This window comes from Spinacia oleracea, chromosome 1 (genome assembly GCF_020520425.1).
Source record: "Spinacia oleracea cultivar Varoflay chromosome 1, BTI_SOV_V1, whole genome shotgun sequence".
Taxonomy (NCBI): Eukaryota; Viridiplantae; Streptophyta; class Magnoliopsida; order Caryophyllales; family Amaranthaceae; genus Spinacia; species Spinacia oleracea.
This window is the reverse complement of record NC_079487.1, coordinates 112,358,380-112,429,975: the sequence shown is the minus strand read 5'-3', so window position 1 is coordinate 112,429,975 and position 71,596 is coordinate 112,358,380. Positions and strand designations below refer to the sequence as shown.

Sequence of the window (71,596 nt, the reverse complement as noted above, 5' to 3'; positions counted from 1 at the left end):
CCTATTACATTCACATCTTTTTAATGTAAGTATCATTTTTTAATGTTTATCACATTAGATAAGTAAGTTACAAATAGGTAGTAACTAAGTTTCAACGATCAATTTAGAGCGTGAAATCCATATAGGCATGATAAATTATTCAGTACATAATATACTCCAATTTGAGGCCAACACATGTATACTACGGAGTATGTCAAATTAAGAAATGACGCGTGACATACAAGCCTATATAATTGGTGTTACCTTTCTAGTGTCATTATGTACACACATGGATTTGATGAAGTTGGGTGTTAGAATCAAACTTTTGATGCATGTACAAGTTAGGAAAAAACTCAAGAAGTGACTAGAGTTAAGAGTGGATCATGTAGTGTAGATGAAGGAAAAGAACAAGAGGGGCATGAAAAGATATGATATGTTGGGTCATAAAAGCTAAAAATAGTAAGTAGCATGCATGGGTTAAGGGTGAAGATCAAAATGAAAATAAAATCAACATTGCTTGTGCCAGAAGGGCAAGTTTACAATTTCACAACTTACATACAAAGGTGGGGATGGGGATGGGGATGGGGATGGGGATGGGGAAGTGCAGAGTGCCCACTGGTTGCTGCACCCCTGTAACATGTCTGATTTTGTGGGACGATACTCCTACCATATCTTCCCAATTTACTGCCCTCCCCAAGTTTTCCTTCTCTCATTTTTACCGTTTTTTCGCAACAATAGTACCGGCGTAGTTGGTTAAAATTATGGGATGCTATTCACAATGAGTTCAAATCTCGTTTTTTTTCTTCCTATTTACCCTTTTTGGTTCTCTCTATTACTCCTTGTGCCCCTACAAGATTATTTTATCGAGCAAATTTTACTTCACTGATATTACGGTGTAAAATGAGCACATAGATTAATAAAATAATCTTCGAGGAAAGCGGTAGAAAAAGAACAAGTGAAAAGAGTTTCTCCTTCTGTTTCTTTTTTATTGTTTCGTTGAAGAAACTCTACTTTATTGAGGATTGAATGTAAACATAACGCGCGCATATGAGTTAGTAAGTGGTCCCCAACTCCTCATGATTTGAGGGATACAAAGAAAACAAGTGAAAAAACTTACGGAGTACCTATTTAAAGTAGGGAACAATTTTAAAGGGCCATGCTAAAGAGAAAATGAGACAAATAAAAAGAGACATAGGAAATATGAGGAAATCTTTTAAAGATGGAAGAAACATGAATATATAGTACTCCCTTCGTATTTTTTTGGGAGTCATTTTAAATTGTTACAGAGTCTCCTCAAAAAGTCATAATTCCATTTTTGATACTCCCTTCGTCCCTTAATATTCGATCTACTTTGACTTTTTGCACTATTCACATATTTTATCTTGACCCTATTTTATTTTTAGTATATGAAAACAAATGTTAGTATATAATATATTGTTGTCTTCATCTTAATATATATTTTCAAAATATTAATATTTTTATAAGTTTCTATAATATATAGTTAAAGAAATTGATAGTCAAATTTGTGCATTGACAAGCGTATCCGATCAAAATAGAGTATTAAGAGAAAGAAGAGTATCTTTTACCCTACTCTTCAATTATTTACGGAGTATTAAAGTATATTTTACTTTCCTCTGTTTTCCTCTGATCCCACTTAAATTATACGAGTAAATAGTTCCAATTTATTTTGGTAACATTATAAACCCCCCTTATTATTTCATTTAAAATAAAATAAAATAAAAATAAAAATGGTTTAGCTTTTGGATGTTTCGGAGACTGTAAATCCAGATAAAGACAAAGACATGCTTGGTGGTTGTGATTTTTGTGCTAGTTCGGTGGTTTTTCTTTTCTAACCCCATTTGTTGACTTGGTCAAACAGCAAAAAATAGTTATGCAATACATCCACTATAATTTAGTTTTAATGCATACGTTTCGGTAATTGTATTTTGCATTGGATGTTGGCCTTGTCATGCCGCACGTACTAATAATAGCAAAATACATTTGGCCTCGGAATTCACGTCATTAATTATTTTTTAACGTTTTATTACTGAAGTATTATTTTTTGAAATTAAAAAATCGAGGTAATGTAGAACAATAGAAGAGTAAAATATTCACTCTCTCCCTTTCCTTTTGTAGGGTTTATTTTTTGTAATCCTTATAGGGAGAAATTAGAATATTTTCGATCATTTTCCTATATTTAATTCAGTTAATTCTCTTAATTTTCAACAAATCTTCACCATTTGGGCAGAGTTCATACAATCATACTTTTTCGTAGTCTTCTGTTGGTGAGTTTTAATATGTCCAATTTGTCGTTACTTCGTAGCAAATTTTTATAGAATTGGTTCATTGATAAAGTTTTACGCGGAATAACAACAAATATCAATTTTCGAGTACATCCAGAGGAATCAAGTGAAAATCATTCTCGTGACTGCAAGAAATTATTAATGTTGCATGTTCTAACGTTATACACAGGAAACATTCTATAGTGCAAGATCTATTTAACGACTGTAGTTTTAATGAAAGAAACTTTTATTTCATTTTATCATGTATTTGTCCGTAGATGCCGTACAACTCTTTATTACTTAATTATTTTCCGATTTGAGAAAATGCATTCACTAAAAAGAAATATTTAAACAAAGATATATTTATGTTAAAATGTAGAGAGGTTTCCGGCAAAAATGTTAAAAGATGTTCAAGTTCCATAAAATACGCTCCTCTTTCAATAAATTCTCAATCTACAATCCACGTCAATGTTGGTTTAAACACTTCAACACTAATCGTCAGTTGAATTGGTGATGTTGTAAGCAAAATTGCCAATTCAATGGCAATATTGTTCAGTAAAATCGCCAATGGAATTGACGAGTTACCTGACATCATCACCATTTCACTTGGCGGTTGTGCTATACAACGTCGCCGATTCAATTGGCGAATTTGTTTGTCCACTTTTACTGATAAATTGAGTTGGCGATTTCTCTATATAACATCGCCGATTCAATTGACAACTTTGTTTGTCTACTTTCACTGCTAAGTTGTGTTGCCGATTTTGTTTGTCCAGTTCTGTTGACTATAAAGGTGAAAAATAGTACTATGTACGTCGCCAACTCAATTAGTGATGTAGTCCTATTACATCACCAATTGAGTTGGCGAAGTAGTCCCGACTCGTTAAAAAAAAATATAGGTTTCTTTTTTGACGTGGGCGGTAAATTGATAATTAATTGAAACATAGTTGAATTTCGGGAATTTTGACATCTTTTAGCACATTTCCCAAAAACCACTCTAAAATGTAAGAGCATTAATAGTGGTGCTATCTCTTATTTTCCAACTCTTAGTCTCTCTCCTCATCCACCTCATTACCACTCTTATTAAGAGTTAGCTATTAAAAATTCCAAGAAATACACTAACTCTTATACACTACCTCTTATTTAACTTTTTCACATTTTAAATTTAATTTTATAACAAAAATACCAAAAATTAAGCATGATACTCCCACAATGTGCCACCTCAACCCCCTCTTATTTTCTAAGAGCTACCTCTTATTTAGAGGATGTCTCCATCAACCTCTAAATAAGAGGGAGCTAAGAGTTACCTTGTTTTTGCTAAGAGGTAACTCTTACAGTTCCTCTCTCCTTAAGAGAGGGTTAAGAGTCATCTATAATTGATGCTCTAAGATGGGTATTACTGTAGGTAAATTTACAATTTGCAGGGTTATGGATTCACGGGTCATCACTTGTGATCATGGTTAGTCTCCTATAAACCGTCTCACACTTAGTTAAATATCATACCATACTTAGACTCTGTTATGTTCACCTTATCTTCACTTATTTCGGGAAAAATAAGTTCAGATAAGTTCAGTTAAGTTCAGACAAGTTCAGATAAGATAAATCACATAATATAAGTTCAAAAAAATAAGGGTTGACCAAGTACAATTTATAACTAAACTAAGTTTTGATAAGTTCAGATAAAGTCAGTTAAGTTCAGATAAGATAAGTTCAAAAAAATAAGTGAAAATCAGGTGAACAAAACACACCCTTAATACTATGTCAACACGGTACTTCCTCCGTTTAGAAATGGTTGCACGGTTTGATTTTGTTCCCTACTTGTATATTAAGTTTGACTCTCTTTTACGCGTACATACAAAATAAATGTTCTCATATAAAAAAGTTATTGGATTAGTCTCAATGTTTATTTTCAAATTATATAAAAATGTCATATTTATAAAATAATTAAAGAAACTAACAGTCAAAGTTGTGTATTTACAAACATAAAAATCAAAACGGTGCAACTATTTCTAAACGGATGGAGTAGGATTTAACAGTTAGCCTACCATTGGTACAACAATTACATAAGCAACTCCAATGGTTACAAAATGGACCTGCTCACAAAAAAAAACATGTGAGCAGGTAGCCCACCATTGGTACAACAATGACATAAGCAACGGTTAAAATCTTGTAGCTATTTTGGGTTACGTAGCTCAAAAAAAAAATATAGCTCTAATAAATAAATTATTTAAATTAAATATTTAAGGAGCTACAAAGTATTGTAGCCCACCAATGTGATAACTTGTAGTTTTAATTAATTGTAGCTATAAATTTGACGTGTCAAACTTAGCCGCAACATCTTATAGCTCACCATTGGAGTTGCTCTAAATTATTAGTCGGTCTTCTACGAGAATTTACAAACCACTTACCACTATATCTTAAATAAATCTTGTATTACTAGTTACTAGCAAAATGCTCCGTTCACTTTTTACATCGTATTGACACATAAACATACGGGGGTAGTTCCTCTGATCTGTAGTTTATTTCACAAAAACAGAGCAAAAGAAAGTATATGATCTGAGTACTGAACAATGAACATGGATACCAGATTACCAGGACCTAAAATTGCATGAATATAGCTCATTTCACTTTTACTGTAGATAAAGCCTGAACAAGTGCCATCACCCAACATTGCAACTTAAGAAAAATTAAAGAAAGTTTTGTCAGTTTTTTTAAATTAACGAAAACAGTCTGGAACTGTAGTGCAAATCGTCTACTATTTGTATTTTGTAACTAGTGCTGTGTAATATAATTAATTATGAATCTAATTGTTTAATTAGGAACTTTTGACCCTAAAAAAGGTATAATTTTCGGTGGATCATATGATGTATAATCTAGCCCGTGAATTCCATCTGATGAAGCATAAGAATAAACTCATTAACAGAGAATTAAGAATCTGGTGTTGCTCATATTGCTCAAGATCCAATGCTTTCATTTCTTTTGACTTGACAGACATGCAACCTTCTTTGGTCTTACTAACATTTTGTTCACTTCTTTTTTGTTCTTACATGAAATTATTATTACCCTTTTTTTTAATATATAATAAAAGAATTATGAACTCATTTGTTTAATTAACTGAGAAGATACCCATTAGGTAAGATTCTGTAATTTAGTAATTGATTAGCTAAACTAATTCATTATTTAAAGTTTCCTCCGTTACTGAATACATAGTACTAATAACACTTGTATGTACGCATTATTTTATGAAATATTATGGATAATACATGAAAATGAATAAATCAATGTGCAAGTGAAAATAATGACATATTTTACTTTTTATGAGAAAAAGAAATAATAAAGAATAAAGGAGATGTGTAATTGTAATTAAAATTAAAATATGTAGTGTAGAACATTTTAATTAGATAAAAAGAAATTGGATTAGACAATGTTTGTCCAGTAGCATAAAACAAGGAGATAAACTCCATTATAAGAAACATAATCCTTCATAACCGTAGCTTGCTTAATTAACACAATTATCTAGTTTTAATAAATTATTATTAATTTGTTAAACCCATATTTGAATATGACACAACTAATAAACTAATTTTGCCATTAATCTAATCTATTTCCCTCTCTCAAGTTGCTTGTCCATACTCCACCCTACCCATACCTACACTTATCTACAAAATAAAACACAAGTACAATCGCGCACATAATACATTAGTGTATGCTTGTATATACTTTTTCCGATTTTTAATACTTGCAACGTTGGTCATTTTCACGCATACATAAGCACAACTTTGATTATTAATATCTTTAGTTTTTTTAAAGCAAAAATTATAAAAAGTTAATATTTTGAAAATACAAATTGAGACGAATCTAACAAGATCCCAAGTGATTATGTTTTATCTTACATATTAATCACCAACATTAGTCAAAATAGGATATGTAAATTGTGTAAAATACACAAACGTTGCGAGTATTAAAAATTGGAGGAAGTATAATATACGCATTAGCTGAGATTCCGGTTAATTAATATTTGCCCCGTACTTCGTATTGCTTATAATTGGCAAAACACAAGTATTTCTAGTACTATCAAGCAAGGCTTGACCTAGTGGTAAATGCTTAACCTCATAACCTCAAGGTTATGGGATCAAATTTCACTAGGGGCTCTTTGAATGTGAGGACTTCCAATGAGTATGACCTGCAGATCTAGCACATAAATATCTGTGCGAGGTACCATCTACAGTAGAGTCCTTTCCAGTGAATGGTACCTATTGGAATATGCGGCAATCTTTTAGCTAGTCTCCCTTTAATTTGTTGGAAAATTTGGTAATATTAATCCAACCTTTGGCCGATTTTCTTTTATTAATCTCACCTACGACATATTTTTTAATAATCCCACCTTTACTACCCGACGACTTTTATTGGGCTTAAGTGGCCGGTAATCGGTGAAAAAGTCAACGAGATGGTGATGAATTGATGATGATGACTGAATATATCGAGAGAGAGTACTGCCATGTAGAGAAATAATGCCGCTTACAACAGTTTTATGACCTGTTGGGCCCAATAAAAGGTGTTGGGTAATAAAGGTGGGATTATTAAAAAATATGTCGTAGGTGGGCTTAATAAAAGAAAATCGGTCAAAGGTTGGATTAATATTACCAAATTTTCCTAATTTGTTTCAAAGGAAAATGATTTTCCATGGAAAATAATTTTCAAGGAGAAACATCAAGGGAAAATAGGTTTCATTTTTTTGTTTCCTTACAAGAAAAAATTATAAAGAAAAAGAATATAGAATGTGAATGAGAGGTGAGAAAAGAAAACGTGAGGGATTATAGTGAAAAACATGGCATTCCTTATTTTCAAAGGAAAAAGTTAGTTTTCCCCTAGAAAAAGTTGTTTTTCACATTTGGAAAAATTATTTTCCATCCTTAACAAAACAAACAAAAGAAAATGAGAAAATTATTTTTTGAAAAAGTGGTTTCCATCAAAACAATGGAAACTTATACTTGTATCGTCCAAAGTAAGTTTTTGTTGCTAAATGCTAGATGTTATTACCATTTAGATGTTACCTTATTTCTCCTTATCTGGTCTGACTTGATCTGAACATATTTTTTCTAATCTGAACATATTTTTTATGATCTTATCTCAACTTATTTTTTTCTGATATGATAAGAACTGATCTGATTTCTCGTAATTAAGATTTAAATAACTAAAACTAGAATTATTAATATTAAATAATATACATGTAAAATAAATTTTAGTAAAATTTATAATATTTTTATAATTATAAATTATTTATTTGACTTTAATCATTATATAAATATTTCATATATTAGATAGACTTGAACATGGTCTGAATATATCGTTTCTAATTTGGACATGATCTAGACAGAATCAGTTATGAGTTGGACATGATTTGGACATACTGGTTCTAATATGAACATAATTGTTCTGACTTGGACATTATTTGGACATACTGGTTCCGATCTGGACCGATGTTTCAAATCTGGACATGATATGTACAGATCGATTCTGATCTGGACATGAGCTGTATAAATCGATTTTGATCTAGACGTGATCAACACATACTCATTTTGATATGGACATAATGGTTCTAACATGGACATGATCTGCACATACCGATCATACCGGTTCTAATTCATACATGATCTGTGCAAATCGGTTATGATCTAGACATGTTCTGTATAGATCGGTTCTGATCTGAACGATCAATTCTGATATGAACATATCGATTTTGATCTGAACAAGATCTGTACTGATCGGTCCTGATCTCCACATTTTGGTTTAGATCTGGACATAATCTGAACAAGTTGGTTATGATTAGGACATGATCTGATCATATTGGTTATAATATGGATATATCGGTTATGATTATGACATGATCTAGACATATCGGTTAACTACCCATTTGCTTTTGATTACAACCAATTCTTAATAAAGTGAGATTTTAATTTGAGACTATTTTTTAGGAACGGATGGAGTAATTCCTCTCACATTTTCTCCTCACATGTACGTAAAGATGGTTGTGGGCCGGGCCGGGCCGTGCTTCGTGCCGAGCCCACGGGTCGTGGGCCTAACCGTGCCGGGCCCACGGCAGGCCCACTTGTTTCGTGTCGTGCCGGGCCGGAAAGTTAAAAATAAGGCCCAGGCCCGGCCCAAGCCCACGTGCTTTCGTGTCGTGCCGTCGTGCCTAAGGCTAATTTGACTAAATTTAACGTGCTTTGTCGTGTCGGGTCGAGTCGTGCCGTGCCTTGTCGTGCTTTTTCCTAAAAAGTAAGGTCCAGGCCCGGCCCACGGCCCACGACTTTGTGCCCGTGCCGTGCCGTGCTTTTTGCGTGCTCATGTCGGGCCGTGCTTTTTTCGTGGCGGGTCGGGTCGGGCTTCAGGCCGGCCCGGCCCGGCCCACAACCATATTTACATGTACGGAGTATATAAAGAGAGAATGTAAGAGTTCACAGTGCACCGGGATACAAACGTGGTAGCTCGAAGGTCTAATAAGGTACTTAGAAGAAAGCACATGGGAAAGTAACATCAATAATGATGGTTGAAGATTCTTTTCGTGTGAGTTTAGTTAAAGGAATTGATCGAATTTACTTAATCTTTTCATAAATCATGCTCATATTTAGCCGTCAATTACGTGTACTTCATGCACCTAACTTGGATGAATCTACAGTGGTACTCCGTATAATGCTTTTACAAGTAATCTTTGTTGCAAATAACTACGTATTACTCCTAAGATTTCTTCCTCTCAATTACGGAAAGTATACGGTAATAGTGTAATACACTTCCCTTTCACCTATTTTTGTGTCTCACGTTCTATTTAGGAAATCAACAATGATCTTTGTTCATATAAGGACGGTAGAATTCTATCTTAAAATCAAGGAATTTTTCATATTTACCACCTTTTAACTTTCATGTTTTTGTATTTATCACCTTATAAAATGTTATTTTATATTTACCACCTTAATTTTATGAAAAGTTTCGTATTCACCACCTTTTAACGAATTTCATCAGATTTTTCATCCATGTGAACTCCACTTAACCAACTTCTTTAACTTTCCTCATCTTTTAGTAGGTTTTCAATCGAAGAAGTTAGTTAAACAAGGTTCACATGGGCCGAAAATTTGATGAAAACCGCTAAGAGGTGGTGAGTTAAAAATATTTCATAAGATTAAGGTGGTAAATATGAAATAGCATTTTATAAGGTGATAAATACAAAAACATAAACCTTAAAAGGTGGTAAATATCAAAATATCCTAAAATCAATTGATACTCTGTAATAGGTAGAATAGCAGCACAATATGTTAGTTATTTTTCCTCTTATTTTATCACGTAGGACAATTAGTCTCTACCTACTTTTACTGGTCTTGATTAACCTCATCTAATGATGATAATTGTTACAAAGTATCGATTATTAGTTTATTACATTATTAGAGTTTCATTTATAACTAAAAAAATTATAACAACTTCATTTGCCCAAAAAAGAATTTATAACAATTTCATATATAAGTAACCAAGAAATAGAAAATTGTGCTTTATTCATACAAAGGTATCAAAATCAATTTCCAAAAACTCATATAACTATGTGAGTGGTATCTAATGAAAAATCATAAAATTATACTAGTACACTGTGGGTGTTTGGTTAGGAGAGTTTTGAGGGGAAAATAATTTTTTGAGGTGAATTAGAGGTTTCACGTTTTGAAAGGCTAATTGGGACTTGGGAGTGTTTGGTTAGAAGAGTTTTGGAAAAGAGTTTTGGGATGAAAAAACTTATTCTCAAAAAGCTCAACATATGAGCCTTTTGCAATTAGAAGTCTAAGAAAGTGAATGTAAATTACTATTTTGTCATAATATTGCCTAAACTTACAACACTTACCAATCTTAGCATCCTACATTATTTCCTTTACCACATTTACTACTCGTTACTTGTACTAAAATTTATATTAGTACGTTGAATCACGTAATTAAAACTATTGCAATTATTCTTGTAATATCATTACTAAAATTTCTCTATTTGCATATCAATAATTTATGTATTTTTTTTAAAGGGAAAATAAATTTGTTTTATTGATTTTATGCTTATTAAAAACTAAAGAGAAGATAATTATACATAATAAACTATTTATCTAGTACTAGTAAGGCCCCATTTAGTGCACCTTATTTCTCCTGATCTGATATGATCTGGTATGATCTGATTTGAACTTATTTTTTCTGATCTGATATGATCGATCTGATATGATTTTTTAGAATTAATTTAAACAAAAATCTACATTTATTAATATTAAATGACTTACGTGTAAAATAAATGTTACACAAATTTATAATATTGTTATTATTTATTTGACTTTGCTCATGATTTAACTATTCCTTATATTAGATAGACCTAGACATGATCTAGATAGAGGGGTTATGATCTAGACATATCAGTTCTGATATGGATATGATCTGTACAGGTCAGTTCTGATATGGGGATGATATGTACAAATTCAGTTCTGATCTGGATATGATATGGACGGATAAGTCCTAATTTGGACATGATCAGTACAGATCTTGAAATGATCTATACAAAGAAGTTTTGATCTGGACATGATTTGTACAGACAAGTTCTGATTTGGACATGATCTGGACAGATCGATTTTGATCGAAATAGATCGATTATTTAGAAATGATATGGACATACGGGTTTTGATATGGGCTTGATCTTGACAAATCAGTACAAATTTAGACATGATCTAGATAGATCGATCCGAATATACGAGTTATGATCTACACGTATGGGTTCTGGTCTGGACATGATCTTTGTATATCAATTCTGATCAAGACATGATCTATAAAGATCAATTTTGACCTAGACATAATTTGTGCAGATTAGTTCTGATCTGGACATGATTTGTACAGATCAGATCAGAACTGATATGGACATGATCAACTTTGGTCTGGTTATGATCTTTACATACCAGTTCTGATCTGGACATGATCTTTACAAATAAATTCTGATGTGGACATGATCTCTTCAGATCAATTCTGATCTGAACATAATCTGTACAGAGTCGATATCTAGAACAGTTCTAATTGGGATATATCGATTCTGATCTGGACATGATCTGTACAAATCGGTTCTGATCTGAAAATATTGGTTCTGTAAGGACCGAACATGATTTGTACGAATCAGTTCTGATCTAGACAGATCAATTACGACCTGGATATTATGTGATCATACCGGTTCTGATCGGGATATATAATGATTCTGATCTGTAAAAAATCAGTTCTGATATGGACATGATCTGATCATATCGTTCATGATCTGGACTTAATTGTTTTAATTTAAACAACAACAACAACAACAACAACAACAACAACAACAACAACAACAACAACAACAACAACAACAACAACAACAACAACAACAGCAGCAGCAGTTGGCGGACTTGGTGTTTATTCCGCGGGTGATGTTCGGCATTATGCTTTTCTTGCTTCTCGGTTGCAGTCTTTTGGTTTGCAGACACAGCTTCTACGGCTTGCTGATATTGTTGGTCTTGGTCGAGCATTTGAAGATGCGTTGAGTCTATTTAGTGGAACGGTGGAGTATGACATTATGAGTAACCCTAGTGAGGTCGCTGCCCCTAAACTTATGAAGAAATTGGCAGATATATATTTCACCAAGGTTACCGCATCTGCAGAATCCACCTTCTCTTTATCGTCTCGGCAGTCGGCTTTGTGGAAATCGTAGCTGGGAGATCACACCTCTGTTGGCTTCGTGCGGTCCCCATATCAGGTTTGGGTCAGACGATGAATGCTAAGGCTTATCGATGTGTGTTGTGTTACCGGTTGGGGGTTCCTTTGTTCTCTGTTACGGTGCCATGTTCTACTTGCTCCAGGGTCTTTGCGGGAGATATCTTTGGTTATCATGCGGTGTCATGTGCTGGTATCGTGGGTACATCGGCATAATGTGGTTCGAGATACCCTTGTTGATGTTTGTTATCGGTCTAGGATCTCGGCGCGAAAATAGGTTGATATTGGTCTCTCTGGAGGGAACGATGGAACTCTCTGTCCAGCAGACGTGCTGCTCTACTCTTGGGACCGGGGTTGTGATGTGTGTGTTGACTTGACATGATCTTCTCCTTTAACACAGTCTGAGTTGTCTGGCTTTGCTCCGGGTCGGGTTGTGACTGATGCGGCTATTCAGAAGCGGGTCAAGTACGAAACACGTTGCAGGGCCATTGGTTATGGCTTTCTTCCGTTCTCTTTCTCCTCTTTGGGGGAGTTGGATAAGGATGCTTTTGCGTTGCTGAAGCGGATTCAGAAGTTTTCTAGGACACAGGACATTGGGGCTCGTGCTGCTGCTCATATTTTCTCCAGGATAGGTTTTTCTATAGCAAGAGGAGTGGGGGCCCAGATTGTATCTCGGTTGCCCACTAATTATTTGTAAAATGTTTGACTTTATTAGCATTTGATATAATAATAATAATAATAATAATAATAATAATAATAAATAATAATAATAATAATAATAATAAAAATAATATGGTCTGATCTAATCTAAATTTATTTTTTCTGATCTGATAGAGTATAAAACTAATCTTGGGGCTTCAACCATCAGCTTAAGCTTTTGGTTGAGTTGGTACTTTGACATGGTATTGGTTTTTTGTTATCCAAGTTGGGTGTTCGTGACCCTCATGCTCCAACTTGAGGGGGAGTATAAGAAGTTAATTTAGGATACTGAATAGTTTTTGTACTTTAAGGCTAGGCCTTTGATTTTGCTTGATTTACTTTGTAACTGTTATGTATTAAATACCCCACACTTAGAATTGCATTTAAATACTACTATGTTTAATGAGAAAAGCAAGTGACTATTCTATCACTTTTATCATGGTATCAGAGCCAACGTGACGCAAAGGTCACGGGTTCGAATCTCATCCACCCCTCCTTTCATAGTGGAATATTTCGCGCTGGGTATGAGGAGGCCTATGCTGCATCCACACTTCAAGCCCAAAAGGGGCTTTCATGTGAGGGGGCGTGATAGAGTATAAAACTAATCTTGGGGCTTCAACCATCAGCTTAAGCTTTTGGTTGAGTTGGTACTTTGACATGATCTGAACTTATTTTTTCTGATCTGATCTGATTAAATCTGAAATAAGTAAGAAGGTCCTGAAATAAGGTGAACTAAACAAGGCCTAAGAAGCAAAGTATCCAACAACAAAGTATCTTTAATGGTCATTTCAATATTTCACATATTAAACAACTAATTAACAACTAATTTACCAAACACCTTTACACAAGCAGTTAATTCAACTAGTTAGTCAAACCAACTAATACAAACAACCAACAACTAGTCAAACCAGCTAACAACTAACAAGTAACATCTCCTAACCAAACAGGACCGAAATGATCATGAATTCGTGATACTAGAAAAATATCGAGGGCTAAGAGCCTAAGGCTTAAGTCATAATTTTATGGTAGAGCATGAGCAATGACAAGCAATAACCTTTGTTGCTTTAATTTGTCACATCAACTTATTAAGAAGTTACAACTTCTCACCATGGTATATCACCCCCTCCGTCTCAAAATGTTATTTTACGTATTTGATTGAGGGTGATACTAGAAAAATATCGAGGGCTAAGAGCCTAAGGCTTAAATCATAATGTTGTGGTAGAGCATGAGCAATGGCAAGCAATAACCTTTGTTGCTTTAATGTGTCACATCAACTTATTAAGAAGTTACAACTTCTCACCATGGTAAACCACCCCGGCCCCTCCGTCTCAAAATTTTATTTTACGTATTCTATTTCGGGTGTCCAAACTATTCTTTACATTTCCTTTTATATTATCACATAAATGCTATAACATTCTATCAAAATTTGCATCAATGATTATTGCGGTATTTAATTTCTCACACTTTTCCATTGTGACATTAAAATTTCGGCATTCCCCCAATGTCAGATTTTTGATAAAAGTGAAAACATTTTAAATAAACGTAATTTCCCTTATTTAAATAAAATAATAGAGGAATATCAATTCACATTAATTAGTCATTAAATAACGTGCAAAATACCAAACGTAAAAAATATTTTGGGACGGAGGGAGTACATTTACTTTTGCAGGCCTGGTCAACATAAGCTCTACCTGCTGGCCCGAATTTTAATTTTTTTTGACGGGTTTTGGCAATGTAATATTACACTTTTAGTTCTAAATTAGGGCCGGCCCAAAAAGCACAATATTTTTACCCGAAATAGTTGATTTTGGGCACACATAATCAACCAGCTGCTTGGCCCGATCCAGTCCGCTCCGACATAATGGGTTGATTTTACTCTCTTACCCCCTTTCCCCATAAAATTACATATTTTCATCATATTTTCCCTACCTTACTCACTATTACCCCAATCATTACTCATCGAAACAAAATTGTACAGTAAATGAGAACATAAAAAAGAAACGAGGAGAGTATAACAATAAATAAAAAGGGTATTTTACTACGGAGTATTTTTTCTGTTTCTTTTTTTATTTGATACAGTTTGACTTTTGACACTATTTTATAATCTATTTTGACTATATATTTTAAAATATATTTAAGAAAACCTATAATCATGTGAGGTCTTGTTGTAATTCTATTAAATAGGTTTATAGTATCAAGTTTTTTAAAATTTTATCCGTTGATAATTAATAATTGAAATACTGCATTGATAAACGAAAAATATAAATGAGTTAGACCTGATCAAAAGTCGGGCCGGACCGGGCCGAAAGAATAAAAAACTGCCCATTGTGTCGGGCCGGGCCAATTTTGTGTGCCCAAAATCCGCTATTTCGAGCCAAAACAAGCGGGCTTTTCGGGCCGGCCCAAATTTATAACTAAAAGTGTTATTTTGCGTTGTCCAAAGGCCATAATTTTTTAAAAAAAGTTCGGGCCGAGCCAGAATAGACAGACCAAAACCTGCTAATTTTTGGGCCGGGTCGGACCGGGCCAGCGGGCCAGGCCCATGATGATCCGCTCTAAAATGAGTCATAAAAGAATAAAGTAGCTCCAATTGTTGAAGTGCATAATAAAGGATCGATAATGGGCTTGGGTTGCATCCATGTAGAAGGACAACCACTTTAACAATAGAATAAAGTTCCATCATAAATCAATAGTACTTCGTATTAACTAATTTCTACTCACAAATCTCAATCAGTGACAATACTAAATTTCTTTTGGCCTTGTTTCTTAAATGACGTATGGTTTTTTTCATGTGGCTTGATCAAACAGCCAAAAATTTGTTTGGTAAAACTATCATTTGCAATCAACTTCCCCCCGAGCAAATATCTAGGGACGGAAGGACTAATAGAAAATCAAAGAAAAATATTACTCCCTCCATTTCTAAATAAGCGTCCACTATTCTATTTCGGGCGTTTTCTAAGAAGTGTCCACTTTTTATTTTTGGACATAAACTTTTTTCACTTTTCCATAAATCATAATTGTTTTTCCTTACATATTCTTCAATTTTTTTTTTCATTTTTTCACCCCACATTCACTTTTATTTGTACTTTATCAATAAACAATTATTTATTTTATCCCATTCCAAAAAACACTCTCAATCATTTTTTTTCTTACCCTTTTTTAATTTTCTTAATTACCATGAATTCTCTCAAAATAAATAGGAACGGAGGGAATACTCCGTAGTCCTATTAAGTTTTAGCCTTTTTATTTGGTCCTTTTGTTACTTGTGAAGGGAGAATGATTGTCCACAAATGGATACTCAAATAATCATATTAAATTTATAAGATAAGGTCCAGCACAAAAGGTGCATGATTGACATCATAGGCCCAATTTTGCAGTCCAAGCAAAGTACACTTAATACAAATATCTGAAATCTGAATCCACATAAACTAAATAAAATATAAATTACAAAATAAAAAAGAGAACTCAATTAGGAGCAAATTGGATTAAGCGTGTTGCTTAAGTTTTTCAGCATTGGACTCATTACTTTCCAACACAGCTTTGATTAAATCTATGTCACCAAGCTTGTTTTATTGCTTCATCATACAATCCCCTTATCTTATCTCTTACAAAAAAAAAAAAACAACTCTTTTTAATTTGTTTTTTACAAAATCATATCGTTGAATAGTACTTCTACTCCGTATTTAATTGACAAGTGTTTTATGATCAATCTACAATTCTTATTTAGCTTTAATTTATGAAATGTATAAGTAGCACTTTGGATCTGACGTTTTCCTCCTAGATTATCAGATCTGAATTAATTTATATGAGATCCCAACTCGAAAAATACCTTTCATAAAAAAAAACCAATAAACCAATAACGCAACTATTACTCCGTAAAAGTTTTGATTCCTTAATAAACTCCACCAAATATCTGGGATAAAAGAAAAAGAGGAGGCACAATACTTATTAATATAATCATATTGATGTCTATTAATCATTTATACATTAATTACTTTACAATGAGTGCAACATTTTGATAGACCTAACCAAAGCCAATACGCATTCTTAATTGAGCAAACAAGGAGTAATTGTGAGTCCGTAGTACAGTAGCTAGCCATGTGATATGATGTAACTTAATTAACACAATATGGAGGATTGAAGGCTACCAATACCATGTGATATTTCTGATATTCATAATGCATGCAACCATAAACGTATATTTTGCTGGTTATTATGGGGAGAAAAACTAAAAGTGTAACATTGTAATGTTGAAATTCTCTTACAAATAATATTTCTCTTACATTTCTCTTGAAAATAATCTAACTTTTCCATACTTCTAAGCATATTTTATATTTGTCACTCCAATTTATAAAACTGATCAATATTTTAGTGAAATAACTTAAGTTATTAAAAGTGAAAATCATATCTATACTAATATATTAAAAGGAACAAAGTATATGTGCCACGTTGAACCCCCTCTCATAAAAAGTATGACATGTCATCAACTTTGCAAGAAATATGCGTTTACAAATTTTGCATATTAGGTCTCGAACATGCATGAGACCAACAAAATGTAAAGGTAGATGTCTTACTATCTTAGCCAACTATTTGTTATGATTATTACTCCATGCACATATACAACTTGGGAAAATGAATGTTTATTACGAAGTATTATGTACTAACTCTTACCATTATTTTATACTTTCACTAAATGTTGATGGGCAAAACATTTTAATTTGACACCAAATAATTTTTAAGTAAAGAAAATAGTTAGAGATAAAAATTATTCATGCTACAATTAAATTATATTATTCAAAGTAGAAACTGGAGTATCGCCCAAACAACACACTAGTTGATAATTTAAAAGGGATAATTTAAAAGAATGGAGCAAATTAGTTAAAGCCATTAAAAATAAAAGGAGGGAGGACTTTTAGTTAACACTCATTTAGGTAGTTGAAAGATCAGACTCTGACTTTTATTTACAGTATACTCCGTACTAATTAATTTAAACACAAACAAAATCCTTTCATAAGTCAGGAATTACGCTTCCATTATTAATACTAGTACGTCGTACTTGGTAATCATCACTTGATACGTACTCGATCGAACGGCCAATTTACGATTAAAAAGGACATAGAAAATAAGTACGGATAGAGATGTTAACAAGTTACGAGTAAAACCGAATATTAGTATGTTGTTCGAACAAGGTTAAATAAGAAGAATACCAGTTCAACCAGAATTTATTTATTTGCTTCTTCAACCTTAATTAGGTTACCTAGTTTAGGATCTTTTATTGTTCGAGGTAATCTCACAAGTAGCTCATTTAAGTTCGAATTGAGCTTGAGCCATGCAAGGTAGACCCAACGGATTGAACTTTTGATAAGTGAGCATTCATAATTTAATGAATATGGAACACATATTTGTTCGAGTTAGACTTGTTTAATTATTAATATGGAGTACAAACTAATTTTTTTGTCCAAACTCATCTGTTTACGTATTGAACGAGGTATGGCCTACTAAGCTAATTGAGATTGTGCACGAGCATATCTATTCATTCAAATCTTACAGTACGAATTTTATACAACAAACACAATTTAGTGGAGCCGTGGAGTTGGTGAGGAAATCACCTTAATGCACATGGTCAAGCCCCATCAGCTGCGAAATGCTTAGGAGTGATTCAAACGTATATACGAATATTATACACATTTCAAATGCTTTTTTTGTTTTTTAAAAAAAAGTTCATGATGATGGATTTGTCATTTTAGAGGTCCCCTTAAGTTTGTGTAGAATGAAGCACAATTATGTAAACGATGGATGCAGCCTAGAAAGTCAACCGGTAGCATGTAACAAAACAGAAATGTGAAAGATTGGTCTCATGATGAGGCAGCCATCTAAAGTCCAAGGCGTGGCATGGGTAGCAATAATGTTAGACCGTATGCGACATTAATTATCATTCTAAATTATCATTCTTAACCCATAAACATCAAGGTTTGTTTGGGGCCGCCTAATGCTCATCATCTTACCTTTGAACTAATGTACATTATCCTCAAACAATCATATATTTTCTAAGTAATTCTATTTACTTAGAGATATGTTCTTCAGAGTGTATATTTTTGAATGAGGTTAGTTTTTTCTGGTGCAAATGGTTTTAGTTATTCAAGTGCATGTTTTTTTTTGTCACTCAAGAGATAAAAATTTATCAAAACAACTACTACTAGTATTGTTGAGTGAGTCCAGTAGTATAGCTCACAGTTGAAGGCCGGCCCGAGCTAAAATATCAGCAACCATCACAGCAGTACTAGGATCATGTGATATGTTCTTTATGGCATTTTGTCATCTTGTGTTAGCTGTTTTTTTGTCTTATCTAGGAAGGTGTATATATAGGATCTTTCTAGGGATAAGTGTATGATTCTCATTGGTAGCTTAACTTTGTTTAGTTGCTCCACTATATAAAGGGAGCACTTGTATTGCAACACACAATCAAGGAATTATGAAATGAAACAAACACAAATTAAAAGCTGGTTGCTCAAAACACATCTCTTGCAAATGTATTCTGCTGAAATATTTATCAAAGTTTTCATGGTATCAGAGCATACATGTTTGATTGAATCAACTCAAAGTAACTAGCATAAAGTTCTAATCTTTCATAAAGCATCGATTTTTAGGACTGCTTAGAAATATATGCTTAGTAAAAAAAAATGGTTACAAAAATATAATCAACAAGTTCTTTGTATCTGCATCCTTCTGATAGCAGTAATGCTATTGTAGTAGGAAAATGAGTAGGGCCAGGAAATTTTAGATATTGGCAGAGATCTATGGAGATTAGCGTAGCCTCTAAAAGAAAGTTAGATTTTGTAACTGGAGTAGTAAAGAGAAACCCTGCCGATGAAGTAAAACATAAATTAAGCTTGGGACACTTCAAAAGCATGGTGATATCTTGGATAATAGAAAATGTATCTGAGTCCATAAAGAACTTTATTATGTTGGTTAACAATTGTGAGCAGATCTGGAAACAGTTACAGTAGAGGCACATTGTGACAAATGGGTCAAGAAAGTACAAGTAGAACAAGTAAATATATGAAACAAAACAGAAGGGCAAGCTAATTTCTGATTATTACATTTATCTGAGAGTAATGTGGGAAGAGTTGGAAAACCTGAACTCTCTTCCACCAATTACTACTCCGAGTACAAAAATTAATGCATTCATACAGGCTCTTAAGTAACAACAAGAGGAAAATAGATTGTTCAATTTCTAAATGCATGGTTTAGATGAGGTGTTTGGAGCACAAAGAAGAAACATCTTGATGATGCCTATGTTATCTTTAGTTGAGATAGCTTGTAGTATCTGCAACAAGAGGAGTCATATAGAGAGAAATTCTCAAACCTGTGAAGGAGAAACTGATGTTGTTGCCGTTTAGCAAAGGCATGGGCGCAAACTTCTAGCTTGTGGTAAGACATGAATGTCAAGGAGAATGTTGGACTGTGATAGAGTATTCTAGCTGGCATCCCAGATGTCAAACTGATCAAAAAGGAAAAGCAAAGGCGTAACACCCCTCTATTTAAGCTTATCTTAAAGACACTAATTAAATTTTAACCTTAACTAATTATTAAAAATTTCGGCAGCACTTCCCCTAAATATGGACAACATAAAATATTATTTAGGATATTACGTCATATTTTCTTTAAACTGCATCAATTATATCATTCCAACATATAAAAGTTTCCCAATACCCCATCAGGGTGTTACTGCTACACCTACTTATAAAGCGGATGCAAATCTAAGTACTAATAATATTACATAACTAAGAGAATTCAATTAACTTATACACACTTATTAAAGTCTTCCATAGAAATACGCTTTAACTAAGTTCTCAACTTTACTTCACGTGTACCCAAATTTCAACGCCATTACCTGCATCTCCTGCTCACCATAATTAAATGGGTCGTCGCAGGTTCAATCCCAAAGGGGATAACATTAAAAAAGTTCTAGACATCGTTCTCAAATAATTTTGAATAATAAAATATTAAACAAAATGAGTATTTGAGGATTTCTAATGATTTTCTATTTGAGTTCTTCTCTAATCGTATAAACCCTATCTCATATATTCCTTACAAACTTTTGTATAAGGCGGTCTCACAGGAAAGACCGCATTGTTGGCAACCAAGATGCCAACTAAGCGCTGATGTCAGCTGAGAACTTTTAATAAATAAATATAAATACATATTTTTCATTATTTTTCATTTCATTTCATTTTCAACCCTAATTTCTCCTCTCCCTCTCTCTCCTCCCTCAACCTCTCCGCCCCTCCCTCTCCTCAAAATCTCCGCCGCCGTCGGTCATCCTCGCCTCTTCTCACTCTCCACAAATCTCCGTCGCCGTCGTTCATCCTCGCCGCTTCTCACTCTCCTCAAATCGCCGCCTTTCTCTCCACTTCAATGGTTGTAGGTTTTAGGCCACCGCAAGATCCACCGCGCCATTCTGATTTTTGATCTCGTCGGCGCTGCTCGTAAAGATTCGACAAGGAGGAGAACGACGAAGGAAGGAGAGGAAGGCGGAGAGCAGAGGCGCCGATTCACCTCCTCACAAAGCTGCGGCGATCCGTTGTGGTCTTGGATTCGGCCTCGACGTTATCGCGGTGGCTGCAACGGCGAACGAAGGAGATGCAGCGGCGAAGGAAGGAGATCGTGTGACTTGGATTTATGGTCGATGTTCGATTGATTTTTCAATCGATTTAGGTTTTTGACTTTTTAGGCCTTGTCGCCGCTCTAATTGAGAAACAAATCGAAGGCGTTTATTCCGTCGATGAAGGCCAGATCTAGTTGATACAGGTTTGAATAAAATTGTTTTGCTTTGCTTTGATTTCAATTTTGTTTGATCATTCAAATGTTAATCGAATTGTTTTGTGGTTTGATTTTGGTTTCGATTTTGTGTTTTGATTTAATTTGATTGTGTGGTTACATATGCGTAGGCGAGGCTTCTTCGTCGGAGATGAGCTAGTGGAGGTCAAGGACGAGGAGGCGGAGTATTCGATGGCGGTGATAGTGGAGGCCTTCGCTGCTGCCGGTGAAGATTTGAGGAGAAATTAGGTCAACTCTTGCGACAGAATCGCTGCAAACTGCAGATTTTAGTTGTTTTAGTTTCGTTTTAGTTTTAGTTCAGAATCGTAATTTTTTAGTTACACTTTTTTTGTATTTAGTTAAGAATAATTATGTTTTAGTTTTAGTTATAATTCTGAAATAATGGTCTCTTAGTGGAATTGCTGGACTGATTTTCTATGTTTTAGTTATGATTTTTTAAGTTTTAGTCACGATTTTTTGGGTTTTAGTTAAGGTTTTTTGAGCTTTAGTTACGTATTTTTGACTTTCTATTTAGGGCTTTAGTTATGATTTTTTGAGTTTTAGTTATTATTTTACCAGTTTAAGTTACGATTTTCTTGGTTTTAGTTAAGATTTTTCGAGTTTTAGTTATGTATTTTTGAGGTTCAGATAACGAATTTCATAGTTTTAGTTAAGATACAAAATTTTAAGCATTGAAACCAATTAGTTAAGCAATTGAATCAATTAGTTAAAAAATTAAACTAATAAGTTAAGTTTCGGAACCAATTAGTTAAACAATGTAATAAATTAGTTAAGTAACGTAACATATTAGTTAAACCATGCAACTGATTAGTGAAGTACCGAAACCAATTAGTGAAGCACTGGAAGCAATTAGTTATGCAATAGATTTAATTAAGTTAATTAACCACTGGAACTAATTATAGTTAAGTTTGAGATTCAATTAGTTAAGTAACGAAACTAATTAGTGAAGCAATGAAACCAATTAGTTAAGCAATGAACCAATTAGTTAAGCACTGAAACCAATTAGTTAAGCAATGGAATCAATTAGTTAAGCATTGCAACTAATTAGTTAAGATTTTATGAGTTTTAGTTAATAATAAGTTTGTTTAAAATTAATAACTATTCGACTCATAAGTTTAACTATTTGTTTTTATACCTTAACTATTTTGTTATTCAATTAGTTATTATTTTATTACTTTTAGTTATGTTTTACACTAGTTTAGTTAGTACCCCAAAAAAAATTGGAATCGAAAAAAAAATTTAAGCCTGAAATACAATTAGTTAAGCCTGAAATACAATTAGTTAAGCTTAAAGTCCAATTAGTATACAATTAGTTAAGCTTAAAGTCCAATTAGTTAAGCCTGAAGTCCAATTAGTTAAGCCTGGAAAATAAAAATCAAAAAAAAAAATTTGAATAAAAAATAATAATTTAAGCCTGAAATCAAATTAGTTAAGTCTGAAATCCAATTAGTTAAGCTTGAAGTCCAATTAGTTAAGCCTGAAAAAAAAAATCAAAAAAAAAAAAATTCGAAAAAAAAATTTTCAAAAAAACTTACATGCTGACGTCAGCACATGCGCCAACGGGGCTGCCAGCAAGACTGCCAACAAGGCGGTCTTTCCTGTGAGGCGGTCTCACACAAAAGTTTCTCTATATTCCTAATTCCTTGAATTCTCCATTCTAAGTAGATCCGGGAGCCCCTGACAATCTACTAAACAATAGATAGACCCGGGAGCCCCTGACAATCTATTTAAAATGTACCCGAGAGCCCCTGACAGTACATTCATTAAAGAAAGGAGACATAATCTTAAAGAGAGTACCCATAATTATTTTGACCATTAGCTTAGCATAACCTTCGGTACTTTTAACCGAAGATGTTGTTTAACTACAGGTTAATTTTTCCGAAACTTAAGAAAAAGTCTGAGAGCAAACTATGAGTTTCTATGGGGATAAGACTAAAGTTAGACTTCTGTGGGATGTTGGCTATTGGCGGGAGCTCGGCCTCCGATTTGATTACCATTATGTTTATATTTTTTTTCTCTCTCGTCTCCTCTACTTGTATTGTTCAGATCTTGTGAGTTTTTTTGTTTTTGTTTTGTTTGGGAGGTTATTAAAATTTTAAAAGGGGATTTTTGTCTTTCTTTTATTTTTTAAGTTATTAAACAATTTTGTATTTAGCGTTTTTTGTACTGTATTTAGCACCTGCGTTCCGAGAAACCCGTTTGGGATTAGAATGGAACTTAAAGATACACTGGGATTGAGAGTTCTTTAGAAACTATGGCAGAAGTTCGGAAGATGTTGTAGTCACTCTTTAAGATTTGTTTTTTCTCCTTATTCGAAGATTCTAGAATTTACCCAAAGGGCAAAACAAAAAGAAATGTACAAGGATGAGTTTATTTGGCTAACACACAGATGACTCAGATGAACATTCTCTTGGATTTAATCCAGTCAAGACTACAAAATTAAGCAACGTATTAATGGATCATACTTTCTTGTTGGACTACTAAATTGCCATCCGTAACCAACCACAAATATTTGTGCTTCCCTCGAGAAAGTGTTTCACAGAAGTTTAAAGCTTTCTTATGATAGCACCACAGTTTGTGGCAATGGGCATCCGTAACTCTCTGATACCAAACAAGACAGGCCATAAGCATACTGCAGCTTTCTGATGATTTAATTGGCTAATTCCAATAATTTCAAATCTTTAAACTCTGTTACAATAAATTATGCCGTGAGATTCTTTCATTTATGCTCGATGGTCCAAATTATCACTGTCATCAATATCAGGATCAAAATTAGCTGGTCCTGACCTTTTGTCAATATAAGCATCTGAGAGCCTAAATCTGTATAGAACTACTAGCTGCAAAAACTGCTCATAAACATCAAGCATCAGCACACGTACTTTGTTAGCTTCCAACGAGACTTGGACATAAGGTATCAATCTCAGAGTGCAATAACCAATCTATCTTGGTATCCTCGCAGATTCTATAGCTCATCATGTTTGGGCGGTTGTCTGTTCAAGGCATCCAACTTATCTTGCAACTCCTACCAAATTCAAATGATCTCCACTTGCATTAGATAGGTTGTCATGGCAATGAGGCATAAGCAAGATCTAAAACATAAGGAACGGGAATTACCTTGAGCTTTTCTTCACGACAGACACCTGGTGTCGATAATAAAGCAACATACCTGTAACAAGATTGAGTTAAACTAGCAGGAAACTGTCCAATCTAATTTCTTTTTTTGACTACTTTTAGTCCCATATTTCCACCCAGTTTGACAGTTTATATTCCTGTATTTCACCCAATTTAATCATAATTTCCCTGGGGTTGGTGTCTTACACCAATCCCTGGAAATCAGCCAATCAGGGTTTATTGTTTAAACCTTTGAATATGCAAAACACTACATATACACACACGCTTTTTCTTTTGGAGGAAATTGTTGGGGGGGGGGGGGGGGGGGGGGGGGGGGAGATAAGTCATAGAACGTACTCGCAGCGGCTTGGTTCATCTACATCAGTAACTTCATTCTTCAAACCACATCTGAGTTTGACCTAGGAGAAACAAGAAAGTATTTTATAGGGATATAACTTCAAACTAATTGGAAGTCTTCTCAGAATCCAAAGCACGTCAATGTAATTGTTAAAGATATACCTTCAAACTCCTATCGGGTCCATTCCAGCATTTATCACCACTTGAGAAGACCATGACTTTGTATGAGTCCTCAAATTTTTCCCACTGCCTGAATTATTGAAAATAAAATTTTGTAGTTAAACAGAAATTTTACAATGTCATAAAACCAATTGCTTCCTATGTAAAAGCCTGTAGAAGCAGCAGTCAAAGAAATCAAATTTATTACTCCCTAGTCATTTGATAAAATTATATATGGAGTATATAGTTTGACACAAATCTTAGTAAAAGTTCAGTAAAAGTGTAACAAGTCATGAAGTCAAGTATATAGTTCTAAATTCAATTTCAATTATTAAGTCTTATCTACCTCAAGGTTAAAAATTGATTACAAGGTGTGGATTTAATTTGAAAAATTCCAACTACCATATCTTATCTAGATTACCAAGTGTAGACATCAATATCATAGATATGAATGAAAAAGTTACAATGACGTAGAAAATTAGAGATCTTTTGCATTTCAGCCTCTCTAACTAGGGTGGCGTTCAGTGCTTCCCAGAAGAAGCACACCAATTCTACAAGAACAATAAGAGAATTGGTGTGCTAAGGATCTTAAGTGTAGAAAGAAACAAAGTTAGAAAGACAGAGAAACTCCTGTCACTACCCACTTTGGCTTGATTTCTCTGAGCCATGAAAGTACCCGACTCTCTCTTAATTAACAATTTGCTACCCCTTTACAGTAAATTATACTGGATACTCTTTCTAAAGTAGAACAAGAAACGATAACGAGAATAATAATAATAAAAGGAGATAAGTGCTTACCCCAAACGTGTGGTCATGTGTCCCTCCTCTTGGGTAGCCTTTTTATATGGACAGACCTTGTAAACGTACCTTAAAAATACACCAAAATATCACATCAACGGTGTGCATTTAACACCTCTAAGTGAAGGTAACATATGTAGGGGATTCTATAATTTTTTTAACAATTTTGGATATTTTTTTCTAAAAAATAGTTTGATTAATTTTTAAAATAAAGAATAAAAAAATTTTACCAAAATATTCCACCGGAAATTGAGTTATATCATTTTGCACAAATATGTTAATATGAAGTAGTCCAGTATTACTTAGAGAAAAGTTTACATGGATTATTTTCGACCAATTTGCCTAGATAAGTTTGTCCTTTAATACCATTTCAATTTTCACATCCTTTTAGAGTTTTAGCCACCGAACCTTTACACCTAAGTACCTAACCTTGTCAACTTTCAGCTAATGGGGCCTTAGCATCTTTCACCTCACTTTTCCACTAATATTTTTCAAACATAAGTACATAAGCAACTGCGTATCACTGCACATTTGATTCGTCACTTGTATCAACTAACAAGTCTAATAGAATGAAGAAAATAATATGGAATTACTTGTTCTGCTTAGTCTCGAAACAGCGATCATAGAGAGAATAAAATTCCTTTTCAGGTCCTGTAAACAGTCATAGTTAGAAGGTAATCACATCATCACTGATAATCTCCAACCAAAAAGAGTTGATAAAGGTAGCAGTCAACCAATATGCTTACCAAAGTCAAGTTTCAATTTTTCAGATAAGCTTGAGATTCTTGATTGTATTTTCGATAATTTGGCACTTGATTCATCATATTCCTTTCGAACTTGAGCAGCATCTAAAGATGTCATTAAGCAATAAATTCAGCATAAAGCAATAAACTAAAGTTATTCAACATAGACAATTCCATGCTTCAGGAGCATATCTTTGCAATATTAATGACATCCAAGAAAATCAAAGCAGGCCATTAGAAAATGCACCTGATATGTTCAATGGAGTCTGAAACAAATTAACAGCATGCAGGATGTTTTTCACTGTAATTTGTATTTTCTCCAACCAAGATGGGTTACCCAAGGCTGTTACATCTAATGCGCCATAAAATGATTTCATGCAAAGAACAAATAAACAAGACATAAGTCCAGTCTAATAACAAAGGCGCGATAAAAGTACACTAATCCAACTTAGGACAGAAATATACCTGACTCTACTGATTCGTCGTCAGAATCTGACCTGTATGACCCAGAATCCTCATGATCCCCTGCCGTAAAATCATCATCCACGTGTTCATCAGCATCATTTTCATCGTACTTGTGGTCATTTGCATAATTTTCATCATATTTGTGGTCATTCTCGTCAAATTCTGAAGCATAGCCATCATAATCTTCCTCGTTTACATCTTTATCCACATCTTTAGGTATCTCGTCCACATGATCAATATCTTTCACATCATCAGATTCTTCAGGCTTATGATCAGATTCTTCAGGCTTATGGTCAGATTTTCCTCCTGTCCAACGAGAAGCAACTAGACGACCCAATTCTTCCTTGGATAAACCTTCAGTATTTTCCAACTCAGTTGTCTCGTGCTGCAATAGATAAAGCAAACCCAAAGCTTGGTGTCAAGGAAACAATTACACATTGCATTTGAAGCAAATGAGAAAAAAAGATGGCCTAGGACTATATCACCAAAACATCATGACAATTATAATATTTCCCCCACTTTGCCAACAGAATGATGTTTAAAATTAATAAATAACTAGTAACTGTACGCACAAAATTTGGTCACTCAAAGTAATTTGTTTTTTTTTTTTTTTGACAAGCTTAATTTGCATAAAAGAAAAGGATTACAAACTACAACTACAAACTAAAACTAAATCACTAGGGCCATGGAAGACCCTTACAAACAAAATAACATACACTAAGATTTGTAGAGATGGAGTTCCCTTCTTCTGCCAGCTCTTGATTGCCGTGATAACCTCGCTTATTACACCTTTGAAGTGTAAGCGTGCCAAAGCATAAACCACGTATGCTTTCTGATGCCTTTTTGTTTCCATCAAAGACAATGATTTCCTTAACAAAGGCCGAGCTAAAATAGGGGTGACAGACCACTAGAGGCGCCCTTGAGAACCTATGAATCTTGGGAGACGAAAAGGGAAGTAACAAAACAACACAAACAAGCAATGCTGGTTGAAAAGTCCTTGTGATCCAAAAATAGGGGTGACAGACCACTAGAGGCGCCCTTGAGAACCTATTTGTAATCTTGGAGACGAAAAGGGAAGTGACAAAACAACGCAAACAAGCAATGCTGGTTGAAAAGGGAAGTGACCCAAAAATACCAACTCTTACTCCCACCCTCATCAACCCACCTGAAAAACCATCAACAGGCCCAAGACCAACCTGGAAACCATCAACAGGCCCAAGACCACTAACAAAGGCAGTACAGTCCTTCAAACCGACACCCAGAACTACTCCTCCGCCAAAATCCAAACACCACTTGACGGAGGAGAGGAGGACTCCAATTGTTAACACCTTCCTGAACCTATTACCTATAATACCACCTTTCCTGCATCCTCAAACCTCCATAACAGAAATAAAATGGGCACATTCCATCAACGTTACCCAACCGAATGAGCACCATACAATTGGAAACCACAGAATATTAATTTGTTACGTGATATTAAAAATGACAAAATAATGAGGGAATGCGTTTCAGAGACAGACCTCCTTTTCATGCTCAGATCCCGATTCAGATGCAACAATATCCTCTTCATTGTCCTCCTTTGCAGGCTTAACATGATAAATATAAGGTGTCAGCAAGATGCAATATAAGGTGGTCTCTATAGAAACATCACCTTTATTAACTTCTTTTGGGGGGGGAGGGGGGGTGATGTGGAGGATGGGTGTGTATAATAAATTGCTACTTACCGGCTCAGCTTCATTGTAAGGAGCCCCGTCGACATGCTCAATTTTGGAATCCACTTCTTCAACTCCCTGCCAAGGATTATTTGACAAAAATCAGATGTTCAGAAATGAGAAGCGAGGAACAAAAGGAAGATGGGTTGAAATTAAGTACTACTTAAGTAATCGTGAAAGAATCTAACTAGATCATACTATCATCACAAAATATGTTCCTACGAACTGTCCATAGAAGAGGAAGAACTGAGGAAGGAATGATACTAGAACAATGAAGCGATCTACTGCGAAATAAACAAAGAGGAAAAAAAAAGGAACAACGTGCTTTAGAATACCAAATTCAACACATGTATAGTAAACAACCAAAAGAAAGGGAATCAGAAAACTGCAACCAAAAAGGTGCAATAACTGATCACATGAGTTCATAATATGTAGAGAAAAAATAGACGTTTAATTGAACCTGCTCTGAGGAATCATCAAGATTGCCTATGACATCGTCATGTGTAGTATCATCATGTTTTTCCTTCCCACTTTCCGCCTTCTCTTCATCTTCTGTTTTCTCCTGATCAGATTCATTTTTCACCTCGTTCAGCTTTTCTTCTTTTTCCTTCTCTAAACGTACCTTCTCCTCCGCTTTCTCAATCTGCTCTTTGCGCTCTACAAGAAAGAAGATGTAAAACATCGATAACTTCAGATATATAACCCAACAAATCCTTGCATATTTCTAAAAACCAGGGAATTCAAAAATTTAGCATGATATCATTCAATCAGGAGAAAATATTTAGCAAATTTAAGCAGGTAGGGATATTAAATCCGTCAAGCAACTAGAATTTAAAATCTTACAACTGATATAAATTGTGTGCATCAGAAATTATTAGTTAATGGTGGCATGGTGTGATGTATACAAAGTCAGTTTGTTACGGAGTACCATTTTATTTTTTTATGAAAATTGACAGGAATATGTTGGAGAAAATAGGCTTCCAGTTGGAGGCAATAATGAATAATCCCCATTTAGAATATACATTTGGTGCAATGTTTCTTCTGGATAGTAACTTCATAGTAAGTTACTATCTCGTATTATCAGCAGTAGAAAGACATTACCTTGAAAAATCATGTTTTTTGTTCGTTTGCGTGAATATGCTTTGGGAAAGCAGGGATTCATTTTATAATAACACCACTCTATGTTAAATTGTGGCTTGCTGTGCCAATTGTAGGATTCCATCGGGTGCAGCACAAAGTATGTAGAGATGTCAATAGGCCGGGCCAGTACCAACCACAGCAAGGTCCAGAACGAGTTTAGCATGGCGTAAGAGGGGCACGAAGTGATGGACCTTGAGGCATCAACCGTCCCAAAAAGCCTGATTAGCACATGGGCCTAATACAGGTTTGGATACTTGGATAGGGGACATGGACCGGCCCAACAAAGACCCGCTGTCTTCTCTTAAAACCTTACTAATGTAATTTATCAACAAATTTTGTAACATTTTAACGACACTTCAAGATTATGAAATTGAAATGCAAGAATTGATGGTAGTTCCATATGAACATAAGATTAGCAAAAAAAAAGAGAAACACAATCAGTTGAAAAAAAAACACATGGTCCCAACTATCATTACTAATCGATCTGATGGGAATCTTGCTCCCAACATCAGACACAAAATTCTTCACTGCAGTTCAGTTCTTCTATTGTTTACTCTTATCTTTAAAAAAGAACAAATCAATTCAGTACTTACCCTTGAGCTGTTGAACCAGGCCCTTCAGTACTTTCTCCTCACTCTTGATCTTAGAAAGCTCAGCCTCATCTTTGGCAAAAGCTAGCATCCCTAGACCAATTTCCTTTTTCCGCAAGGTAACCCCCTCCTGAAATGTTGCAATCTTCTTCGTCAGCTTGTCTCTAGCTGCTTTCCCAGCTTCCCAACATGTATTTTGGCACTTAATTTTACCATCATACTCATCACTTCCATCACAGCAATCTACACTAAGGCAATAAATTTCTTCATTTGCTCAAAAAAGATAAGGAGCACAAAACGTATCATACAGAATACAATTAATCAAGTTCTTACCACAAATACCATCATTGACTCTTGAAGAAAATAATACAACAGGGATATGCCCTGCATTGGGGCAGTAGAATCTTCCATTTGGACACGCTGACGTCCCTGCAAGTTCAGCATGTGTGCACATCAAACTTGTATCTCTAAGCATGATAAATACTCCCTTCACTTATAATTATTGTACAGTTTAATCAATCACGACTAGCCCCAATCAAGAGTAGTTCTGACTTCTTACATTTCTAAGTTCTAACCATCATATTCAAGGATTTCATAATTTTCATGTGATTGCACCAAATATCCTTCTCCACCCTCCCTACCTCACTTATTTCAAGTTTTCAGGTGAGGGGCATCAGGGAAAATCCAACCATAACTTCGGGTAAAAGTGACAATCTGTTCCAGAATCTTCTAGACATTTTGTTTTGGAAAATGGGATTCTATGAAGCAATGTTCAAGCTCAGCAGCTAGCTAATAGCCCTAGTGACACAATTCAAAGGGTAACACATAATATGAAAGTTCTAGTTACAGTAATGTTAATCATTTAGTACTTAAAAGAATAACCAATTGAAAAGCTTTCTACAACCAATTAAGGGATTTACCGGGTTCGTCCGAACCGTCAGCGCAGTCACAGTAATCGTCGTTAAGCTGATTCCGACTAATTTTCTTGGATCCATCTTTGCATTTTATGAATTCTGACGCTGTGTTATAATACTTCTCATCTGATTGTTCCAAAGAGAATTTACGAAAATCATAAATACATAATCAATCGTTACACTTATCAAATTACGGGAAAATGAATGAACTATCAAACCTTCAGGGGAAATGCCGATAAGAGAATTAGAAGAGAGAGAATTTGATCTGACGACGGAGGGAGCTACAAAGATAACAATCCAAATGAATTGAATCAGCTTCAAATTCATCTTTCCCGCCCCCAATTTAAAATCTGGAAAACTGAAGCTCCTTTTCGAATCTGATGATTTATCTTTGCAATTTCTGCTGTCAGTTTTTGTTTTCTTCTGAATTTTGATTTGAAAAGAAATGAAGCTAAGTTCCGGTGAAGAAATTAGGGTTTTGGGATTGTATGAATCGAAGAACTACAAATGTTAAGCTGAAATGATGATTGCTAAATTTGATTGCAGAAAATCTGGAAGTGGTGAAGACGAGGAAGAGAGGAGAGGGTGTAACCGGTAGATTTGGAACCTACAAAGTACGGGAGCAAGTGTGACTGTTAGAGCAGGCAAGACGAGTTTCACTAAAACGTAGTCGTTTTAGAATGTAGAGTTTCGAGACGTCTACCATGCTTTGTGGAATTAAATTTTGGCCCAATAATACTCACATCATTTCAGGAAAAATAAGTTCAGATAAGTTCAGGAAAAATAAGTTCAAAAATAAGTTCAGATAAGTTCAGGAAAAATAAGTTCAGATAAGTTCAGAAAAAATAAGGGTTAGTCAAGTACAATTTATAACTAAAATAAGTTTTGATAAGTTCTGATAAGTTCTGATAAGTTCTAATAAGTCGGTTAAGTTCAGATAAGTTCAGATAAGATAAGTTCAAGAAAAATAAGTGAAAATCAGGTGAATAGAACGCAGTCACATTATATTTCGTTTCTTTTTGTTCTTTACTTTTGTTATTTTACACGTACTTTAACGACTGATTAATATAGGAAAATTCATCTATTTTTTATTTAAACAAGGAAATTACGTTTATTTATAATGTTTTCACTTTATCAAAATTTTGATATTGGGAAAATGAGAAAAAATTATTGCCCCAATGAAAAAGTGTGAGAGATTATGAATTTTCAGTCACCTTTGCAGGTAGTTGTATTTATACATTACTAACATCATTTGGTTTAGGATCCTTGTAATTTTATGTTAAATTGAGGTGGTCACAATAATTAGTCTTTACGTGTTTTAAGTGAACCAACTTAGTTCTTTTAATGCTTAGGACTTAATTAATTAGTTGTTTTTAATGATTCGAACTTAATTAATGTTTGTAGGTTTTATCACTTTGTGTTGCAATAATCTATATTATCAAAGCAAAGTGGTGAGGATTAGGAGCCTTAAGAAACCCAATTTTCAACATACAACTCTTCCACGTCATCACTATTAATTCCCAAAATTACGATTATCCTTATAAGAAAACTTTTATAAAAGTTGATTATAGATTTAGCTAAACTACCAATAAAAGAAAAAAATATTGGTACTAAATTCTTTAGCCACTAAATGGGATAAATTACAAATAAATAAGAAAAACTAAAAAATATATATATAAAAATTGGTGCTAATCAAGGGGCATTAAAATCCTTTTAATATGAAAATATGTTTAATCTTGCATCCAACCCAAATCGACATGTTAGCATGATTCTATATGCAAATACAAATGTTTGTGACATAGTTCTAATTTTCCTAAATGAAGACGTCAAATGCAACATTATTGTCAATCTTGATTTTCTTAGAATAAAACCGCAAATTCAGTGTAACAAAGGAGGTATTATGGTTATCAAATATTAAAGTTTAATAAAAAAATATTATAATTTGTACTTTGTCTTGATAAAATTTACAAATAAATTAAAAAATTTCTAAAATATCAAATATTCAATAAATATTCACATGTATCAGTAAATCCTATTTGATAGTTTTATTTGAACTTAATTTGGGACTAATTTGATCAAATATGTACTACAATCGATTTTGAAATATTAAATATTATCAATATTCATGTTTCTTTGTGACTTTTTATTTTTCAGGAAGGGTGGTAGATGGGTGGTTTGTGGTGGATAGAGGGGTTTAAAGGGTTGTTTTTATGGGTTTTTAAGGGGGTTATTTCTTGGGTATTGGTTGAGGTTTGCCGATTTTTTATCCATGCAGTGAGATTTTGATTGCAGCTGAATTGGTTGATTGATTTTCGTCGGTGGTGGGAGATTTGTTTGGTAGTTGGATAGAGTTTTTTGGTGGTTGAGTGTGTCAGTTCGCGTGTTTGGTTATAGAGGGTTTAAAAGGTGGGTGATTATGTTGGCTAAGGTGGTTGGGTAGAGAGGTGGTGGGATAATGTAGGGGTGGTCAATGTGTTGATCATTGACGGTTATGGTGGCCTTTGAGTAAATAGAGGAGAGATAAGGAAGTGGTTGGTGGTACAAGGTGTGAATGGTTATGGAGAAAGGGAATGGAAAAACCAAGGGGAGAGGAGAATCAGCGTAGACGACTTTGAGGGAAAGGACAGATGAAAGAGAATGATAAATTTGAGTTCATAAACAATATCTAAGGGAAAGACGTGGGTCGGTCCTCTTACCCTCATGAAGACCACATCCCAACCGCCTCCTTATATAGTATAAGTAATCAATCAAAATATAGTTATAAAAATTCACATCTTTGACAATTAAATTACACATAAATATATGATAATAAGTACTAAGAAAATATTTCTTTTACAAAAATAAACTAAACACCAGTAAAATAAAAAATATCATTATTATAATTATTGCTATAAGTATATTTGAAAATAGCTACGGCAAATTCAAAATTGAAATGAAGTACATATAGCGAAGTCAATTACCAAAGACTATAAAATAGGAAGTATGTCACTTTTGTAGAATATAACATGTTGTCTTAGGTATCTACTAACGTCTTAATTATCTAACATTATTAAGAACTATATTTATCATATCTAATGCACTCTTTTATTAGCTTTCTAATTTTATAAAAATGGCACATAATATTTCCCAATGATTATGTGCATTGAAGTAGAGACGGAAAGTACGAATAGATACAAAATTAATTCGCACTCTTGTCCCCAAATCCATCTTTGATTCTTGACCATTTTGTTGTCATTATCTCTTGGAATTTGACACGGACCTTTATGTAACCTTAATTAATAATGACTTGTCCCTAGATCCCTATTCAAAACCGGGTAAAGATTTATGAGATTTTGATTTAACTCACTGGCGGTTCCTTCTTTAACCCTTTGTTGACCCTAATTCATAAAAGTCAAACCCTAAATTTCATTAGTTCAATTCGCGCTCAAAGCATGTCCTACAATCTTCAATAGTAAAGTAGGGGCGTGAAAATAACCCATACCAGGAGTAATGAAGCGTGAAGAATGAAAACATGAGCCTTACTAATTCTTCCCTCGAATAATTTGGAAAAACACAAAGTAAATTAAAAATTGAAAAAACTATAACACTTCTTATTTATTTAACCCGTTACTAATGTCCCACAAATTCGGGTTGGGCGGGTTATAGATGATTTAGTGTGTCGAGGGTCGAGGATATATAGTTAACTGTAATACCCCGAAATTTTTAAACTCGATTTATTAAAATTAATAATATTTTATTAACGTAATTTCGTTTTAACTATTAGAAATAATTTAAAAATTTCGTTATTTTAAACGTTTTTACGATTTATTTAAACGATAAATTTATAAACGAAAATTTATTTATTTTTCGTTAACGATATATTTCACGAGACTTTGTTTTAATTAAACATTTTCTATTTTTAGTAATTTCCGAAAATAGAAACAGAATTTCTGAATTTCAGTCAACCATGTAAAATTACAAAAATGCCCTTAGAAAATCAAAAATTCCATTTTTCCTCTTCCCTTTGCTCTCCACGTACATTGCAAGAATGAAGAAAATTCTTCATTCCTCTCCTTCCCCCAAGTCAGTCTTGATTCATGCCTTGCTCCTCAAGGATTCCAGCTTCTCTTTCACTCTACTTGACTATACAAATCAATCCTAATTCCAATTGAATTTTCAACATCAAAAATCAGAGAAATTCAAACCAATTTTTACTCCCTTTTGCTCCTGCTCCGTGCGAACCACCACCACCCTCAGTGGTTGTTGCCACTGAAACCACCACCAATCAACGCCTCCTCCACCACCCACTGTCCTTCATCATCGCAGCTAACCTGAACCACCACCACACCCCCGCATCCCCTGCTTCCCCTCCCCTGTTCGTACTCCCTCTCCCTTTCCCCCTGCTGTTCCTCCACCACAAGACCAACCACCATCATCACCCAATATCGGCCCACCATTCCCAGCCACCCTCACCGCCTATACACCTCTGTCGCCACCCATAAACAGCCGGAAACACCTGTTTCCCCTGCTTCCCCTGTTCGCTCGACCACCTCCTCTCCCTTGCTGCTTCACCGCCGCGAAACAACCACCACCGCTGTCGCCTCTCAGCCGTGGTTCCGCATTGCGCCGCCCAGCCGCCGCCCACCATCTCCCCTCTCCTTCCTCTTCGTGCTTCCCTCCTCCTTCGAGCCCTCCCCTTCCCCTGCTCCCGTGTTTCCTTTCCAGAAAAAGAAACACAAGTTCCATTTAGGAACTTTGTTTTATTTATTTCTCAAGCCAAGCCCAATTCTCTTGGCCCAATTCTAAACTCTTGGGCATTTGGTAAGACAATTATAAATTTTCAGATTTCAATTAATTAATATTTATATTATAATAAATTTGTACTATATAATTATTTACTAATAAAATTACTTATTGTTTTTCAGGTTTAATTATTGATTACAAAAAATAATAAATTTACTAGCTTTATAAGTCAAAAATGGAATTTAAATAATATATTTTTTATGTAAATCGATTTATGAAATATATATATATATATATATATATATATATATATATATATATATTTCGATTTAAATTTCGTTTAATAATATTTTCGTTAAATTATAAAATTATACTTTTTATTAAAATTCATTATAAAATTCATTATGATTTATAAATATCGATTTGAGATTATTTAACGTTTCAATAACTAATTCATTGATTTAATATTCTGAAAGAATCGGACTTGAAGCTCAGGACGAACGATCCATCGAATAGGAAGTATAAACTACGGTTGAGGTAACATCTATTGCTAACACCCACGATCCCCTTATGAAATGTGTTTTATGAGATTATGAAATGTGTTTATAATGATATGCTTTTATTGGATTGTGGGATATGAAATGTATTTATAAAGTGTGTTTTATGCATGATGATATTCAAATACGTTTATGAATGATTTTATGAAGAATGATGTTTATGAGTTATGAATAATATACGAAACATGATAAATAAAAGTGGAACAGGTTCTGTCAGTTAGTGGGGTTACTATTTCTAGGTCGTGCACGTACCGCGGGACACCCAACAAGGGAGAGTGCTCCTTGAGGGTTACCGCAAGCTAAAAGAGAAACTATTTAGGTACGGGCGTATGTCCAACAAGGGAGAGTGCTCCTTGAGGACTATCGCAAGGTGGGAGACGTCCCGCAAGGCTAACTTGTCAGTTACCAAGTAAAAAGAAGGTTTTATGAAAGATAATGGGAACTATTAAAGTTTCAAGTTATAAATGATGTTTTATTATAATGCATTTATGAAAGTGTTTTACTATATTCTATTCTCCCTGATTGCAAAGTAAATAAAATGAATTGAAATGAGTTTACGCTGTTAGGGTAGTATGTTACTGGGCCTCAGCTCACGATGTTGCTTTTGTTTTAGGTACGAAGAAGATCAAGGGATGCCTTAGAGTGAGGATGCAACCATCAAATTCACGATCGATGCTTAATAAAGATAATCATGTTTCACTAGTAATAATGGATGAACAAATTGAACTCTAAGTCAAATTTCAATTATTGAGTTGGATTTTAATATTTATAATTAATCAATGTTAGGAATATTCATTAAATTTCATTTAGATTTCGATGTGAATATTAAAGAATTAATCGAAGTAAAGTATAATCACTATTACTCATCAGTAGTCAGTAAATATAAAAAGGGTTATGTCGCCTTGTATTTCCCACGAGGGAGATACGACAAGTGACGCTCCGACTAAATTAGGGTTTCCGCTGCTAATTAAAGATAATTAACCTAATTAATGGTGTTTAGAAGTCGGGGTGGGTGTTACATTAACACATAGTCTACACAGTGAAAGTCATGGTAGATGGTTATGGTCGTGTCGGAAAAAAATAAGACACGATATGTGATGGAATGTGAGTTACATGGGTCATGGTGGTTGGGTTCAAACAAGCAATGGGGCATGATGTGGCGCCAGTGATCAGGTGGGATAGGTGAATTTTGATAAATTCCAAGGATGATATGATATGATCAGGTGAGTTTGACGAACAAAATTCATAGTATATACTATGACATACTATAGATCACATAAATATAGTTAACGTATATCTAAACAATGAAACTAAAATTTATTAGCATTTTTAAACATACAAACAATTTAAGTTAGGATGGCGGAACAGATGAGTCATAGACTAACAATATAATTGGACTGGTTCTTGTGTTGGGTAGATGTGTTTCATGAGTTGGGTGAGAGGTTGATTATGCTGTTGTGGATTGTGTTGGGTCGAATGAGGTGGGTAAAAATGAATTTTGTTAGAAAACTCAACCTCAACAATTTAAACATATATCCAAATTGGACATATTATGTCATGGATCATAGTAGGACAAACCATATGACACACACTAGGACACACTTATGGGTTGTGTCAGGGGTTGGATTTGACCCGATCTACCGATCATATCTCTAATTACCGAGTAACGCTATACAAAACTATAACTACATATAGCTAAGACCTACGGAGTACCTCTCTACCGGTAACAACTATAATCACGCATTCACGCCCCGAGGGGTCGTTTTTTCCGCTATCAGACATGTGTGGCAATACACATATCAACTAAAAAATAAATAGCTAAAAAACTTAAAAAGAAGTATCATTCTGTAAAAAAATATACCATTTTGTAAAAAAAGAAGTACCATTAAAAAAAATACCATTTTTGTTTTTAAAAAATATTTATTTTATATTTTTCATATTGTTATCTTATGCTATGATAAGCATTAGCAAACACATATCACATATGCAAAAATACTTCTTCGAGTCCCTGACACTCCGAACATGAATAGTTAAGCCTAACTTTATAAATTTTGCCTTTGTGGCAATATGCCGCAAAACTCGGGAACGCAATTCGCAATCAAATAAGCTAATATACTCGATTCTCCAACATTTTTACATCGATTAACATGAGAACAAATTCGTTACATCTTTTCGCACTTAGAACCTATATTTTGAGTGTTTGTTTATATTGCATCTGGTAAACACAAAATTTATGAGAACAATTCGTCACATCTTTTCGCACTTAGAACCTATATTTTGAGTGTTTGTTTATATTGCATCTGGTAAACACAAAATTTTTCGAAACAAAAGAGAGATTAAAACTTACAATAATTACATATCTTTACTAGTAGTATACTTCGTATAACACAAAACCCGTATTTTTATTACACAAGAACGATCAGTCGATCATATTACAGAAGAAAATAACATACTAACATAGTAACATAGAACCATAAAAACAGAGTTACATAGAAGCACACTACTAAGAACTCTGTAACACACAAATTCATCGACATCAACATTTTCTTCGACGATTTTCTTGAAACAAGCTCAAGAAACGTTGATAGATTTAACTTCAGGCTTAGGAGCCTCACTCTTGGGAACAGTAACAGTAAGAACGCCATTATCCATAGCAGCTTTCACCTCATCAACCTTTGCATTGTCGGGCAGCCTGAACTTCCTCATAAACTGCCCAGAGCTTCTCTCAACACGGTGCCAAGTGTCGTTCTTCTCCTCCTTCTCTCTTGCCCGCTGCCCGCTAATCCTAAGCACGTTCCCATCTTCGACTTCAACCTTGACCTCCTCTTTCTTCACACCGGGAAGGTCCGCCTTGAAGATGTGGGCCTCGTCCGTCTCCTTCCAGTCAATTCGGGCGTTGGCGAAGGCGGCGGTTTCAGTTGCGGTGTCGGATCGAGGTGCGGTGGTGAGAGAGGAGGGGAGGCCGAAGAATGGGTCCCATATGTCGAGGGAGAAAGGGTCGAAGATGTTGCTGCGTCGACCGGTGTTGAAAATGTTGGATGGGATCAACGACATTGTTGAAAGTTAGATGATGATTAATCTGATTAAATTGCTTTGTTTTTTTAAAGACTATCTTTGTTTTCTGGGATGTTTTGCTGTGATTCTGAGATGGGGTGTAAATGGAGAAGGAATGAAATTTATAGAGGAAGAATAAGATTGTTTAGGAGGAGATATTTCATGAGGATTCTTGAAATTCGGTGACGTGGCGGAGTGTGGGTTAAAGATGAAAAGCCTAGAAAGTGCTAGAAATCTATGGAGTATTCCGTAAAGTACTACGCAGATGTAGAAACATCTCAAATTTCATAACCCCAACATTATTGGGCCAGTTTGTTTTGCACTTATCCCAAACCTATAATGGGAAATGAGAAGAACCGTATTGGGCCGGACTGATTTTTCGGACCAACAGACATAATTTTGGCTTTGCTCCATTCAAAAGTCATCTATAAACTGTTTTGGACTAGGGCAATTTGTAGTAGTTTGTTACTCGTTTCTGAACAAGTGTAATAGTTTGACTAATAAATCTGTCTCTGAATAAGTGTAATAGTTTGACTAATACATCTATTAAAATAAAACATATGAAATATACATTTTTTTTTACTACGAGGAGTTCCCACCGTTTTTGGCAAGTGGATTAATCTCTCCATTCCCAAGGCTCGAACCCGAGACCTTAGTTAAGGAACAAGAGGCCCTTAACCGCTCATGCCAGCCTCAATTGGTTATGAAAATATACATTGAACACTAATTTTTTTTTCCTGGTGCGTTTTGTTCATGTTATCTACACTAATTTGAAGAAAAATAAGTAAAGAAAAAAGTCCAGAAAAAATAAGGTTACCCAATTAAGTGAAATTACAACAAATATAAATTTTGATATGTTCAGATGAACTATTTTATTCCATATTATTTAGCGAACATTTTAAATATGGAGATTAGAGAAATGTCTAAAATTGATCTACACGACCATGTAGTTTAGTTTGAATTTAACCGATCCGATCTCAAAATCCTAAATTATCAAATTTTAGATTTTCTATTTGGTTTGGTTCGACCTTGAAAAACCGTAATGATAGGTCGTTTATTTTGTATTCCCTTAAAAATTATCTCATAATTCTTTTTGAATTGTGTCTATTTGTTTAGCCCATGCCATTTAAAATAGCGGCCTTACCATGCGTTCCTTCACCCACTATTATTTTCAGCAACATCACAAGAATTTTGCCATATTCCTTAATAAAGTGAATAATGTTCTATGGGATTATAAGTTTATACTCCCTCCGTCCCTTAATACTCGCACCGGTTTAGTCGGAGTAGAGTTTAAGATACTTGAATTGACTTATTAATTTAATGGATGTTAGTTGATAATGAGGTATTTTTTTAGTATAGTTAGTGGGAATGTGTAAGGGGTGGGGAGTGGTGAGTGGGGGTGTGAATTTTTAAATGATTTTTTATAAGGTAGGGGTGTAGATGGGTTAGTAGGTAAGTGTGAGAAATAATATAATATTGGTAAAAATTCCATTTATAAAAGCGGTGCAAGTATTAAAGGACGACCCGAAAAGGAAAGCGGTGCGAGTATTAAGGGACGGAGTGAGTAATTATAAAGTTATACGTATTTTAGGAGATTGAGGTAGTATCTCTTCACCTGAATTTAGTGTTCTCTTCACCTGAATTTCACTTATCTTATCTTATCTTATCTTGCCATGAACTTATCTTATTTTATCTTATCTTATGTTATTGACCCTTATCTTATTTTATCTTAACTTATCTGAACTTATTGACCCTTATCTTATCTTATCGACCCTCATCTTATCTTATCTTATTTACCTCACCTTATCTTATGGTGAAGAGAATAGAGTCTGACATGTCCGTTATATATTGGGGTAATGCGGCCTTTAAGGTTACTTTGAAGTTTGAACCCCAAAACAAATGAGCATAGTTCAGAAGCCCGCTCATTTGCCGAGTATTTGAGTGCCCACCACATGTTCGATGAAATGCTTAAGAGAAACAGAGGGAAATCCAACAGTACGCCAATGGAGTTTTGTACAGAGTTCAAACAAAAAAATTCTGGAATTTCTTTAAATCAAGTCACTTTCAGCAACTTTCCAACAATATGAATTGAATGGTCCCTCAAAAGAGGTACTACCTCTTCCTTTGCTAGGTGTCAGCTGTCCTTCTTGTCTGATTCCATGAACTTTCATTTACATTTCATTGCCTGTTTGTAGTTGTACTCTGATTTTGACATTGAATTCTGCTCAAGATTTGCCACATGCAATTGATATAACAAGAACCAATGTGTTTGAACCATGTGTTTTAAGAGATGCCTAATTAGCCACACTGGGATAGTGGGTTACTGCTTACTGTTGCTAATTGCATACACATACTGTATTTTCTGGCTGAAAACCTTAGTTTTTCTTTTGTACTAGGACTACTTCCTTTTCAATATATGGTATTGGTGTCACAATAAGCAGTGTTGTAAGGAGTATATGAATGTACTCCATACGGATACATGACATTGTGACATGTTATGTGGATGGCAATTAACAGTGTACATACGCGTTAGGCAACATGTTAGGATGAGGTCGTTTCAATAAAATGTACTAGAAAATTTTCCAGGTTGCTATTTGATGTAGTTAGTTAGGATATGTTTGCTATTTTTTTTCATGATTAATTTTTTGATTGCTTTCTTAATCAAGCTTAAAGTAAGCAAAATGTAACAAGGACCAATGCAAGCTAACGCAAGTACAATGCAAGTAATATAATCATTGTTAGTGGAGTATGATTTTAATAATCATTGTTCTGCAGTCTTGTCTGCAATCTCAATGTTTAATGTTAATCTATAGGACCAGAGGGAATCATCAACCAGGACTCAAATCTAAGACTATTCTACTTGTATTATACAAGCAAGTTATAACCATATCTACACCAGAAAGCTAGAGGGCGGTGAAATGCATAAGAAGATGGGGCAAAGATTGGTGCTTTTCCCCTTACCATTGCAAGGCCATCAGACTCCTATGCTTCAGCTAGCAAACATCCTACATTCCAAAGGTTTCCTTATTTCTATTGTCCACACACATTTCAACTCCCCTAATCCTGCTAATCATCCTCATTTCACTTTCCATCCTATTCCTGAGAGCTTGTTGGGTTGTAAAGCTTCTGTTTCAGATGTTATAGGACTTCTGAATACACTTAACATTAACTGTGTCGTGCCTTTCAAGGATCTTTTGGCACAGATACTGTCTGAGAATGCTGCCAAAGAGCCTGTTTCTTGCTTAATTACAGATGCTATGTGGCACTTCACACAAGATGTTGCAGATAGCCTTATGCTTCCGAGGATAGTGTTGCGGACCAGTAATCCATCCTCCTTTGTTGCATTCACATATCTGTCGCTTTTTCGAGAAAAAGGTTACCTCTCCTCTCAAGGTATCCCACCAAAACGTTCTCTAGCTAATGGTTTGTTCTACTTTTGTTTGTACTGCCTTGCTAATAATTATGTATCCATAAATATTAATTGAGAAGTTGATATTTTCCTTGAGAAATAGAAAAATTGAATATGTGATATGCTGATTTCTGAACTCCATTTTTTTAACCAATCTTTTTGCTTATTCAATTGTTTGGTAGGAAGGAAGTGGATGACAAAAGGGAATCCAAAGTACATAATTAGCGTTCTCATGTTTGTATTTAACATATACTTGTGATGAAGTTTGTAGGAAATGATACCAAATGACTTGTTTATTAAACTCATTATTTTCTTCCTTTCGAAAACCAACATAATTTGGATAGGATGGAAGTTTGTTACGTGAAATTCCTTCATTATTTCTTTCAAATCCTCTATAATTAGTTAATCAAACAAGGAATCCTTTCAGTTCATGCCAAATAAACTAAGTATTCCTCTATAGTTCCCTTCCTATTTTAATCATCTTCAAAACCCTAACAAGCATAAGAAAATTTTAGTTGGGCCTTGAGCAGTTGAGCTAACCGAGTTTTCTAGTGGCTTGTTAAGATTTGTGTTCCATTGTATGGAAAGTTTCATCTGGAAACAACTTAAAAAGAAGTTATCAACAAAATTTTCCTATATCTGGCTGTTCTGAAACTGAGTTTTGGAGCTAATGGATTCATCATATAAATAAATATGTACCCAATATCACATTGGGGAATGGTGACCATGCCCTTATTGAATCCTCTGCTTCCCTTCCATGAAGAACTGACAATATGAAACTAAGCAAAGCTCTGCTATCGACCCTATAGTTATTTACTTCTGTGCTTCAAATTCTTCTGGAGGCTGCATTGATTATAAGCATTGTATTCTACGTGTTGCCTTTTCTTTCAATAGAGAATCGTTTAATAGGTATGTGCAGATTATTTAAGAAACTATTTCATCAAATCCTAAACTTGTACGTCCGAGCACTTTTGGTGAGTAAATAATGTAGGAAAATATGGTGCTTCTGTACTAATTTTTTCTTTACAGATTACAAGATTGTTCTCTCTTGTCAAATTGAAAATAAGCAGGGAAATATCAGTACAAGTCTAATAAATATATAAGAGTGTATTATTGTGGAAAATGTGTGCAGACGAGCAACTGTTTCAGAGGCAGGCAGCAAAATATAAAATCAGTTTTTCCTCAGTCCAAGTTACAGTCCCTTTTATTTTTCTCTTAACATTTGGTTCTTAGTGATCCGGATCGGAGTATAGGATTACTTTTTTGTTTTTTGATGAGGTATAGGACTTAATTATTTGTTCTTGTTATGTTTTCTCAGGTAGTCAGTTGGAAGAACAAGTGCCAGAGCTTCCACCTTTGAAAATGAAAGACATTCCCATACTTGGCACACGTGATCTAGAAGCAACTTATGGATTAGTTTGTAATATGGTAGAAAAAACTAAGGCCTCCAGAGGACTCATATTCAACTCCTTTGAGGAACTTGAAGGTCCTGCACTGGCCATGCTTAAGAAAGACTTTCACATTCCCCTTTTTGCAGTGGGACCGTTTTATAAACAGGCTCAAGCTTCATCAGGCAGCCTGTTGACACAAGAACGAGACTGCATTTCCTGGTTGAATGTTCATGCACCCAAGTCAGTGCTATACATAAGCTTTGGAAGCATAGCTGCAGTTGATGAGACAGATTTTCTTGAGATTGCATGGGGCTTAGCAAATAGCAAACAACCATTCTTATGGGCAATTCGGCCTGGGTTGGTCCGTGGCTTAGATGGGCCTGCTCCACTGCCAAATGGGTTCTCAGAGACAATTGCAAAGCAAGGCCGGATTGTTACATGGGCCCCACAAGACGAGGTTTTGGCTCATCCTGCAGTTGGAGGATTTTTTACTCACAGTGGATGGAACTCGACCTTGGAGAGTATTTGTGAAGGTGTGCCCATGATTTGCCTACCTTGCTTCGGTGATCAGATGGTCAATGCTAGACATGTAACTGATGTGTGGAAGGTGGGTTTACGATTTGAGAATGGGCTTAATCGAGAAGATATAGAGAACGCAATCAAAAGATTACTGGTGGAAAAAGAAGGCAATGAGATGAGACAGAGGCTGACATGTTTGAAAGAGAAGGCAAGTCTTTGTCTAGCAGCTGGGGGATCCTCTCACAGGTCCTTGGAAAGTTTGGTTGCTCATATCTCATCATTTTGAATATTTTACTTCGTATCCTTTTGGGACCTTCTCCTTTGACATTTGTTTAGTGTAAGTGAGCTTTCAAACTGATGAAATGTTGTTTTCAGTGTACCCTATTTTTATCCAATGCAATGATCTCTTATTTTATGCCTTTTTTCAAGTAATGACTAGCCCCTTTCCCTGCAGTTTCTGTCTTTCTGATCATAAAAGGGTGGTCTCAGTCTGTAGAAAAACATGTTGATGTCAAAGCAATTAAGCAGCTCATTCCACTGCAAAAATCACATCTTTATTTCGGATTGACAGTGTACCATCAATTTCATTTGTAAAAATTTCTAGATATTCCAACAAGTGTTATAATTACTGCTTTCAATGTTCTAATAAAATTTTGGTCCACCTACAGAAACAGGGTAGCTGTGGTCCAGGGTTACTGATGTCTGATGCAAGCTTTTCTTAAATAAGATGGGCGGTACCATTGTCCAGTATCCTTCAACCTAGAATCCAGGCTGCCTGTAGTGCAATAACGGATGGATCAACGAAGGTTGGTGTTTTTCCCTTTGCCATTGCAAGGCCACCAGACTCCGATGCTTCAGTTAGCAAGCATCCTATACTCTAAAGGCTTCTCCATTTCTATCATCCATACCAATTTCAACTCTCCTAATCCTGCTAATTATCCCAGTTTTACCTTCCACTCTATCTCTGATAACTTATCAGAAAGTGAAGCTTCTACCGAAGATCTTACACTGCTTTTGCATAACCTCAACATGAACTGTTTGGTGCCTTTCAGTGCTATCTTATCAGAAATAATGTCTGAAGTGGGTGTTGCTTGCTTGATAACAGATGTTATCTGGTATTTCACACAAGCTGTTGCTGACAGCCTTGACCTTCCAAGGATTGTGTTGCGGACTAATAATCCATCTTCTTTCATAGCTTTCACTTACTTGCCACTTTTTAGAGAAAAGGGTTACCTCTCTGCTCAAGGTATATTCTGAAACTTTGTTATTTATAATATTCTTATACTCTTAGTCTCCTTGCCTGATGGTGTATTCTTTGACACGTTTTAACCTTAGAAGCTTCTTTGCTACATAGTCAGTTATTTTGTTCTCAACCCTAACGTCTTCTTCAAACATATAAAGCATATAAGCTTCCTTAGGGATAGAACTTGAGAAGAAAGAACTTGGATCAGATATTTCTGTCTAGATCAAGCAAAGGACTGTAGAGTTTCTGAGAGCTTGCACAAGTGCACATTGCTGCTCCTCCCTTCGAGGCACCAATCATAAAGAAAAATGGCCAATGGTGTTTTGTTTACCTTATGCTACTATATAGAAACAAAATAAACTTGTGTCATTGTGTCATACAATACATCCTAAAAGGAAACTCCTAATTGAAGAACACTTTTGGTGTTTGTTTCTAATTAGGCGTCCTTAAAGAACTTAAGTCTAACTTTGACGTTAAATTTCTCTTCAATTGTACGGATAGAAATCAAAAAAATATGTTGCTCGATTTATATTTCAAACACACATTTTTTGTTTAATTCTTTTCATTTCTCAAAGTTCAATCTCCAAAAAAAAAATCATTTACATAAAAGTACTGTTAGAATATGTTGGTCAAAATCCGTAATCTGCTAATTGCCAAATAGGGCCTTAGTAAATACATGTAATGTAAGTAGACTGATTATTTTGTGATCATTGACGGATATAATCGGTTGGAAACTTTGGAGTTGGTGCTGCTTTGTGAGTCAGTGCTTTGGCACATAAACATGCATGGTATCTTTGCTTTCTGTGTATAAGACTTGACTTTAGTTGAATTTTTGCAGAATTTTGTTGCGTATTATTTGTTGGGATATGAAACTTTATAGATGTTAATATGTGATAAACTATTAGACTGTATCAAATAAAAAACTTATCTAGCCTAGCAGAAACAGTGAAGGAGAAATCAAGATAGCAAGTTAATTCCCGGGGACTGATCATCTTCATGTTTAGCAAATCTGTCTTTAAGTTTCGAGCCATCAAGTGATGAGTTGATATGTTTTGTCTTGACGGGTCAATATTTGGATCGTATGATACAGTTCGATAAAAAATCAGTCAACGTTAATTATGGGTTAGTTCAGGACTTCGGGTTTAGGTTAGCTAGCTTCGGAATAGTCGGTTTTGCTAGGTCTATTAGTAAATAAGAAAGAAAGGAAATAAAACGTTGCACAAACTTCATTATCGTCATTGGGTCCTTGAATTACTTAATTAATTTCTAGTTTGGTCCCAACTCTCAACCTCATTCAAGTTTCAGAACAGAAAGCCTCATGCTTTTACCTCTATAGATTGTTACTTGTCAACTACCTCTGTAGTTAGTTAATCCAGTATTGCACATGTCAATACGTCATGTTCATTAATCATTCTATCAAGTGGGAAAAGAGATCTTAGGTTGCATGTTTATATATTTACTGGTATATGCATCTTATTCAAACCATAAAAAGGAAGAGAAGATTAAACCTTTACTGGTGCATTGATGTCTCTGATCTGTAACCTTTCAGAGTTTAGGGGGACCAGTGTGAGTGTGTTCATCCTTTTTATTATCATGTTCTTATAGTAATTCTGTTTCAGGCAGTAAGCTAGATGAACCGGTGCCGGAGCTTCCACCTCTGAAAAAGAAAGATATTCCTAGGATTCACACTCGCTTTCCCGAGCTAAACGATGAAGTATCTCGTAAGATGATGGAAACAAGCAAGGCTGCAAGAGGACTTGTCTTTAACTCGTTTGAAGAACTTGAAGGTTCTTCATTGACATTGGTTCGTCAACACTTTCAAATCCCAGTTTTTGCAGTAGGGCCATTCCAGAAACAGGTTCAGGCCTCTTTTAGTAGCTTGTTGACAGAGGATCGGAGTTGCATACCCTGGCTAAATGCTCAACAACCAAAGTCTGTGCTTTATGTGAGCTTTGGAAGCATAGCTGCTATTGATGAGGCTCAATTTCATGAGATTGCGTGGGGGCTAGCTCATAGCAAGCAGCCATTTTTATGGGTCATTCGGCCTGGTTTAGTCCGGGGCCTAAATGGGCGTGGGGCTCCATTGCCAAATGGATTCTTGGAGATGGTCACGGGCCGAAGCATGATAGTTGGATGGGCTCCACAAGAAGAGGTGTTAGCACATCCTGCTATTGGGGGGTTTTGGACTCATTGTGGATGGAACTCGATTTTGGAAAGTATCTGTAAAGGAGTGCCCATGATATGCCTTCCTTTCTTTGGTGATCAGATGACTAATGCAAGGTATGTAACTGATGTTTGGAGAGTTGGATTGCGGTTTGAAAAAGGGTTAAAACAAGAAGATATAGAGAAGGGAATTAAAAGAATAATGGTGGAGAAAGAAGGGAAAGAGATGATACAAAGGTTAGCTGTTTTGAAAGACAACGCAAGTGTTTGCATACAGAAAGGTGGATCGTCTTACCAATCCTTGGAGAGTTTAGTTGCTCATATTTTGTCATTTTGAATCTTCTGGAGGATATTGATCAAATCATTGCTCTGTTTTCGTAAATGTGTTGTGAAAGTTGCTCCTTTCACTCTGTAATTCTGTACCGAGTTCGGTTAATTGTCTAACAATGTGGTAATTAGTTGCGGGAGAAAAGTATGCCATGCTCTCCCTCCTTAACCAAAACTATGCTAGCTAAGTGTTTGTTATATTAAGCTATTTAAATCATATTGGTATATTTGTTAAGCAAATTGACTTTTGGGTATTTATGGATTTTCTGATTTAAATAGTTTTAGAATTATTTTTAAATTTAAATTAAATTTTATTAATTAAGAAATCGAGTAATGATTAACAATCGAGTAATGATTAGTGACTAATTGGTTGGAATATAAGCTAAGGTAGCAATTGACAATAATGATTAAGCACCTAGGTAGTAAGTTATTGACAACTTATAACAAGATAGCCAGATAGGTAATACTCCCTCCGTATTTTTTTAAGGGATACACTTGCTTTTTCCGGCCGTATTTATTTAAGAGATACACTTGCCATTTTTAGTAACTTATCAACCCCACCATCTAATTAAATAATACATCTAATATACCCTATCACCCACCATCATATTAAACAAATATTTTCATAAACTCACCCCACCCTTCAAAATGACATGGTCCACACATATTTAATTATTAAAATATCTATCCAACCCACTTGCTTTATTATTTTATTTCATTCAACTATTCTTCTTAATATCCGTGCCCGGCCAAGTGTATCTCTTAAAAAAATACGGAGGGAGTAATTCGCAAAGTTCAAGACAAATTTTCCTACTCCTCATTACTAAAGGTAGCCAAACGGGCTGTCAAGGATTTCAGAAGTCCAACATCTTTTTGCAATTTTACTATGTAGGAGGCCCAAAAGGATGTAGTAGCAAATTTTTGATTTACTTCGTTTTACAAATCCTACAGGCACAAAGCCGAGATGACAGCAGCAGTGACAGCAGCATATTCCTATGTTCCTATCCTTTCATACGATGAACCAAGACAACCTTTGCACCATTAAAAAACAAAAACCCAAACAACCAACAAAAGTTGTTTGGAGTTTAGAAACCAGTCACTGTCAAATAAAAGTCTTATTGTTGCTAAAATGATCTGAAATGGGTAAACTAGCAATAGCAACAGCAACAGCAACAGCAACAGCTTCAATGGAGAAACAAGTAATCAAGCTGGGTTGCAGAGTGCTATTGTTTCCTTATCCATATGTTGGGCACACAACACCGATGTTCAATTTAGGAAACGCCCTTTACTCAAAGGGGTTTTCCATCACCGTTATCCAAACTCGTCTCAATTCATCAGATCAAACTACATTTCCCAACTTCACTTTCCACTATATTGAAGAAGCACTGTGGAGTCAAGAAGCTCTCGCTTCCGTACCGGATCCTTGGGAGGCTGTAACTTTACTAAATAAGAGTTTTCCGTTGCCTTTTCGGGATTCCTTGTCCCAGATTTTGGAGGACGCTTCCAAGGACATTGAGCCAGTTGCCTGTTTGATATCAGATCCACTGTGGGATTTTGCAGGAACAATTGCTGATGAATTGAACCTCCCAAGGCTTGCACTAAGAACTGGTGGCCTGTTGGCTTTTGTTCTGTATGATTCAGTGCCACTTTTACGGCAAAAGGGCTACTACCCCATCCAAGGTATGCAATGCTTCCTAACTTTCTATACAAAATATATAGGTGTTTTTTTTTTGCTCATTTTATTCTCCAAATGAACAAAATTACAGCAGCTTTTTAGGCCCAACTGTAACTGAGTACCATTGACATGGAAAATTTTCAACCTCTATATCCTCAAGTAACTCATCCTGACCTGTATACAACAAAAGACTTAAGTGTCAGCAAATGCTGAAAGATCTAATAATCACTAGCTTTTCTCAGTTCTAATACAACTAAGACATTATTATACATTAAACATGCAAATCAAGTCATTTTCTTCAATGTAGACAGTAGAATAACACTCTGTATAAAGAATAAAGATGGAAAAAAAAGTGAAACAAAAAAGATCAACATGAAGGCCTGATAAGTTTTTGAATAAACCTACTATCACTGTACTGTACTACTACAAGCACACACAGATAAAAGTCTCTCCAATCATTTCTAACCAATATGGGTGCTGCAAACAAGAAGAAAACATACTAATCGGCATATGTAATCTATACATCTGTATTTTATATTCCCTTCCTTTCCTCTAAGTGCCACTATCTTTCAGAGAGTGAACAAGAAGAAGCAGTATCGGAGATTCCACCACTGAAAGTGAAAGACCTTCCACCAGAGGCCATTCATGATACACTTGCTGTCGTGGTTAAAGAAGCCAAGACTTATCGTCTTGGATACATTTGTAATACATTCAAGGAACTTGAAGGGTCTTTTTTAGATCTATTTGGTAGAAGTCTTCCTGGTACTCCTATATTTCCAATAGGCCCACTGCACAAGTACCCTTCAACTTATATGGGCGAAAAACTTGATGAAGAACACAGCTCCATCACCTGGCTAAACACCCAAGCACCAAATTCTGTACTGTATGTGAGCTTTGGGACAATTGCAGCTATAAGCAAGGAACAGTTTTTAGAGGTAGCTTGGGGTCTTGCCAAAAGCCAACAGCCCTTCTTATGGGTGGTTCGACCTAAGATGATTAATGGCTTGGTTAAGGATGATAATGATATATTCCCCAACGGTTTCCTGGAGACCGTGAGTGGGAGAGGCTATACTGTAACATGGGCACCACAACTAGAGGTTTTGGCACATCCAAGTGTTGGAGGATTCTGGACACACTGTGGCTGGAACTCAACAATTGAAAGCATTTGCCAAGGGGTCCCCATGATCTGCCTTCCATTTTTTGGGGATCAGAAGATGAATGCCAGACATGTAAGTGATATCTTGAGGATCGGACTGCACTTGGAAAAGGGGATTGAGAGACAGAATATAGAGCGCGCTATCAGAAGACTGATGTTGGGAAAAGAAGGTGAAGAGATGAGAGAAAGGGTAGCAGCTTTGAAGGAGGAAGCACAAAGTTGTCTCATGGAAGGAGGATCATCATTTAAAGCACTAGATCAGCTGACTAATCATATTTTATCCTTTTGTTCTGCTGAAATTCCTAAAAAACATAGGAGATGAAATTCAAGTAAATCATATTTATTTGAGTTACAAGAGACTCAAGGAGATAAAACGGGGGCCTTTAGCTTTCCCCCCCCTTTTTTTTTTCGAATCTATAATGTGTTCCAAAGTATTAAACATTCAAGGCTGTAGCTTGGACTCAATTTTCTACATTCTACATAATTTATTTGTTTTTCAGGTCCAATTTTGTCAAGTGAATTTGCAAATGTCAGTTGCAGTTTTTCATTCTGGGTGGAAAATGTAATGAAGTGGCATTTGCAAATTCCCTTGACAGCCAAACACACCAATGCAGTGGGGACCGTGGGAGGGGGATAGCTTGGAGTCTACAGTTGTCCCATGCATGGGAATGAGTAGTAAACATAGTGTTGTGACGCATGCACGGATCCTTCTCCATTTGGTTATTTTCAATAGACAAAGTTTCAGATTCTACATCCTCTATAAATTTCCTGCTGAAGCAGTGGCCATTTCAGGGCGTACTCAACTCTATACAACATATTACAGAAAACAAGACTACTAGAGAAGCCTTTGAACTAATGTCTCAAATATTAACCAAAGATCCAAAGGAGGGAGCGAGGCAGCAAAGCAATATGGGGGTAAGAGTAGTCCTATTCCCTCTACCCTTGCAAGGCCATGTTACACCAATGTTCCATCTAGCAACTCTTCTCCACTCAAAAGGATTCTCAATCACCATCATCCAAACAAACTATAGATCTCTCGATCCGACCCACTTCCCTCACTTCACCTTCTACTTCTTGGACGATGGATTACCTGATAATGCCATATTTGGACCAAGTAATCAAACAGTCCTAACCGACCTTAACACAAACTGCTCAGAACCATTCAGAAATTGCTTGTCCCAGATTTTGAGCAACGGTGTCACACACCAGGAGCCCATCGCTTGCCTTATTGCAGATCCTATGTGGTCATTCACAAGTTCTGTTACCAGTAGCCTCCGCCTCCCTAGGATCGTGCTGAGGTGTGCTAGCATGTCTACCTATTATATTTATCAATCCCTGCCATTTCTCCGAGCAAAGGGCTACTACCCTCTCCAAGGTAATAAACGCAACATCTTTATTACCTGACGATTTAAAATGCCAATCCATTATTACTTGCAACTTTGAATTCTAATTCACTACATAATAAACAACTCCTAACATCTGTATGTTTAATGTTAAAAAATTCTAATTGTCCCTCCTTAATGGTTTGACCTCCTCTTCGGCTCTCCCTCTCTCTTACACACACATATTTCAGAGTCTAAACTTGACGAACCAGTACCAGAGCTTCCACCTCTCAAAGTCAAAGATCTACCTCTAGAGGCAAAACATAACCTACTGGCTGATATTATGAAAGAGATGGAGAGTTCTCAAGGAATCATCTGCAACACATTTGAGGAGCTTGAAGGTTCTTATATAACAAGAGTTCAACAAGCACTTCCCATCCCCATCTTTTCAATAGGCCCGTTACACAAGAACTCACAAAGTTCTCAGGCGACCATATGGACGCAAGACCATACATCCATTTCATGGCTTAATACACAGTTACCAAAGTCTGTACTCTATGTTAGTTTTGGGAGCATGGCAGAAGTGAGCAAAGCTGATTTTCTAGAGATAGCCTACGGATTAGCCAACAGCAAGCAGCCTTTCCTATGGGTGATTCGTCGTGGCTCGATTGAAGGATCAACTGAAACTGATCCACTACCCTTGCCTGAGGGTTACTCAGACATGATAGGCCAAAGAGGGAACATTGTCAACTGGGCACCTCAACAAGAGGTTTTAGCCCACCCTGCTATAGGAGGTTTCTGGACACATTGTGGATGGAATTCAATTATTGAGAGCATCAGCGAAGGGGTGCCAATGCTTTGCCTGCCCTTGTTTGCTGACCAGACTATAAACACGAGGCATGTAATTGACAATTGGAAAATCGGATTTCAGCTGGAGAATGGAGTGAAAAGGGGTGAAATAGAGAGGGCAATCAGAAAACTGATGGTCGAAGGAGAAGGTGAAGCAATGAGAAACAGAACCACAGCTCTGAAAGAAAAGGCAACGCTTTCTCTTATGAAAGGTGGCTCCTCTTGCAAGTCCTTAGAATTCCTCACTAATTACCTATTATCATTTTGACATATCCACTGTATTATTGAAGACTAGTTATTTCATTCAGAAAATTCATTAGAACAGAAAAATGCCTAACACCAATTAGTACGATGCACATCATTCTTCCTAGTTCTGAATCACAGTTTTCAAATTAACACGAAATTTTTTCTACCAAGTAAAAAGTAATTAATTTTGTATTATCAAATAAATGTCAGAGATAATTAGTTAACTTGTAAAGTCATAAATACAACAGTGGATTAGTGTTCATTATACGACTTTCAGAAAGGCAAGAATAATTAGGCAATCTACAGTACCAAATAAACATTAAAAGAACAAAACTTATAACATTGAACACAAATTTTACTTCATACCAAACAATATTGTTTTAGATAAATCACGAGTCATAAGATGAAAATGCTACCCACCTCTCTTGTAGGAGGGTTCGTACCAAATTACAATATTTAGGTACTGATTTGAAACCATTGTTTTTTTGGCAAATAAGAATTGATATTATTTACCAAGAGTAAGCAATACAACCAAACACCATTGTTAATTTGAGAATTTTTCCTTTATTTTCTGAGATAATGAAAAGTTAAATGTACCGTAGCAATTAGCAACTAATTTGAGAACATAGAGTTCCTCTAAACAGAGAACATTGTTAATTTGGTCTTTACTTTCTTACTCCGTACTAAAGATGCTATATGGAAGTATGGAACTCAGTCTATAGGACAATCAGGTCCGACCTGGTATGTCTCCGGGGGTTGATTTTGGCCTCAACCGGTCTATCAAATAGACAAATACCCAATTTTCAGGGGGGGGGGAACACCAAAACTTGCTTCCAAACCCAGCACACAGCCCAACCCAAGTTGGGTAAGCCCCAGACAACCCATGAACAACCCAGTCTAACCAGGTCTGGATTCCCCAACCCGGTTCAAATTCGGCCCAACAAACAAATAAGACAATTACGTCGAAAGTCGAGAACAAGGCCAAATTGCTCCCATGAATTCGACAGTTAACATTACAAATTCTGGAATTAGTGCCTTTTCTATAGTATACATATATAAATTAAGTTCATGTCTTAAACTAACAAAGTTTAGAGAACAAATACGGTGGGAAACCAACAAACATATAAATCTAAAGTACATAGAAGCATGCAACTACACAACAAGGTAGGCATTGAGAAGTGAGAACAAGACAGTGCTTGGTCACACATACACAAACAAAAGACAATACTGTAAAAGACAAAGAAAAGGATAAGCAGGATGAAAATGAAGAGCATTCTGATTGAGACCTCCGATAATAAAAGGGTGTGATTATTTTGGAATAAAGGGAATATCGCACATAAAAACCTAACTCCATATAATAATATGACGGCAAAGTCTCACATCTAACAGAACAAAAGACCACCAAAGTAAATGTAGGGGCTTGAATCTAGAGGAAACAACAAAAAGCTTCAATGGAAAGGATGAACAAGCCGAGCAAGCTGGGACGTAGGTTACTATTGTTTCCTGCACCATTTCATGGCCATCTATACCCAATGCTTCATCTAGCAACTCTCCTACACTCCAAAGGTTTCTCCATTACCATTATCCAAACTCCTTATAATCCTATAAATCCTACCCATTTCCCACACTTCATCTTCCGTTCCTTCTACAACAGCTTGCTTGAGTCATATTCTAAGTCCCCTCCACCTGATTCTTTTGCTGTCTTATCTGTCATGAATAATAGCTGCTCAGAACCATTCCGAGATTGCTTGTCTCAAATTTTGCACGAGGCGGAAGCTGCTGCTGCTGCGGACAAGGATCCTATTGCGGCTCTGATAGCAGATCCAATGTGGAAATTTGCTGGCTCCGTCGCTACAAGCTTTAGCCTTCCTAGGCTGGTGCTGAGGACAGGTAGCATGTCAACTCTACTGCTTTATTGTTCCCTGCCTTCTATACGAGAAAAGGGCTATCTCCCTCCACAAGGTAACTTCAAAGTTCAAATCTTGATATCTATTCTTTCCCTAGATATTGTCTAGTCAGAAGGTCGAACTCGGTTGGATTTTAGGAAAAAAAATTTCAAGAGATTTTTGCCAGATGCCTGATTTTCTACTTCCAATTTATTGATGTACTAAACAAAAAGTATATTTGGCACAAATTCTATCGTACTGTACACCCAAGTGTACCTAAAGGTAGGTATACTCAATGGCTTTTCAGCTGGTGTACAAATGTTATGTGTAGATAGGAAAGATAAGGATGGAAAGAAATTGTATGTGTCGAGCTGTTTTACTAATGATTACTGAACTTTAAGTCATTATATTTCTGTCAAATCCTTCACCCCTCTCTCTCTTTTTCTCAAGCATTTCAGATAACAGATTAGACGAACTACTGCCAGATCTTCCTCCTTTTAAAGTCAGGGACCTTCCTTTAGAGTTTACACATGACCTACTGGAAGCTCTAGTCCAAGAAACCAAGACTTCACAAGGAATTATATGCAATACCTTTGAGGAACTAGAAGATTCTTCAATAGCTAGAGTACACCAATTCCTTCCAATCCCAATCTTTCCTATAGGTCCCATGTACAAACACTCACCAACTTCTGCTGTCAGCATATGGGAGCAAGACCAAACTTCCATTGCTTGGCTTAATACCCAAGCACCCAAGTCTGTACTGTATGTGAGTTTTGGGAGTGTTGCAGCAATGAGCAAAGCTGAATTTCTTGACCTAGCCTGGGGATTGCTTGAAAGCATGGTGCCTTTCCTATGGGTAGTCCGCCCCGGATTGATTCAAGGGTCAGAAGCCAATGACTCAATGCCAGAAGGCTACCTTGAAATGGTGGGTGAAAGAGGATATATTGTCAAGTGGGCACCTCAAATAGAGGTTTTATCCCACCCAGCTGTTGGAGGGTTTTGGACTCACAATGGATGGAACTCAACTTTGGAGAGTATTTGTGAAGGAGTACCAATGCTTTGCCAGCCTATCTTTGCTGACCAGGATATGAATGCGAGGCTCGTGAGTGATGGTTGGAGGATAGGATTGAAAATGGAGAAGGCCCTAAAGAGGGAAGACATAGCAAGGGAAATACGAAAACTGATGCTGGAAGAAGAAGGTGCACAGACAAGGAGCAGAATCACAACTTTGAAGGAGAAAGCTACACTTTGTCTCCAGGAAGGTGGCTCTTCGAACAAAGCTATAAAGAGTCTTACCAGCTACCTACTATCGTTTTAATCATCTCTCTGTATCATCAAATATTGGCATCAATCAATCAAAGCTGAGGAAACTTGTTGGATTAAGAACACTGGAACCTATTCATAAATCCAGAAACCTGAAGCTTAAACAGAGGAAACAAAGTTCCATATCAATCATACAGTAGAGTCTGAAACTTATTCATGAATTCAGAAAACTGATGCTGGAAGGTAGTTCTTTGTGTCGCATTTTTGAAGGAGAAGGCAGTTCTTTGTGTCAAGGAAGATGGTTCTTCATATGTATCTTTAGAAAGGCTTAACAGCTACCTACTACCATTTGGATTCATCTATCCACTGTATCATTGTTTATTGACATCAACCAAATATAGGTGTTTGTCTTTTGATTTTCTTAACTCTTGATCCCCGGAAAAGAAGGCTCTTTATCTCCTCTCAATCTCCCATACCTTCTCTCCAAATTGCTAATTACACACACTGCTAGTACCGTACTGGACCATGTTGAGGTTAAAATCTGAGACGCAGCAGACTCGGTAACAGAACAAAGACCAATGGAAGAGTTGAGCCATAAATCACGTGCTATATAACATTAAGCAGTGCACGATGCTATACGCAAACATGTATGATCTCTTCTCCATTTGTCATTTTCCAACCAAATTTCAATAGGCAAATTTCAAAAGCAGTGTGATAACACGTACCTTGAAAAGATGGTTTACTAAGATTTCATATTACCCTCATTTGACCCTTCTAAGAAAGAAATACATGGTTATGTATAAATACTGATTACAGTGAAGCTTTGAATTAATATCCTAGATATTAACCAACATTCCAGAGGAGGGAGAAGCAGCAAACTAAGATGGGTTTAAGACTACTCCTTTTTCCTTTACCATTTCAAGGCCATATAACACTAATGTTTCACCTAGCACTATTCTCCATTCAAAAGGCTTCTCCATCACCATCATCCAAACAAAATACAAATCTCTTGATCCTACCCATTTCCCGCATTTCGCCTTCCACTTTCTGGATGATGGCTTTACGATGTCACATCTGCACCAAGCAATATAATCACAGTCCTAGCTTCCCTTAATAAAAACTGCTTAGAACCATTCAGAAATTTGTTGTCCGGCATTTTAAGCAAGAATGCTGCCACACAACAGGAGTCCATCGGTTGCCTCATTGCAGATCCTGAGTGGTTATTTGCTGGGTCTGTTGCCAGTAGCCTCAGCCTTCCAAGGATCATGTTTGGTGTGTGCTAGCATGTCTACCTTTTATGTTTATCAGTCCCTGCCATCTCTCCACAAACAGGGCTACTTCCCTATCCAAGGTACTAACCTCAACATCTTTGCTTCTCTTAAATCTGGTCCCGCGAGGCTGGATTTTGTCTACAGGGCTTTAAATGAATTCTTTTAAGTCTGAATTTCTTTTGTCAGCTTGTTACTGAACAGAACCATTCAGAGTAAAAATCTGGTATCACTGTATCAGCATAAAATATGGGTTAAGGTTTCACCTCAAATATGACTTTAACTGTTACACACCAAAATTTTAGGGATTGAAAGAATATTAATGGCCTTCTCAACTTTGATCACAATAACTAGACAACATCAATCATATACCGATTTTGTAAGACACTAAAAACAAACGGATGGAGGTCATAAATAACAAATGCTGATTAGAAAATTTTCTATCCATCTTTAGAACATTCCCTTTCTAACACTCAATAACTTTCAGACACTAAATTCAACAAATCAGTGCCGGAGCTTCCACCTCTCAGAGTCAAAGATCTACCTCCAGAGGCAGAACATAACCTACTGGTCAATATAGTAAAAGAGATGGAAACTTCTCAATCATCTGCAACTCATTCAAGGAGCTTGAAGATTCCTATATAACAAGAATACACCAAGTCCTTCCCATCCCCATCTTTCCACTAAGCCCAATACATAAGAACTCACCAAGTTCTCAGGTGAGTATATGGACACCAGACCATACTTCCATTTCATGGCTAAATACACAAGCACCCAAGTCTCTTCTGTATGTCAGTTTTGGAAGCATTGCAGCAGTGAGCAAAGCTGGTTTTCTGGATAGCCTACGGATTGGCTAATAGCAAACAGCCTTTGCTATGGGTGGTTCGCAACGGGTTGATTGAAGGATCAGAAAGAAAATGATCCACTCTTGTTGCCAGAGGGTTATATAGACATGGTACGTCAAAGAGCACACATTGTCGACTGGGCACCTCAAAAACAAGGTCTTAGGCCACTCCGCTGTTGGAGGTTTCTGGACACACTGTGGATGGAATTCAATCATGTAGAGCACTAGTGGAAGGGTCCCAATGCTATGCCAACCTTGCTTTGCTGACCAAATTATGAACATGAGGCACCTAAGTGACAATTGGAAAATTGGTTTGCGTCTAGAGAAGGGGATGGATGGGGGAGATATAGAGAGCACAATCAGAAAACTGGAACAAGAAAGTGAAGCAATGAGAAACAGAATCACAGCTCCGAAGGAAAAGGCAATTCTTTCTTTCATGGAAAACGGCTCCTCGTACAAATCCTTGGAAAACCTCACTAGCTGCCTACTAACTTTTTAGTATACTTATCTATTGTGCCATCGGGGACAACTTAATTTTTTCAGACAAATTGCAAGAACAGAATATACCTACTAAATTTGCAGAATGAAGAACAAAATCCGAGCAGCATTTAACAAGCCATTAAAGTAACATATGTTAATACACAACAGGAAGTTAGCAATGATTAACTCCACTAGTCACTACTCATTCATAACATCTTATTTTCACTCGTGAAAAGCAACTAAGATCGAGGTACATGCCACCTTCAAGAGGCAAATTCAATTGTCTTTGAAACAAAGATAAGAAAAATGGATTTGAGATTGGTCTTAATTTGCATATCACAATACTATTTTGTTGTATAAGCAACAACTTTGATCGTATGTTGAAGCACACTGATTTTACTTGCATATAGCATCATAAATTGAGGAGAAAATAATACTCCTTTGTACATTTGTACTCCTTCTGATTGTATATTCAACAATTTCAACTGTATATTTGAAATCGTCATATTCTTGTTTTTTTGTCTTCGTAATAAATTTTAACTTACCTAAGCAAATGCAAAACTTCGACCATCATTGTACAAAATATAATTAGACTTCTATAACTTGCTGTGTTTTATCAAAAGTGCCATAGTTTTTGTTATGCCATCATCCAAACCGTGAGGCTTTCTCTGGTGGTGATGTCAATTATATTTCTCTCTATTAGAAAGAGACGCTAAACAATCAGGACAGAAAGAGTCTTCTCAACTTTCTAACAGCTCTTAACACCCCTTTGGCTTCTCATATTTAAAAGGGGTGTATTTTTCTCTTCTTATTGGTACAAAAAACTTTTCATATCTGCACCTTCTTTTACTGATAAATTTAGAATGTGATCTGTATTCTGAATGCTATAGACTATATTGGTGACCAACACCACCTTTTCCTGATTATCACAAATAAGTTTATACAAGTATTCTTATTTTCTTAGATTGAGGGTGATATGATGAGACATACATCTTAATAGCTATTTGTGGTTTTTGAATTATCTTCCCAAGGGAAGTTACTCCAAAATGGCAGTATACTATTACTTCTAATATTGTAAATAGGTGAGGATAGCGTGCTAATAATAAAATTAAGTGTAAATGCATCTAAAATAATGTAGATTATACATAAATGTTGTTTAATTCACCTTAAAAATAGTATTACCATAGAATACTATATGGAGATTAGGAGAATTAAATGCAGGATCAGTTGATAACTACTAAAAGGCAATTAAATTTTACCCGTTCTCCAGAATGTTTCTTTTATTATTATTGAAGATGACCCTTGTTTAGGCTTGTTACTAAGTTAGTAGTAACTGAATTTCGTATCCTCTATGTTATTTCAGGTTTGACAACAAAAATTGTTGTTTAACGATTGAAAATAAGTCTTGTCTAGACTTGTTACTAAATAAGTAGAAAATGAATATCATGTTGTCTATGTTATTTCAGGTTTGACAACGAAATTACAATTAACAAAAGACAACTAACATCAACTCACTCGGAAAGTTGGGTACCACTAATCAACCTCCACAAAAAGAATGGTCCTAAAAAGCATGAACCTCGTAAATTCTTCTCAAGTAACTCTTTCAGTTTGGTCTACTAAAGTTTTCAAAACAAACTTTTCTTCCTCCAACAACTAATGCTCTCTAACTAGGGTAATTCAACAAACTGATACTAAACCTTGAGGTGACAAATTTCACAGAAAAGGAATGTGGATGAGGAACAGATCGATAACTCTAACTAGCAGTAGCACAATGGCAAACGGCATGGCAGCAGAAAATTCTTCTTCTTGCATGTGGACTATTTTGCCAAAAGGTTTATCAACCTAACATTACCATCTTAAGCAAGACATGTAGCATAGAAAAGAAAAGCAGATTACAGCCATTACCTTTTAAGAAAGTCCGCACGGCTGAACCATTCTGTATTTATGCCAATAAAAGGCAGCAAAAAAATCTACAGTAGGCAGCCAGCACTAAAGCACCAAAGCCACCAATGGAGAAGCAGAAAGAGAGCAAGCTCTGTTGCAGAGTGGTATTATTTCCACAGCCATATACAGGCCACATAACCCCAATGCTGAACCTGGGAAACGCCCTTCACTCTAAGGGCTTTTCCATCACTGTTATTCACACCCATTTCAACTCTCCGGATCCTATTGAATTCCCCAACTTCAACTTTCACTTCATTGAAGATGTCCTGTCAAAAGCTAAAACGCCTTTGTCAGGTTCTTTGGATACCATAACTATCCTTAATAAGAACTGTTTGGAGTCTTTCCAGAATTGCTTATCCCAGATTCTGGAGGACGCATTCAAGGACAAGGAGCCAGTTGCATGCTTGATATCAGACCCTTTGTGGGAGTTTGCAGGGGTAGTTGCTGACCAACTCAACCTCCCAAGGCTGGCGCTAAGAACTGGCGGCCTGTTGGCTTCCGTTCTGTATGAATCATTGCCACTACTGCAGGAAAAAGGCTACTTCCCCCTCCAAGGTACTTCCTGATTACCTAAAAAACACAAAACATCATTTTCGATATATTCATTAATCAAATTAATATATCAGAAAATCTGTAACCAAGAGACATTTAAGAAATGAGAAAAGGCAATCATTTCAGTGTAATAATAAGGATTTTATTAATTAGCTCTTTCTCAGTTCTAGTAGTAAAATTAACATCAAGCCAAAAGGTGTATAAAACATGAGTTTTGGATTGGAAGCAGAGCCTAGCTAGCTATGCATGCACACACAAGTGTTCCAAAGAATTAACACATAAGTCTGAGACTTAACTAACCACCCTAATGAAATGGAAGCACCGCAAGTAAGCTTACACAGATCAGAAAAGAATATAGCGCGCTGAAATTGTCGTATTTCATTCACAAGAATCAGTCTTTGTTTTTCTTCATTTCTTGTAGTGTCATGTCTTTCAGATACTCAAAAAGAAGAACCAGTGTTGGAGGTTCCACCTCTTAAAGTAAAAGACCTTCCTCCGGAGGTACATCATGATGTATTACTTAGCATGGTTAAAGAAACCAAGAATAACTGTCAGGGTATCATCTGCAACACATTCAAGGAACTTGAAGGGTCAATACTGGACAGAGTTCGTGGAAATTTTCTTGCTACGCCTATCTTCCTGATAGGTCCACTACACAAAATCTCTCCAACTTCTACGTGTAGAAAAGTCACTCAAGACCAAAGTTCCATAACTTGGCTAAATAAACAAGCACCAAATTCAGTACTCTATGTCAGCTTTGGAACTCTTGCAGCAATAAGCAAGGAACAATTCTTGGAAGTGGCTTGGGGACTGGCCAAAAGCCAGCAGCCCTTTCTCTGGGTGACTCGACCCAGGCTGATCAATGGGTCAGAGAAAAATGATGACTTGTTTCCAGAAGATTTTTTAGAGATAGTGAACAGGAGGGGCCACATTGTCTCATGGGCACCACAGCAACAGGTTTTGGCTCATCCTGCCATTGGAGGATTCTGGACTCACTGTGGGTGGAATTCAACCATCGAGAGCATTTGTGAAGGGGTACCCATGATTTGCCTTCCATTTTTTGGCGATCAAAAGATGAATGCTAGACACATAAGCGATGTTCTGAAGATTGGATTGCAGTTGGAAAAGGAACTTGAGAGACAAGAAATAGACAGGGTGATCAGAAGATTAATGGTGGAAAAGGAAGGCCAAGAGATGAGAGAAAGAATAACTGCTTTGAAAGAGAAAGCAGAGTGTTGCCTCATGAAAGGAGAGTCTTCATATGAATCATTTGATAGACTGATTAGTCACATTTTATCATTTTGTGGTGTTGAAAAAATGAGGAGTTAAATAACCTCAGACAACGTCAGAGAATCAGCAAATAAATGGTGGATCATGCACCGGATCTCGTTTATTTCCCCTTGACATAGCGTCCCTATGTATTGTATATGCAACTAGTTTTTCTCATTTCAAACAGAAAAATCAAAATATATAGTTTCTCTCTTCAACTCCACTTCCTCCCTCTGCTCTCCATGCATCTTGCTAGTCATCACTCATGCCCATCGTTTCTTCACTGCTTTAGAAAGCTGGACATGTCTTCCATAGACCTTCCATCAAACATTTAGCAGAGCATCTACATACTAGACATACAATCAAATCAGAAGAAAATTAATGGAAATGGTTTGTACAATTGTACACTTAGACAACTTGCTACATTATACAGTTGCAGTTTGTTTGCGAGTTAAAAATGTTCTTCAGAAACCCTTATTAATAAATTTGTACATTATGGTGGTGGTAAATCATTTCTGTAAATACAAATGTTTTATAAATAAAGACCATTTTCCTTTTACCTGATTCTTGTGACGCCCCAACAAATGAGCAAGATAATGGAGTGGCAGAATTAGGCCTACTGGTCCCACGAATCACTGAATTCAGGAATTTGACAGTAACTCCATAATGCAATGTGTCAAATCTGTCAGAGACACAAAAACTAACATGATTTTTTTTTTTTTATAAACGTATAAAAGTTACTCCGTAAGTCCGTATTGTTTGTTATTTGTCCCAAAATGATTATACTTTCGAGAAAAGGAGTTAAAACCTTTACAGTAACGTTTTTAGGGGGAAAAACACATTTACTGTTTTTACTTAAAATAAAATTAAAAAGCATATGTATGGTTTTGGAATATGTATCTTAAGTCAATGAACCGGACTGATTTTTATTTGACACCAGCTTAAGAAAGCACCAGCAGCAAACCCCAAATCCTAATAATACAACTGAACATTCAACACAAAGAAAACTCCACAAACAAATCTTGAGGAATTAAACAAAAGTTCCAATGGAAGAAGTAATCCAGCAGAGAAAGCTAAGCCGTAGAATACTACTAGTACCTGCACTTTTGACAGGTCATATAAACCCACTGCTTCTTCTAGCTACTCTCCTCTACTCTAAAGACTTCTCCATAACCATCATCCAAATCCATTACAACTCTATAACTCCTGTCCATTTCCCACACTTCACCTTCCACATCTTGGATGACAGTTTCCTTGATACCTATATCAAGTCTCCTGATGCGGACACTTACACAGTTCTATCTACCATGAACAATCGCCGCACAGAACCCTTTTGAGGTTGCTTGTCTCAGATTTTGCTCGATGCTGCAAACCAGGAGCCTAGTGCTGCCCTGATTGCAGATCCTCTATATGCGTTTGCTGGGCCTGTCGCCACTAGCTTTAACTAATGGAATCAAACTATACTTCTTTTGGATTTTCCTTATTTCATTCCAAACCGAGGAAAATGTGCCATAAACAAATTTGCTTGATCAAGTACTAAAATCGAGCAACAGCCTACTAATCTAGTACTCAGGATCACAGCTTTCAATACTCCAACCATAACGAAATAGCAGTCTCATTGTCTCAAACCCTTCGTAATAAATGTAATACGACATAACACTATTAAAAGATCCGCTGTAATAGTTAGATCATTCTCATATTCTTCGCGCCAATCAATCTGAAGGTGGCATTTTGGAAAACCCAATCATAAACAATTGCAATTTAGGAAACATTATAAAATAGCACTTCATCACCATATGACCATATGTAATTATTATTTATCAACGGAGGGAGTAGACGACAATCACAATAATTCAACAAAATAATAAGTCAGACGAGTATAAAATTGATATAGTGCGGAGTAGTATGTAACATTTGTTAGTGATAGCTTTTCAAACAACATAAAAACAATGGATATAAAATTAAACCTTCATTTACCTACCTAAACGCAATGCAAACATTCGCAATCAATTTAAGAGTTAAATAAATCAAACACAGAAAATGGATTGGAAATTGATCTAACCTAACCAGGTAGGTTAACTGATTTTGATTTCAGCCTTCTCCATTAGGGGCCTTAATTTCCTTCGCATTCCACAAAATGTAAGGCTCCGGCGTCTTTTCCCCATTCAATGACAGTGTTTAAGAGGGCGGCGGTGATGAGAATAGAGGTTATGGAGGGTTTGGCAAAACGTCGGAGATTATTAAGTTTCCGAAATTGGATGAACTGAAAACCGACGGTCGGCGGGGCAGAATTTTACGATTGCCGTGCCGTCGCCGATTTACCAATTGGGTCCCAACCAAATGTTACCAAAAAAAAAAACATTACAGTTAATTTACGGATTTGTCCTTGATTTTTTTTACTACATAGAGTAAAAGTGGACTTTTATTTTTCTTTATTAGATAAGTAAGTCACGTACTTTTTTTTTTTTTTTGGTAATAAATCAAAATAATTCATTGATAAAAATTCATACGAAATCTGCATAAAGATTTAAATCTAACAAATACATAATAACAAATAAATCAAATAAAAACTTTCTTTCACCATAGCTACGATCATAGTATATCAAACATGATTTATATCGTTGTGATTTACAGCCTTGTTCGGCGAGGGGTCTATAGATCTGTTGAAGCCATGACAAATATGATTTATGTCTGATTCATCTGATTGTAGTCGAAAGATTGACCTCCTCTTTGATCCCGCACAAAGTTTTACCAAAGAAACAACTTGAACTAAACTAAACAAAAAAAACTTAACTAGAATCAAACCCACCATAGGGGTACTTACTATTCTAACAATATGTAGTTTATTGAGATGTAAAGCAAAAACATAACAAAATTGAAGAGAACGGGTCAGAAATCACCAAATTTTCGAAGAAATTTGGCTATTTCCGCCCTAAAAAACTCTAGCTTTTGAAAACCCTAAAAAAAGGAGAGAAGAACGGGTCGGAAGTCAAGGCACGTACCTATGTACTCCCTCCACCCATTTTTATTATAATTTTTTTTTATAATTATCACCTTATAAAGTTTAGCTTTTCAAACTTATCATTTTATAAAATTTATTTAAAAATTACTCCCTCCGTCCCTTAATACTCGCACCGCTTTTCTTTTCGGGTCGTCCCTTAATACTTGCACCGCTTCTATAAATGAAAATTTATACCTACATTATATTATTTCTCACACTTACTTACTAACCCCACCTACATCCCTATTCCCTACAAAAAATCATTTAAAAATTCACACCCCCACTCACCACTCCCCAAATCTTACACATTTTCCACTAACTATATTAAAAAAAATACCCCACTATCAACTAACACCATTAAATTAATAAGTCAATTCAGATGTCTTAAACTCCGCACCGGTCAAACCGGTGAGAGTATTAAGGGACGGAGGGAGTACTACCTTAAATTTATCTAAAATTTTAAAATTATCACCATTTAATAGAAATCGTTAAATTTTATGTTAACTGGTGGTAATTTTAAAATTTTAGACAAATTTAAGGTGGTAATTTTAAAATAAAACTAACCATCTTAAAAATAAAATAATTTCAAAAGGCGTAATTTTATGCTTTTAGTACTCTATATTGGATATTAATCTTGTACCGAGTAAAGCGTAATTTTTTTTCCCTACATCTTGCGTATAATTAATACTCATTTTGTGTGCTACTAATCTTGAAAAGCGAATACTACATTTAATTTTAACGTATATATGATGCATTTTAGTACTTTGTATTTACTTGGATCTTGAAAAGTGAATATTACATTTATTACTTACATCTTTACCGAATAACGGTTGCAACTGTTATAAATATATTGTATTGTGGATGCTCATTATACCCCTTACATCCCTATCCTATATAATATATGTATGTGTACATATTATGTCGATTGGTAGAAGATCATTACCGTTAGTTTCTTTCTTCAGCTCTCCCATTTTCTCCCTATTTTCATAACACGTTATCATCACCATCGCTAACCGAGGAAAGATAAGAACGAGAATTACAAACGAAAAACAAAGGAAATTATCTACGTAATGTAAGTCTACTTTAATTGTTTTGATTATTCAATACGTGTTTCAATATTTGGGATTGCGGTTATGGGGCTTAATATTTGTGTCGTTTGTAAACAATTCACATTATGTTTTTCTAGATTTTCACATGATTAATATACTTTATTTCTTTTATGATGTTTGCCGGTGTTTTCATGAAGTTTTTCCACTTGTAATTATTGTGGTTGATTACTTTAAAATTGTGAGAAATATTTGCCGTGCTTTCTCATTAATTTTCTCAGAATAGATACATAGCTAGGTTAGGGTTTAGCTAAGGCTATTCTAGAAATTACAAAATTACAAAAATAATTAATTTACATTAATTACAAATTATGTATTCTATCACACCCCCGCAGTCGAAGCGGGAGGTTTACGTACGGTTAGACTGTCCCGAAAATCATCAAATAGGACGCGCGGAAGCCCTTTAGTGAAAATGTCAGCAATCTGATAGCGGGACGGAACATGTAGAACACGTACTTCACCACGTTTTACTTTTTCACGAACAAAGTGAATATCCATCTCAATATGTTTAGTGCGTTGATGTTGTACCGGATTACCAGAGAGATAAATAGCACTTACATTATCGCAATAAACCAATGTGGCCTTAGAGATGGGACAATGTAGTTCAAGTAACAAATTACGGATCCAACAAGATTCAGATACAACGTTAGCCACTCCCCTGTACTCAGCTTCGGCACTAGATTTTGACAACGTAGGTTGTCGTTTGGCCGACCAAGAGACTAAGTTGTCTCCAAGAAATACACAATACCCCGAGGTAGAGCGTCTTGTGTCCGGGCATCCACCCCAATCAGCATTTGTGTAAGAGAGAAGTGTATCCAATGGGGAAGAATGCAAATGTAGGCCAAAGTCAATTGTACCTTGTATATAACGAAGGATGCGTTTCAAAGCTTCCATATGGCCAACTTTTGGGTCATGCATAAACAGGCAAACTTGTTGAACCGCATAGGAGATGTCGGGCCTGGTGAATGTCAAGTACTGGAGGGCACCGGCAAGACGCCGGTAATGTGTCGGATCAGAATAAGCGGCGCCGGAAGTGGCGCTAAGCTTGCCTTTCGTATCAACCGGAGTGAGGCTAGGCTTACATTGTGACATGCCGGCACGGTCAATGATATCCTCTGCATATTTCTTCTGAGACATAAAGAGACCAGTATTATCCCGGGTGACGGCAATGCCCAGAAAATAACTCAGAGGACCCAAATCCTTCATAGCAAATTCGGAGCTCAGTTGAGAGATGATGGAGCGCCGGAGAGTATCTGAAGAAGCAGTAAGGATGATATCATCGACATACAATAAAATATAAGCAATATCAGCACCATGACTGTAAATGAAAAGAGAGTTGTCCGACTGGCTGTGACAGAAACCAATGTTAGCAACATAATCAGCAAACCGTTGGTACCAAGCCCGGGGTGCCTGTTTCAAGCCATAAAGAGATTTCCGCAAAAGACATACATGATTGGGCCGAGTCAAATCCCGAAATCCCATGGGCTGATACATGTAGACAGTTTCATTCAAATTACCATGTAAGAAAGCGTTCTTGACATCCAACTGATGAATGGACCAAGAACGAGATAAAGCAATGCTAAGAACAACCCGGATAGTAGCCGGTTTGACTACCGGACTAAAAGTCTCATCACAATCAATGCCTTCCCGTTGAGTCTGACCATCACCTACAAGACGGGCTTTATGCCTCTCAAAAGAACCGTCAGATTTCTTTTTATGCCGAAAAATCCACAATGACCGAATCACATTAACATCAGGTGGACGTGGTACTAAGTCCCACGTCCCATTTTCAATAAGAGCATTATATTCATCCTGCATAGCATGTTTCCAATTTTGGTCATTAAGAGCACTTATGGGATTTTTTGGTATAGGGGAAATGGATTGGGTAGAGGCATGTAAGGCGTGATTTTTGTATTTGGGGTTAGGTCGGAATATCCCATGCTGACTACGGGTCCCCATTCGCTGGGTGGGCTGCAGTGATGGACTGGGCCGGGGCAGGGCTGGCGGGTTTTGGCTGGGCTGGGTGGCAAGTCGCAGCTGCGGTGGGCTAGGAGTAGGGGAGCAATGAGAGTTGGGCTCCACATTGTGTGGTGTTCCTGCAGGAGGGGGACTGGCGTGTTGGGCCAAGGGGGAGGAAGGGGGAGTTGGCCCAACATGAGCTGCTGGATTGGGTTGGGCTATTTGAGGTGGTTGAGTATTTGCAAGGCCATGTAGATAATGAAAATGCAAAGGAGATACATCATCACCCAAAAAATCATATGAAGTGTTTGAAGATGAAGAGTTAATTTTGGCAAACGGAAACTGCTTCTCATCAAACCATACATGCTTCGAAATAATAATTTTACGACTTGAAATATCATAACATTTATACCCCCGGTGGTTGGATGGATACCCAAGAAAGACACAAGGTGTGGATCGAGCTTGTAGCTTATTTATTTGGGTTGATGGGAATAGAGGAAAACACAAGCAACCGAAAACCCGTAGATGAGAGTATGTGGGATCTTTTTGGTACAAAATTTGGGTCGGAGACTTGTAATTCAAAACCTTAGTGGGGAGTATATTGAGAAGATAAGTGGCCATTTCTAAAGCATGGTGCCAAAAGGTGGGAGGTAGAGAGGCATGACAAAGCAAGGTACGGACGATGTTGTTAATGGACTTAATTTTACGTTCCGCTTTTCCGTTTTGGGGAGATGTATAGGGACAAGAAAACCGAAAAGACATGCCATGTTGTTCACAAAATTTATGGAAGAGATGATTATCAAATTCACGGCCATTGTCACATTGAAATGTTTTGACTTCCTTTTCAAATTGGGTGCGAACATATGTCCTAAAGGATAGAAATAGGTTGAACACTTGTGATTTTTGAGCAACGGGAAAAGTCCACAAGAAATTGCTATAATTATCCAAAAATAGAACATAATATTTATGACCGGATGTGGTGACTACGGGAGATGTCCATAGGTCACTTTGAACAATGTCGAATGGCAAAGTAGTAAATGACAAAGAATCGTAAAAAGGCAATTTAATTAATTTTCCCAAAGGACAGGAATTGCAAAACTGGTTCGAAGCCTTATTACATTTAATCAAAGCATTTCTACGTAAAGTACTAAGAATAACATTGCCCGGATGCCCCAAACGGGAATGCCAAATTTCTGATGAAGCAACATGAAAAGCAGAAGGAAGTGAAAGTGATGGTGGTGGCCGGAAATTGTTGTTGAAGGGATAAAGGGCGCCCGAGCTCTCACACCTCATTAGGTTGTTCCCCGTCCGCAAATCCTTCACGGAAAACCCAAAAGGATCAAATTCAACATAAATCATATTATCAGTAGTAAATTTTCGCACAGAAATAAGGTTTTTGATAAGCTTGGGGGCATGAAGGACATTCCTAAGGGTTAATGGGGGATCGGTTTTAGTAAGAGAAGTGCTCCCATAACCATTAACAGGAATCGTGCTACCATTTCCAACAACAATTTCATTATTTTTATCTTTGCTCAATTGAAAATAGGACGAGAGAGTACCTTGAGAGGACGTCATATGAGACGTGGCACCGGTATCCATGTACCAATTGTCGTCCGGTGGTTGAAAAGACATAGTATGCATAGCTTGCTCAATGTCAGTTGGGGTGTAGCTCGTTGGAGGAGCAGGGGCAGACATGTAGTAAGCTTGCTGTGGCCGAGCACCTAGAATCCCGGCATGTGGCGGTGGGCGTGGGGCTGGTTGACGGTATTGCAAGCTCGAGGAGGGGTATGGACACGGTGGGGTGGCCCACGGTTGAGGAGTCCAATGAGAAGCCCAAGGAGGGAACTTCCAGTAGGGCGGAGCTGG

At 36.0% G+C, this 71,596-nt stretch overlaps 7 protein-coding genes, 1 long non-coding RNA gene and 1 pseudogene across 11 annotated transcripts; 6 read left to right on the top strand and 3 right to left on the bottom strand.

The window, feature by feature from the left end:
- Positions 1-24,175: 24,175 nt before the first annotated feature.
- LOC110785502 (glucosidase 2 subunit beta) lies at positions 24,176-32,212 on the bottom strand. Its single transcript, XM_021989953.2, has 16 exons — positions 31,744-32,212; positions 31,532-31,651; positions 30,945-31,040; positions 30,615-30,854; positions 29,342-29,538; positions 28,894-28,959; positions 28,690-28,755; positions 27,170-27,554; positions 26,952-27,056; positions 26,708-26,809; positions 26,555-26,612; positions 25,962-26,030; positions 25,167-25,254; positions 25,005-25,066; positions 24,651-24,702; positions 24,176-24,558 (listed from the first exon to the last, which is right to left on the bottom strand). The coding sequence occupies exons 1-16, from the start codon at positions 31,850-31,852 to the stop codon at positions 24,499-24,501; spliced, it is 1,875 nt and encodes a 624-aa protein (XP_021845645.2). The 5' UTR covers positions 31,853-32,212; the 3' UTR covers positions 24,176-24,498.
- Positions 32,213-39,187: 6,975 nt separating this feature from the next.
- Positions 39,188-39,970, bottom strand: LOC110785463 (18.3 kDa class I heat shock protein). The gene has a single exon (XM_021989899.2). The coding sequence runs from the start codon at positions 39,856-39,858 to the stop codon at positions 39,376-39,378; it is 483 nt and encodes a 160-aa protein (XP_021845591.1). The 5' UTR covers positions 39,859-39,970; the 3' UTR covers positions 39,188-39,375.
- A 1,435-nt stretch (positions 39,971-41,405) lies between these two features.
- Positions 41,406-49,186, top strand: LOC110785504 (UDP-glycosyltransferase 76B1). Of its 4 annotated transcripts, XR_008930279.1 has the most exons (6): positions 41,406-41,967; positions 42,672-43,251; positions 44,586-45,514; positions 45,632-45,749; positions 45,846-45,983; positions 46,283-46,420. XR_008930279.1 is itself a non-coding variant. In XM_056840052.1 (3 exons), the coding sequence occupies exons 2-3, from the start codon at positions 45,970-45,972 to the stop codon at positions 48,918-48,920; spliced, it is 1,335 nt and encodes a 444-aa protein (XP_056696030.1). In that variant the 5' UTR covers positions 45,374-45,514; positions 45,846-45,969; the 3' UTR covers positions 48,921-49,186. The 4 variants fall into 4 exon arrangements, 1 of the variants encoding a protein (XP_056696030.1); XR_008930273.1 differs by having other exon boundaries at positions 45,632-45,983; XR_002532625.2 differs by lacking the exon at positions 45,632-45,749 and having other exon boundaries at positions 41,407-41,967.
- Positions 49,187-49,926: 740 nt separating this feature from the next.
- LOC110785507 (UDP-glycosyltransferase 76B1) lies at positions 49,927-52,206 on the top strand. Its single transcript, XM_021989958.2, has 2 exons — positions 49,927-50,590; positions 51,159-52,206. Exons 1-2 carry the CDS (start codon positions 50,050-50,052, stop codon positions 52,061-52,063), a joined length of 1,446 nt encoding a protein of 481 aa, XP_021845650.2. The 5' UTR covers positions 49,927-50,049; the 3' UTR covers positions 52,064-52,206.
- A 152-nt stretch (positions 52,207-52,358) lies between these two features.
- LOC110785506 (UDP-glycosyltransferase 76B1) lies at positions 52,359-54,268 on the top strand. The gene is made up of 2 exons (XM_021989956.2): positions 52,359-53,116; positions 53,315-54,268. Exons 1-2 carry the CDS (start codon positions 52,438-52,440, stop codon positions 54,178-54,180), a joined length of 1,545 nt encoding a protein of 514 aa, XP_021845648.1. The 5' UTR covers positions 52,359-52,437; the 3' UTR covers positions 54,181-54,268.
- A 1,220-nt stretch (positions 54,269-55,488) lies between these two features.
- LOC110785508 (UDP-glycosyltransferase 76B1) lies at positions 55,489-57,732 on the top strand. Its single transcript, XM_021989959.2, has 2 exons — positions 55,489-56,120; positions 56,503-57,732. The coding sequence occupies exons 1-2, from the start codon at positions 55,610-55,612 to the stop codon at positions 57,360-57,362; spliced, it is 1,371 nt and encodes a 456-aa protein (XP_021845651.1). The 5' UTR covers positions 55,489-55,609; the 3' UTR covers positions 57,363-57,732.
- Positions 57,733-57,873: 141 nt separating this feature from the next.
- On the top strand, positions 57,874-60,416 carry LOC110785453 (UDP-glycosyltransferase 76B1-like; annotated as a pseudogene).
- A 1,492-nt stretch (positions 60,417-61,908) lies between these two features.
- LOC110785464 (UDP-glycosyltransferase 76B1) lies at positions 61,909-63,882 on the top strand. Its single transcript, XM_021989900.2, has 2 exons — positions 61,909-62,398; positions 62,832-63,882. The coding sequence occupies exons 1-2, from the start codon at positions 61,909-61,911 to the stop codon at positions 63,722-63,724; spliced, it is 1,383 nt and encodes a 460-aa protein (XP_021845592.1). The 3' UTR covers positions 63,725-63,882.
- LOC130470281 (uncharacterized) lies at positions 62,067-66,035 on the bottom strand. The gene is made up of 3 exons (XR_008930292.1): positions 65,727-66,035; positions 64,225-64,346; positions 62,067-62,413 (listed from the first exon to the last, which is right to left on the bottom strand). It is a non-coding gene; the product is annotated as an uncharacterized lncRNA (long non-coding RNA).
- Positions 66,036-71,596: the final 5,561 nt, after the last annotated feature.

Coding starts and splice junctions, on each gene's coding strand:
- LOC110785502 (XM_021989953.2), bottom strand. CDS start 31,852: ATGAATTTGAAGCTGATTCAATTCATTTGGATTGTTATCTTTGTAGCT. Junction 27,555..28,689: donor GATCTGAGCATGAAAAGGAG/GTCTGTCTCTGA, acceptor TATCTATTGCAG/CACGAGACAACTGAGTTGGA. Junction 24,559..24,650: donor GTCGTGAAGAAAAGCTCAAG/GTAATTCCCGTT, acceptor TGAATTTGGTAG/GAGTTGCAAGATAAGTTGGA.
- LOC110785463 (XM_021989899.2), bottom strand. CDS start 39,858: ATGTCGTTGATCCCATCCAACATTTTCAACACCGGTCGACGCAGCAAC.
- LOC110785504 (XM_056840052.1), top strand. CDS start 45,970: ATGGATCAACGAAGGTTGGTGTTTTTCCCTTTGCCATTGCAAGGCCAC. Junction 46,424..48,039: donor GGGTTACCTCTCTGCTCAAG/GTATATTCTGAA, acceptor ATTCTGTTTCAG/GCAGTAAGCTAGATGAACCG.
- LOC110785507 (XM_021989958.2), top strand. CDS start 50,050: ATGGGTAAACTAGCAATAGCAACAGCAACAGCAACAGCAACAGCTTCA. Junction 50,591..51,158: donor GGGCTACTACCCCATCCAAG/GTATGCAATGCT, acceptor ACTATCTTTCAG/AGAGTGAACAAGAAGAAGCA.
- LOC110785506 (XM_021989956.2), top strand. CDS start 52,438: ATGCACGGATCCTTCTCCATTTGGTTATTTTCAATAGACAAAGTTTCA. Junction 53,117..53,314: donor GGGCTACTACCCTCTCCAAG/GTAATAAACGCA, acceptor CACATATTTCAG/AGTCTAAACTTGACGAACCA.
- LOC110785508 (XM_021989959.2), top strand. CDS start 55,610: ATGGAAAGGATGAACAAGCCGAGCAAGCTGGGACGTAGGTTACTATTG. Junction 56,121..56,502: donor GGGCTATCTCCCTCCACAAG/GTAACTTCAAAG, acceptor CAAGCATTTCAG/ATAACAGATTAGACGAACTA.
- LOC110785464 (XM_021989900.2), top strand. CDS start 61,909: ATGGAGAAGCAGAAAGAGAGCAAGCTCTGTTGCAGAGTGGTATTATTT. Junction 62,399..62,831: donor AGGCTACTTCCCCCTCCAAG/GTACTTCCTGAT, acceptor CATGTCTTTCAG/ATACTCAAAAAGAAGAACCA.